The 72,089-nt window shown below is 46.2% G+C and overlaps 1 protein-coding gene across 1 annotated transcript; it reads right to left on the bottom strand.

Annotated features, from left to right (window-relative positions):
• Positions 1-36,926: 36,926 nt before the first annotated feature.
• On the bottom strand, positions 36,927-68,599 carry ache (acetylcholinesterase (Yt blood group)). The gene is made up of 8 exons (XM_068755706.1): positions 68,167-68,599; positions 66,396-66,619; positions 66,048-66,308; positions 54,480-54,702; positions 53,753-53,986; positions 43,879-44,071; positions 42,895-43,073; positions 36,927-37,048 (listed from the first exon to the last, which is right to left on the bottom strand). Exons 1-8 carry the CDS (start codon positions 68,597-68,599, stop codon positions 36,927-36,929), a joined length of 1,869 nt encoding a protein of 622 aa, XP_068611807.1.
• Positions 68,600-72,089: the final 3,490 nt, after the last annotated feature.

The following is a 72,089-nucleotide window of genomic DNA, read 5'->3' as shown; positions in this document are numbered from 1 at the left end:
GATGAGAGAACACTGGACTGTACTAGATAGAGTATTGATGAGAGAACACTGGATTGTACTAAATAGAGTATTGATGAGAGAACTCTGGACTGTACTAAATAGAGTATTCATGGGAAAACACTGGACTGTACTAAATAGAGTATTCATGGGAGAACACTGGACTGTACTAAATAGAGTATTAATGAGAGAACACTGGACTGTACTAAATAGCGTATTCATGGGAGAACACTGGACTGTACTAAATAGAGTATTGATGAGAGAACACTGGACTGTACTAAATAGAGTATTCATGGGAGAACACTGGACTGTACTAAATAGAGTATTGATGAGAGAACACTGGACTGTACTAAATAGAGTATTGATGGGAGAACACTGGACTGTACTAAATAGAGTATTGATGAGAGAACACTGGACTGTACTAAATAGAGTATTGATGAGAGAACTCTGGACTGTACTAAATAGAGTATTGATGAGAGAACACTGGAATGTACTAAATAGAGTATTCATGGGAGAACACTGGACTGTACTAAATAGAGTATTGATGAGAGAACACTGGACTGTACTAAATAGAGTATTGATGAGAGAACACTGGACTGTACTAAATAGAGTATTGATGGGAGAACACTGGACTGTACTAAATAGAGTATTGATGAGAGAACACTGGACTGTACTAAATGGAGTATTGATGAGAGAACACTGGACTGTACTAAATAGAGTATTGATGAGAGAACACTGGACTGTACTAAATAGAGTATTGATGAGAGAACACTGGACTGCACTAAATAGAGTATTGATGAGAGAACACTGGACTGTACTAAATAGAGTATTGATGAGAGAACACTGGACTGTACTAAATAGAGTATTGATAGGAGAATACTGGACTGTACTAAATGGAGTATTGATCGGAGAAAACTGAACTGCATGACATAGAGTATTGATCGGAGAATACTGGACTGTACTAAATAGAGTATTCATGGGAGAACACTGGACTGCATGACATAGAGTATTGATCGGAGAATACTGGACTGTACTAAATAGAGTATTCATGGGAGAACACTGGACTGCATGACATAGAGTATTGATTGGAGAATACTGGACTGTACGAGAGTATTGATCGCAGAACACGCTGCATGACATAGAGTATTGATGGGAGAACACTGAACTGCACTAAATAGAGTATTGATGGGAGAACACTGGACTGTACTAAATAGAGTATTCATGAGAGAACACTGGACTGTACTAAATAGAGTATTGATGGGAGAACACTGAACTGCACTAAATAGAGCATTGATGAGAGAACACTGGACTGTACTAAATAGAGTATTGATGGGAGAACACTGGACTGTACTAAATAGAGTATTCATGAGAGAACACTGGACTGTACTAAATAGAGTATTGATGGGAGAACACTGAACTGCACTAAATAGAGTATTGATGAGAGAACACTGGACTGTACTAAATAGAGTATTGATGAGAGAACACTGGACTGTACTAAATAGAGTATTGATGAGAGAACACTGGACTGTACTAAATAGAGTATTGATGAGAGAACACTGGACTGTACTAAATAGAGTATTGATGAGAGAACACTGGACTGTACTAAATAGAGTATTGATGAGAGAACACTGGACTGTACTAAATAGAGTATTGATAGGAGAATACTGGACTGTACTAAATGGAGTATTGATCGGAGAACACTGAACTGCATGACATAGAGTATTGATCGGAGAATACTGGACTGTACTAAATAGAGTATTCATGGGAGAACACTGGACTGCATGACATAGAGTATTGATCGGAGAATACTGGACTGTACTAAATAGAGTATTCATGGGAGAACACTGGACTGCATGACATAGAGTATTGATTGGAGAATACTGGACTGTACTAGAGTATTGAGCGCAGAACACGCTGAATGACATAGAGTATTGATGGGAGAACACTGAACTGCACTAAATAGAGTATTGATGAGAGAACACTGGACTGTACTAAATAGACTATTGATGGGAGAACACTGGACTGTACTAAATAGAGTATTCATGAGAGAACACTGGACTGTACTAACTAGAGTATTGATGGGAGAACACTGAACTGCACTAAATAGAGTATTGATGAGAGAACACTGGACTGTACTAAATAGAGTATTGATGAGAGAACACTGGACTGTACTAAATAGAGTATTGATGAGAGAACACTGGACTGTACTAAATAGAGTATTGATGAGAGAACACTGGACTGTACTAAATAGAGTATTGATAGGAGAATACTGGACTGTACTAAATGGAGTATTGATCGGAGAACACTGAACTGCATGACATAGAGTATTGATCGGAGAATACTGGACTGTACTAAATCGAGTATTCATGGGAGAACACTGGACTGCATGACATAGAGTATTGATCGGAGAATACTGGACTGTACTAAATAGAGTATTCATGGGAGAATACTGGACTGTACTAAATAGAGTATTCATGGGAGAACACTGGACTGCATGACATAGAGTATTGATTGGAGAATACTGGACTGTACTAGAGTATTAATCGCAGAACACGCTTCATGACATAGAGTATTGATGGGAGAACACTGAACTGTACTAAATAGAGTATTGATAGGAGAATACTGGACTGTACTAAATGGAGTATTCATGGGAGAACACTGGACTGCATGACATAGAGTATTGATCGGAGAATACTGGACTGTACTAAATAGAGTATTCATGGGAGAACACTGGACTGCATGACATAGAGTATTGATTGGAGAATACTGGACTGTACTAGAGTATTGATCGCAGAACACGCTGCATGACATAGAGTATTGATGGGAGAACACTGAACTGCACTAAATAGAGTATTCATGAGAGAACACTGGACTGTACTAAATAGAGTATTGATGGGAGAACACTGAACTGCACTAAATAGAGTATTCATGAGAGAACACTGGACTGTACTAACTAGAGTATTGACGGGAGAACACTGAACTGCACTAAATAGAGTATTGATGAGAGAACACTGGACTGTACTAAATAGAGTATTGATGAGAGAACACTGGACTGTACTAAATAGAGTATTGATGAGAGAACACTGGACTGCACTAAATAGAGTATTGATGGGAGAACACTGGACTGTACTAAATAGAGTATTGATGAGAGAACACTGGACTGCACTAAATAGAGTATTGATGGGAGAACACTGGACTGTACTAAATAGAGTATTGATGGGAGAACACTGGACTGTACTAAATAGAGTATTGATGAGAGAACACTGGACTGTACTAAATAGAGTATTGATGAGAGAACACTGGACTGTACTAAATAGAGTATTGATGGGAGAACACTGGACTGTACTAAATAGAGTATTGATGAGAGAACACTGGACTGCACTAAATAGAGTATTGATGAGAGAACACTGGACTGTACTAAATAGAGTATTGATGAGAGAACACTGGACTGTACTAAATAGAGTATTGATGGGAGAACACTGAACTGTACTAAATAGAGTATTGATGAGAGAACACTGGACTGTACTAAATAGAGTATTGATGAGAGAACACTGGACTGCACTAAATAGAGTATTGATGAGAGAACACTGGACTGCACTAAATAGAGTATTGATGGGAGAACACTGGACTGTACTAAATAGAGTATTCATGGGAGAACACTGGACTGTACTAAATAGAGTATTGATGAGAGAACACTGGACTGCACTAAATAGAGTATTGATGAGAGAACACTGGACTGCACTAAATAGAGTACTGATGAGAGAACACTGGACTGTACTAAATAGAGTATTGATCGGAGAATACTGGACTCTACTAGAGTATTGATCGGAGAACACGCTGCACAACATAGAGTATTGATGGGAGAACACTGAACTGCACTAAATAGAGTATTGATGAGAGAACACTGGACTGTACTAAATAGAGTATTGATGGGAGAACACTGAACTGCACTAAATAGAGTATTGGTGAGAGAACACTGGACTGTACTAAATGGAGTATTGATGGGAGATGGACTGTACTAAATAGAGTATTGATGAGAGAACACTGGACTGTACTAAATAGAGTATTGATGGGAGAACACTGGACTGTACTAAATAGAGTATTGATGAGAGAACACTGGACTGTACTAAATAGAGTATTGATGAGAGAACACTGGACTGTACTAAATAGAGTATTGATGGGAGAACACTGGACTGAACTACATAGAGTATTGATGAGAGAACACTGGACTGTACTAGATAGAGTATTGATGAGAGAACACTGGATTGTACTAAATAGAGTATTGATGAGAGAACTCTGGACTGTACTAAATAGAGTATTCATGGGAAAACACTGGACTGTACTAAATAGAGTATTCATGGGAGAACACTGGACTGTACTAAATAGAGTATTGATGAGAGAACACTGGACTGTACTAAATAGCGTATTCATGGGAGAACACTGGACTGTACTAAATAGAGTATTGATGAGAGAACACTGGACTGTACTAAATAGAGTATTCATGGGAGAACACTGGACTGTACTAAATAGAGTATTGATGAGAGAACACTGGACTGTACTAAATAGAGTATTGATGGGAGAACACTGGACTGTACTAAATAGAGTATTGATGAGAGAACACTGGACTGTACTAAATAGAGTATTGATGAGAGAACTCTGGACTGTACTAAATAGAGTATTGATGAGAGAACACTGGAATGTACTAAATAGAGTATTCATGGGAGAACACTGGACTGTACTAAATAGAGTATTGATGAGAGAACACTGGACTGTACTAAATGGAGTATTGATGAGAGAACACTGGACTGTACTAAATAGAGTATTGATGAGAGAACACTGGACTGTACTAAATAGAGTATTGATGAGAGAACACTGGACTGCACTAAATAGAGTATTGATGAGAGAACACTGGACTGTACTAAATAGAGTATTGATGAGAGAACACTGGACTGTACTAAATAGAGTATTGATAGGAGAATACTGGACTGTACTAAATGGAGTATTGATCGGAGAACACTGAACTGCATGACATAGAGTATTGATCGGAGAATACTGGACTGTACTAAATAGAGTATTCATGGGAGAACACTGGACTGCATGACATAGAGTATTGATCGGAGAATACTGGACTGTACTAAATAGAGTATTCATGGGAGAACACTGGACTGCATGACATAGAGTATTGATTGGAGAATACTGGACTGTACGAGAGTATTGATCGCAGAACACGCTGCATGACATAGAGTATTGATGGGAGAACACTGAACTGCACTAAATAGAGTATTCATGAGAGAACACTGGACTGTACTAAATAGAGTATTGATGGGAGAACACTGAACTGCACTAAATAGAGTATTGATGAGAGAACACTGGACTGTACTAAATAGAGTATTGATGGGATAACACTGGACTGTACTAAATAGAGTATTCATGAGAGAACACTGGACTGTACTAAATAGAGTATTGATGGGAGAACACTGAACTGCACTAAATAGAGTATTGATGAGAGAACACTGGACTGTACTAAATAGAGTATTGATCGGAGAATACTGGACTCTACTAGAGTATTGATCGGAGAACACGCTGCACAACATAGAGTATTGATGGGAGAACACTGAACTGCACTAAATAGAGTATTGATGAGAGAACACTGGACTGTACTAAATAGAGTATTGATGGGAGAACACTGAACTGCACTAAATAGAGTATTGGTGAGAGAACACTGGACTGTACTAAATGGAGTATTGATGGGAGATGGACTGTACTAAATAGAGTATTGATGAGAGAACACTGGACTGTACTAAATAGAGTATTGATGGGAGAACACTGGACTGTACTAAATAGAGTATTGATGAGAGAACACTGGACTGTACTAAATAGAGTATTGATGAGAGAACACTGGACTGTACTAAATAGAGTATTGATGGGAGAACACTGGACTGAACTACATAGAGTATTGATGAGAGAACACTGGACTGTACTAGATAGAGTATTGATGAGAGAACACTGGATTGTACTAAATAGAGTATTGATGAGAGAACTCTGGACTGTACTAAATAGAGTATTCATGTTAAAACACTGGACTGTACTAAATAGAGTATTCATGGGAGAACACTGGACTGTACTAAATAGAGTATTGATGAGAGAACACTGGACTGTACTAAATAGCGTATTCATGGGAGAACACTGGACTGTACTAAATAGAGTATTGATGAGAGAACACTGGACTGTACTAAATAGAGTATTCATGGGAGAACACTGGACTGTACTAAATAGAGTATTGATGAGAGAACACTGGACTGTACTAAATAGAGTATTGATGGGAGAACACTGGACTGTACTAAATAGAGTATTGATGAGAGAACACTGGACTGTACTAAATAGAGTATTGATGAGAGAACTCTGGACTGTACTAAATAGAGTATTGATGAGAGAACACTGGAATGTACTAAATAGAGTATTCATGGGAGAACACTGGACTGTACTAAATAGAGTATTGATGAGAGAACACTGGACTGTACTAAATAGAGTATTGATGAGAGAACACTGGACTGTACTAAATAGAGTATTGATGGGAGAACACTGGACTGTACTAAATAGAGTATTGATGAGAGAACACTGGACTGTACTAAATGGAGTATTGATGAGAGAACACTGGACTGTACTAAATAGAGTATTGATGAGAGAACACTGGACTGTACTAAATAGAGTATTGATGAGAGAACACTGGACTGCACTAAATAGAGTATTGATGAGAGAACACTGGACTGTACTAAATAGAGTATTGATGAGAGAACACTGGACTGTACTAAATAGAGTATTGATAGGAGAATACTGGACTGTACTAAATGGAGTATTGATCGGAGAACACTGAACTGCATGACATAGAGTATTGATCGGAGAATACTGGACTGTACTAAATAGAGTATTCATGGGAGAACACTGGACTGCATGACATAGAGTATTGATCGGAGAATACTGGACTGTACTAAATAGAGTATTCATGGGAGAACACTGGACTGTACTAAATAGAGTATTGATGAGAGAACACTGGACTGTACTAAATAGAGTATTGATGAGAGAACACTGGACTGCACTAAATAGAGTATTGATGAGAGAACACTGGACTGTACTAAATAGAGTATTGATGAGAGAACACTGGACTGTACTAAATAGAGTATTGATAGGAGAATACTGGACTGTACTAAATGGAGTATTGATCGGAGAACACTGAACTGCATGACATAGAGTATTGATCGGAGAATACTGGACTGTACTAAATAGAGTATTCATGGGAGAACACTGGACTGCATGACATAGAGTATTGATCGGAGAATACTGGACTGTACTAAATAGAGTATTCATGGGAGAACACTGGACTGCATGACATAGAGTATTGATTGGAGAATACTGGACTGTACGAGAGTATTGATCGCAGAACACGCTGCATGACATAGAGTATTGATGGGAGAACACTGAACTGCACTAAATAGAGTATTGATGGGAGAACACTGGACTGTACTAAATAGAGTATTCATGAGAGAACACTGGACTGTACTAAATAGAGTATTGATGGGAGAACACTGAACTGCACTAAATAGAGTATTGATGAGAGAACACTGGACTGTACTAAATAGAGTATTGATGGGAGAACACTGGACTGTACTAAATAGAGTATTCATGAGAGAACACTGGACTGTACTAAATAGAGTATTGATGGGAGAACACTGAACTGCACTAAATAGAGTATTGATGAGAGAACACTGGACTGTACTAAATAGAGTATTGATGAGAGAACACTGGACTGTACTAAATAGAGTATTGATGAGAGAACACTGGACTGTACTAAATAGAGTATTGATGAGAGAACACTGGACTGTACTAAATAGAGTATTGATGAGAGAACACTGGACTGTACTAAATAGAGTATTGATGAGAGAACACTGGACTGTACTAAATAGAGTATTGATAGGAGAATACTGGACTGTACTAAATGGAGTATTGATCGGAGAACACTGAACTGCATGACATAGAGTATTGATCGGAGAATACTGGACTGTACTAAATAGAGTATTCATGGGAGAACACTGGACTGCATGACATAGAGTATTGATCGGAGAATACTGGACTGTACTAAATAGAGTATTCATGGGAGAACACTGGACTGCATGACATAGAGTATTGATTGGAGAATACTGGACTGTACTAGAGTATTGAGCGCAGAACACGCTGAATGACATAGAGTATTGATGGGAGAACACTGAACTGCACTAAATAGAGTATTGATGAGAGAACACTGGACTGTACTAAATAGACTATTGATGGGAGAACACTGGACTGTACTAAATAGAGTATTCATGAGAGAACACTGGACTGTACTAACTAGAGTATTGATGGGAGAACACTGAACTGCACTAAATAGAGTATTGATGAGAGAACACTGGACTGTACTAAATAGAGTATTGATGAGAGAACACTGGACTGTACTAAATAGAGTATTGATGAGAGAACACTGGACTGTACTAAATAGAGTATTGATGAGAGAACACTGGACTGTACTAAATAGAGTATTGATAGGAGAATACTGGACTGTACTAAATGGAGTATTGATCGGAGAACACTGAACTGCATGACATAGAGTATTGATCGGAGAATACTGGACTGTACTAAATCGAGTATTCATGGGAGAACACTGGACTGCATGACATAGAGTATTGATCGGAGAATACTGGACTGTACTAAATAGAGTATTCATGGGAGAATACTGGACTGTACTAAATAGAGTATTCATGGGAGAACACTGGACTGCATGACATAGAGTATTGATTGGAGAATACTGGACTGTACTAGAGTATTAATCGCAGAACACGCTTCATGACATAGAGTATTGATGGGAGAACACTGAACTGTACTAAATAGAGTATTGATAGGAGAATACTAGACTGTACTAAATGGAGTATTCATGGGAGAACACTGGACTGCATGACATAGAGTATTGATCGGAGAATACTGGACTGTACTAAATAGAGTATTCATGGGAGAACACTGGACTGCATGACATAGAGTATTGATTGGAGAATACTGGACTGTACTAGAGTATTGATCGCAGCACACGCTGCATGTCATAGAGTATTGATGGGAGAACACTGAACTGCACTAAATAGAGTATTCATGAGAGAACACTGGACTGTACTAAATAGAGTATTGATGGGAGAACACTGAACTGCACTAAATAGAGTATTGATGAGAGAACACTGGACTGTACTAAATAGACTATTGATGGGAGAACACTGGACTGTACTAAATAGAGTATTCATGAGAGAACACTGGACTGTACTAACTAGAGTATTGATGGGAGAACACTGAACTGCACTAAATAGAGTATTGATGAGAGAACACTGGACTGTACTAAATAGAGTATTGATGAGAGAACACTGGACTGTACTAAATAGAGTATTGATAGGAGAATACTGGACTGTACTAAATGGAGTATTGATCGGAGAACACTGAACTGCATGACATAGAGTATTGATCGGAGAATACTGGACTGTACTAAATCGAGTATTCATGGGAGAACACTGGACTGCATGACATAGAGTATTGATCGGAGAATACTGGACTGTACTAGAGTATTAATCGCAGAACACGCTTCATGACATAGAGTATTGATGGGAGAACACTGAACTGCACTAAATAGAGTATTGATGGGAGAACACTGGACTGTACTAAATAGAGTATTCATGAGAGAACACTGGACTGTACTAAATAGAGTGTTGATGGGAGAACACTGAACTGCACTAAATAGAGTATTGATGAGAGAACACTGGACTGTACTAAATAGAGTATTGATGGGAGAACACTGGACTGTACTAGAGTATTAATCGCAGAACACGCTTCATGACATAGAGTATTGATGGGAGAACACTGAACTGCACTAAATAGAGTATTGATGGGAGAACACTGGACTGTACTAAATAGAGTATTCATGAGAGAACACTGGACTGTACTAAATAGAGTGTTGATGGGAGAACACTGAACTGCACTAAATAGAGTATTGATGAGAGAACACTGGACTGTACTAAATAGAGTATTCATGGGAGAACACTGGACTGCATGACATAGAGTATTGATTGGAGAATACTGGACTGTACTAGAGTATTAATCGCAGAACACGCTTCATGACATAGAGTATTGATGGGAGAACACTGAACTGTACTAAATAGAGTATTGATAGGAGAATACTAGACTGTACTAAATGGAGTATTCATGGGAGAACACTGGACTGCATGACATAGAGTATTGATCGGAGAATACTGGACTGTACTAAATAGAGTATTCATGGGAGAACACTGGACTGCATGACATAGAGTATTGATTGGAGAATACTGGACTGTACTAGAGTATTGATCGCAGCACACGCTGCATGACATAGAGTATTGATGGGAGAACACTGAACTGCACTAAATAGAGTATTCATGAGAGAACACTGGACTGTACTAAATAGAGTATTGATGGGAGAACACTGAACTGCACTAAATAGAGTATTGATGAGAGAACACTGGACTGTACTAAATAGACTATTGATGGGAGAACACTGGACTGTACTAAATAGAGTATTCATGAGAGAACACTGGACTGTACTAACTAGAGTATTGATGGGAGAACACTGAACTGCACTAAATAGAGTATTGATGAGAGAACACTGGACTGTACTAAATAGAGTATTGATGAGAGAACACTGGACTGTACTAAATAGAGTATTGATAGGAGAATACTGGACTGTACTAAATGGAGTATTGATCGGAGAACACTGAACTGCATGACATAGAGTATTGATCGGAGAATACTGGACTGTACTAAATCGAGTATTCATGGGAGAACACTGGACTGCATGACATAGAGTATTGATCGGAGAATACTGGACTGTACTAGAGTATTAATCGCAGAACACGCTTCATGACATAGAGTATTGATGGGAGAACACTGAACTGCACTAAATAGAGTATTGATGGGAGAACACTGGACTGTACTAAATAGAGTATTCATGAGAGAACACTGGACTGTACTAAATAGAGTGTTGATGGGAGAACACTGAACTGCACTAAATAGAGTATTGATGAGAGAACACTGGACTGTACTAAATAGAGTATTGATGGGAGAACACTGGACTGTACTAGAGTATTAATCGCAGAACACGCTTCATGACATAGAGTATTGATGGGAGAACACTGAACTGCACTAAATAGAGTATTGATGGGAGAACACTGGACTGTACTAAATAGAGTATTCATGAGAGAACACTGGACTGTACTAAATAGAGTGTTGATGGGAGAACACTGAACTGCACTAAATAGAGTATTGATGAGAGAACACTGGACTGTACTAAATAGAGTATTGATGGGAGAACACTGGACTGTACTAAATAGAGTATTCATTAGAGAACACTGGACTGTACTAAATAGAGTATTGATGGGAGAACACTGGACTGTACTAAATAGAGTATTGATGAGAGAACACTGGACTGTACTAAATAGAGTATTGATGAGAGAACTCTGGACTGTACTAAATAGAGTATTGATGAGAGAACACTGGAATGTACTAAATAGAGTATTCATGGGAGAACACTGGACTGTACTAAATAGAGTATTGATGAGAGAACACTGGACTGTACTAAATAGAGTATTGATGAGAAAACACTGGACTGTACTAAATAGAGTATTGATGGGAGAACACTGGACTGTACTAAATAGAGTATTGATGAGAGAACACTGGACTGTACTAAATGGAGTATTGATGAGAGAACACTGGACTGTACTAAATAGAGTATTGATAGGAGAATACTGGACTGTACTAAATAGAGTATTCATGGGAGAACACTGGACTGCATGACATAGAGTATTGATTGGAGAATACTGGACTGTACGAGAGTATTGATCGCAGAACACGCTGCATGACATAGAGTATTGATGGGAGAACACTGAACTGCACTAAATAGAGTATTGATGGGAGAACACTGGACTGTACTAAATAGAGTATTCATGAGAGAACACTGGACTGTACTAAATAGAGTATTGATGGGAGAACACTGAACTGCACTAAATAGAGTATTGATGAGAGAACACTGGACTGTACTAAATAGAGTATTGATGGGAGAACACTGGACTGTACTAAATAGAGTATTCATGAGAGAACACTGGACTGTACTAAATAGAGTATTGATGGGAGAACACTGAACTGCACTAAATAGAGTAGTATTGATGAGAGAACACTGGACTGTACTAAATAGAGTATTGATGAGAGAACACTGGACTGTACTAAATAGAGTATTGATGAGAGAACACTGGACTGTACTAAATAGAGTATTGAGTAGAGAACACTGGACTGTACTAAATAGAGTATTGATGAGAGAACACTGGACTGTACTAAATAGAGTATTGATGGGAGAACACTGGACTGTACTAGATAGAGTATTGATTAGAGAACACTGGACTGTACTAAATAGAGTATTGATGGGAGAACACTGGACTGTACTAAATAGAGTATTGATCGGAGAACACTGAACTGCATGACATAGAGTATTGATCGGAGAATACTGGACTGTACTAGAGTATTGATCGGAGAACACACTGCATGACATAGAGTATTGATGGGAGAACACTGAACTGCACTAAGTAGAGTATTGATGAGAGAACACTGGACTGTACTAAATAGAGTATTGATGAGAGAACACTGGACTGTACTAAATAGAGTATTGATGAGCGAACACTGGACTGTACTAAATAGAGTATTGATGAGAGAACACTGGACTGTACTAAATAGAGTATTCATGGGAGAACACTGGACTGCACTAAATAGAGTATTCATGGGAGAACACTGGACTGCACTAAATAGAGTATTGATGAGAGAACACCGGACTGTACTAAACAGAGTATTGATGAGAGAACACTGGACTGCACTAAATAGAGTATTGATTAGAGAACACTGGACTGTACTAAATAGAGTATTGATGAGAGAACACTGGACTGTACTAAATAGAGTATTCATGGGAGAACACTGGACTGTACTAAATAGAGTATTCATGGGAGAACACTGGACTGTACTAAACAGAGTATTGATGAGAGAACTCTGGACTGTACTAGATAGAGTATTGATGGGAGAACACTGGACTGTACTTCATAGAGTATTGATGGGAGAACACTGGACTGTACTAAATAGAGTATTGATGAGAGAACACTGGACTGTACTAAATAGAGTATTGATGAGAGAACACTGGACTGTACTAGATAGAGTATTGGTGAGAGAACACTGGACTGTACTAAATAGAGTATTGATGGGAGAGCACTGGACAGTACTAAATAGAGTATTGATCAGAGAACACTGGACTGTACTAAATAGAGTATTTATCGGAGAACACTGAACTGCATGACATAGAGTATTGATCGGAGAATACTGGACTGTACTAGAGTATTGATCGGAGAACACGCTGCACGACATAGAGTATTGATGGGAGAACACTGGACTGTACTAAATAGAGTATTCATGAGAGAACACTGGACTGTACTAGATAGAGTATTGATGGGAGAACACTGGACTGTACTTCATAGAGTATTGATGGGAGAACACTGGACTGTACTAGATTGAGTATTGATGGGAGAACACTGGACTGTACTAAATAGAGTATTGATGGGAGAACACTGGACTGTACTTCATAGAGTATTGATGGGAGAACACTGATCTGCATGACAGAGTATTGATCGGAGAACACTGGACTGTACTAGAGTATTAATCAGAGAACACTGGACTGTACTAGAGTATTGATCGGAGAACACTCTGTACGACATAGAGTATTGATCATAGACGGGTTTTCAGCCGATAATTGTTCGTTCTGTGTTGGAAGCCCATCTGTGGACAGGTGCTGCAAATTAGCTTCAGCTATAAGCGCTATAATGCAGGCATCAGATACTTGTGCTACATGTGTCTATGTTTTGTCTTTGTCCATATTCAAATAAACCAGAAATTCTGAGGTGAGTTGTCACATGTCCCATGTTCGTGAACACACCATGGTTCTCCGACGCCTTTGAATGCGTCATCTCCGTGTGCAGCGTCGAAGCTGGAACAGTTTCCCTCTCCAGACGACGGTAGAACGCCATTATACCGTGGCTTATCTGTCTTTACAGATATTCTCTACTTCTTTCTCTTCAGTGATGTGCGTACATGCCAGAAGAACACAGCATAATAAATCGAGCTTTATTTGTGCCATGCAGTGCACACACAGTAAATCTGGTGGGAGCTGATGGGCAAAAAGCTCTGCAGATGCCAGTGGTTACTTTGGCTACCTGCAGAAGCTTTTCACACTATTTTCTGCCTCCACTCAGAGATGGTCCATCTTAAAAACACATGTCCACACAACACTGAAGTCCTGGTCAGATAGGTGGGAAAGTCGGATCATCAGTGTACAGGCTGTGAGATACCAGGCTGCAAAAGTCAGAGATGCACTTTTGGAAGTGAGAGACCACACCACAGATCCGGTAATAAAAATTGAGGCACAGTCTTTAGCTGAAGAGGTTGCATCATACCGTTTCTCTGTCTGTACTGTGATACGGGATGACATCCTGACAGAAATTCAGCATGTCAACAAGTTATTGCAGTCTGAGACAATGCAGACGGATGTTGCAGTTGATCTGGAGAAAACTGAAGCCTCTCTTACCAGCTACAGAGACACTGGATTTGCTTCTGCACAAGCATCTGCCAAAGAAATGTGTGAGGAGATGAACGTTGAAGCTGTTCTTAAGCAGAAGAGACTCAGAGACAGTTCTCCTATGAGGCTCCTGATGAGGAACTGACTGGAGATTTCCTTTTTCAATATGGTGGTAGATGTCTGCATTGTGTCACTAAGGGAAAGATCACAGACAATGGGTGAAGTCGATAAAAGGTTCAGTGTGTTTGTCAACTTCCCCCAGCTGCCCAAGGAAGAGCTGGAAAAGCCGTGTGAGAGACTGAGCAGTGCCCTGAGCTGTGATGGGCAGTCCGACCGGGATGAACAGGAACTGGCACTGGAGCTGCAATCATTCCCAGATTTGCCAAAACCCAAAATGACCACCTTGGAACTTCTCAGTTTCATACAGGAGAAGAAACTGAAGGAGATTTATCCTAACATGGGTGGCCGTGAGAATTGCTCTCACTACTCCAGTGACAGTTGCTGCTGCAGAGAGGAGCTTCTCCAAACTAAAGCTTATAAAAACTTACCTGAGATCCACGATGTCACACGAGCGTCTCAATGGACTTGCTTTAATAAGCATAAATCATGAGCTTTCAAGACAGGTATCATTTGATGATACCATCGATGCCTTTGCTGCAAGGAAGTCCAGACGTGTAACATTTTAAATGTAAGCTATCATGGCTAAATTATTTGCTATGTATCTGTTTTGCATTGTTTGTGTGGAAGCTGTCAGGACTTTTAATTTCCTCTTAATCTGAACAGTAACCCTGTTTTATTTCTGTTTATTTATTTTATTTTATTATATTATTATTATTTGTATTGTATAGCGTGTGCTAGTTGTTTGGAAGAATAATTAAACTTTTAAGGTCCGTCATATGGCTGTTGTTATTAATGTTTTATGTGTATTATGTTTGCCGTTATGGGGGGGGGGGGGGTGCAAAATCATAATCTCGCCTAGGGCACCAAAATGGCTGGGGCCGGCTCTGGATGGGAGAACACTGGACTATATCAGAACACGAGCTGCTGCTTTCTGGATTAGCTGGAGATGTTTAATAGACCTTTTTGGGCAGCCGGACAGTAAGGAGTTGCAGTAGTCCAGTCTGGAAGTCACAAAAGCATGGACTATTGTTTCTGCATGTCTTCGGGTTAGTAGGTGCCTGACCTTTGAAATATTCCGAAGGTGAAAGAACACAGTCCTTGAAATGTGCTTTATCTGGGACTGAAAGGACAGGTCCTGATCAAAGATTACCCCCGGATTCTTGGACGTGGTGCTGGTGGACACTGAGACGCCATCTAGTTCAACTACAGCACTAGAACAAACATTTCTGAGATGCTTTGGCCCAAGAACCAGAACCTCAGTTTTATTTAGATTTAACAACAGGAAGTTCTCGGTCATCCAGGAGTTAATGTCCTTAAGGCACGTCTGAAGTCTAACCGACTGATCGACTTTGTCTGGCTGAACTGACAGGTACAATTGTGTATCGTCCGCATAGCAGTGGAAATTTATGCTATGTTTCTTAATAATGTTACCTAAGGGAAGCATATACAGCGTGAACAGAACAGGTCCAAGCACTGGACCCTGTGGAACTCCATATTTAACTTCAGTGTACGTAGAAGATTCATCATGAACACGTACAAACTGAAATCTATCAGATAAATATGATCTAAACCAGTTCAATGCAGATCCTCTAACACCAACAGATTGTTCCAGCCTCTGTAACAGAATCTGATGATCTATTGTGTCAAAGGCTGCACTGAGATCTAATAAAATAAGCACGGAGACAAGTCCATTATCAGACGCTATTAAAAGGTCATTGGTGACTTTAACTAATGCTGTCTCTGTGCTATGATGAGCTCTGAAACACGACTGGAAAACCTCAAATAACTGATTGTCTTGTAAGAATTCACACAGCTGACTGGAAACTGCTTTCTCTAAAACATATGTGTCAAACTCAAGGCCCGGGGGCCAATGTGGCCCGCCACGTCATTTTTTGTGGCGGGCCACATTGATGCCGGCGATTACATAACCTCGGCGGATATTTTTACAGCAGTAAGGTATCGATATATTTTTAGAACTATGCAATTGCATATTGTAGGGTTTTACCAAACCCTCTTCCGGTTCTTGTTCTCCGTAGTGGGTGCGTATTCAATGAGGAGAATGTGGGTTAAGATATGTAATATTTATAATTTAATATGTAGTAGTAAATACAGTTATTTAGCAGCATGTTAAGGAGTAGTTACATGTATTTACATTACATTACATTTAGTTACATTTACAACTGGCCCTTTGAGGGCAACTATAATGCTGATGTGGCCCTCAGAGAAAATGAGTTTGACACCCCTGCTCTAAAAGCTTTGACAGGAATGGAAGGTTTGAAATTGGCCGATAGTTAGCCAAGACATCAGGATCTAATGTTGGTTTTTTGAGAAGTGGTTTAATGACTGCTGTTTTAAAAGACTCGGGTACATAGCCTGTGAGTAAAGATATATTAATCGTATTTAGCAAAGCAATACTGATTGAGGGGAAGACTTCTTTAAGCAGCTTAGTTGGGACCGGGTCTAGGAGACAAGTGCACGGTTTAGATGAGGCAACAGCTGCACTCATTTGCTGCAGGTTAAATGTTTTTTTGTTTCTTTTGTTCAGTGACCAAAAAATGCCGACATATTCTATTAAAGCCGCCAGAATATATGTTTAAAATCATATAACTGTCCTTATTTACTTAAATCTGATCATGAATTAGTTTCCCCTCACTTCATGACGTAAGGTAGAGAACCCGTTCCACCTGTTCCTATAGAGAATGCCCACATCACTGAAACTCCAGTCCACGTTTTCCCTGTGACCGCTAATTGTCGGTCCCTGCAGCGTGTTTGAAGCACACAGAGCAGAATAGAAGAGCTTTAGGAGAAGAACGTGAACGGATGGATGGAGAATGGATATAAGAAAGTTTATAAAGAAAGTAAGTTTATCACTGCTGGTAGTAACATTTAGTTATTGTGTGACACACTTAAGGGAAACGCACAGATGCATTAGCCATGGAGCTGTATGAGAGAACCACAGCCCTGTGCCACGCCCACAGTCTCCCTGAATCAGGGGCAGAGACCTGCAGAACCTGGAGGAACCTGCAGGTTCACGCACTGAATAGAACTCAGACACAGTGAAAAGAGAGTTACTTTCCCTTGCGTGGATAGGATGATAGCTTGAGTTCAGATTCTGCAGTAGATGCAGAGCTACTAAAAGGCATCCAGCATGCAGGCCTGAATGTGAGAACCTCTTGAGTGGATCACACTTGAATGAACTCTCAAAACACTCCAGCCTGAAAACAGAGGAGGTTCTGGTGACCTGAAACAGAGGAGGTTCTGGTGACCTGAAAACAGAGGAGGTTCTGGTGACCTGAAACAGAGGAGGTTCTGGTGACCTGAAACAGAGGAGGTTCTGGTGGCCTGAAACAGAGGCTGGATGTTCTCCCAAAGATATATTGTCTGTTCACAACCTCCTTGATTCAGACATGTTTCCCTCTCTGAAGGTTCTACCCAAGTTGCCCTAACGGTGCCGTAAGCAGCTGCTCATGTGAAAGGTCCTTTAGAGCACTGCGTTGGTATCGCTGCGTCGGTTGCACCGCGTCGGTTGCACTGCGTCGGTTGCGTTAAAGACTTCACAGTCTTGCAGTCTTTGAAGAAGACGAGCTTCAGAATCACAACAGAGAGATCGACTCTGAGAAAGAGACGCTTTTTTTGATGCTTCCATCCAGCGAGTAACTTGTAATTGTAGCCATTTTGTTTCTTGCTAATGCTGCAAACATCCTGTCACTGTTTAAACCTGTTTGTTGTTGTTTAAAACACACTGAAATAATAATAATGTATAATTTATCAGCCCTTGTTAGCCGTTTGAGGTTTTGTGCTCGTACGCTACATTGCATCTCCAGGGGGCTCAGCCCCCCTGTCCTTAAAACCTAGTGACGCCCCTGGAGACGAGTAATATGCTGCTCAAGCTTTGTGTTAGCCTAGCTACGGTGTCAGAGAGAAACCTTGGATTAGATTTGTTCTCTTCTATTAGATGAGTAATATGCTGCTCTAGCTTTGTGTTAGCCTAGCTACGGTGTTAGAGAGAAACCTTGGATTAGATTTGTTCTCTTCTATTAGATGAGTAATATGCTGCTCTAGCTTTGTGTTAGCCTAGCTACGGTGTCAAAGAGAAACCTTGGATTAGATTTGTTCTCTTCTATTAGAGATGAGTAATATGCTGCTCTAGCTTTGTGTTAGCCTAGCTACGGTGTCAGAGAGAAACCTTGGATTAGATTTGTTCTCTTCTATTAGATGAGTAATATGCTGCTCTAGCTTTGTGTTAGCCTAGCTACGGTGTTAGAGAGAAACCTTGGATTAGATTTGTTCTCTTCTATTAGATGAGTAATATGCTGCTCTAGCTTTGTGTTAGCCTAGCTACGGTGTCAAAGAGAAACCTTGGATTAGATTTGTTCTCTTCTATTAGAGATGAGTAATATGCTCCTCTTGCCTTGCGGAACGTCTTCCTGTACATTTTCAGGCTGTTTTTCCAGATTAAACAAGACTCCTCCAATTTAGTTGAGCTCCACCTTCTCTCCAGTCTTCTGGCTGTTTGCTTTAACAATCTAATTTCAGAATTGAACCACGGAGCTTTCCTTTTTGGTTTTAGTTTTTTAATTCTTAAGGGGGCGATGGAGTCAAGCGTCGTGCGCATCAAGTCCCCAGCACCACCTAAAGATGATCTATGTGGGAGGGGCTAAAGTTACCACACGACTCCTCAGTAATGTTAAGGCTCGATAAAGAGTTTAATGCTGATGGGATCACTTCTTTGAATTTAGCAATAGCACCATCAGACAGACATCTAGTCAAGGCTGTTCTGTTTGATGGAACGTAGTCCAATAATACAAACGTAAAAGTGATGAACTTGTGGTCTGATACAAAAGGGTTCAGTGGACACACACACACGGAGCAAGTGTTACTCAACACATCAACAGGTGAGCGTTGGCTTTCTATCGTGTTTAGTAAACAAGTGTAAAAAAAACTTTTACAAAGAATCGAAAAAGAGTGAAAGGTAAACAAAACATTTACGTATACAAGATGGTACCCGGCTACACACGATGGTACCCCGCTACACAAAAACATCCATTAGCACAAACATGATAGAGCGACGGACGCCCCCTCTAGACTAGAGAAGCTCCGGGTTTGGGTCACCTTAGCGAAGATGCCACCCAGGACCCGTCGTCCTCCAGGGTTAGCACCAAGTCCTGGCAGGAATTATGGAACCCGCCCTTTAATACTAATAAACGTTTTCGTTCAAGCGCAGGAGAAACATCTGGAATGACTGGATTCTGGTTCTGAGGAAGGTATTATTATGAAGTTCCGCTTGGTGCCGCCGTGATAAATCTATGAAGACGACAAAGAACACGAGCAGACTTCCATTCTTTGATGACCTGGGGCTGCATGTCAGGTCAAGGAGGGGGGCATTCTGATTCTATGAGTTGAAGTTTGATGAAGATGACGGTACATCTTAGCATCAGGCAGGAGACATAATGTCTTCAGTCTGGATCGCATCTCCGGAGGAATGGAAAGAAAGGAAAGGGATCCCGATCCAGACAGGATCAACCTGGAAAACCGTCCTGGTGACTTCACCAGGCCGCCGGAGCCAGTCTGAGGAAGAGCGCCGCTTGTCCGCAGGGAAGTCCATTGAGAGCATCCAAGCCATTTTAAAATTCAGACGTGGAGCAACAAGTCCTGACGGATGCTCCATCCATCCATCATCCATCCATCATGCATCCTGTTCTCGCAGAGATTCTGTATTTCACTCGTTCCTGGACTACCAGAGGTTTGAAAATCCGGTCCTGATTTTTGTGAGAATCGCTCTCTCATTTGGGCACATTTTAATAAGAATAAACATTATTGATTTCAAACTCAGGAAAAATCAAAAAATCGAGTGGCAGACTTGCAACTTCTTTCTGGGTCAGACGACAATGTTAAGCAGGAAGCCCTAACCCCACCCAGAATCCTCCAGAGTACGCCACGGAGACTCGGGAAACGACGTCATTTGGGTTCCCTAATGTTCCCGCAGAGATGTGCACCGTTTGCTGACTCCAGATCTGCTTCATCAGTTCATTTGGCTGAAGTCACTGAGCCACAGACGACAAGGCACAGATCTGAGTCCTCTTCACGGCGATTGGCTGGCAGAGCAACAAGTGGAGGGGCTAAGTGAGAACCACAGAGTGGGACGGGTTCAAAGTGACGTCAGATCCTGGACATCCAGCAGCATGGCGTCCTGTTCCGTCCTCAGCTGGTCTCTGACCTGGAGGCGTACCACAAGCTCCGAGCTCAGGTCTAACATGGAGACACAAAGATAGAGTTTCAAGAGCAGCTCTTCAGCACCTACAGGAGGAGGAACTACGAGGGGGGGGTACCTTGTACAGACGTGCTGAGGGACGTGGAGAGAGACGTCAGGTCCGGAAGACAGAACTTCTGTAAGTCACTGGGCTCCAGGTGTCTCCTCTGGACCACCGGATCACTACATGCTTGAGTCTGAAAGGAGCACCAGGAGAGAAGAACCAGGAGAGGAGAACCAGGAGAGGAGAACCAGGAGAGAAGAACCAGGAGAGGAGCACCAGGAGAGAAGAACCAGGAGAGGAGCACCAGGAGAGAAGAACCAGGAGAGGAGCACCAGGAGAGAAGAACCAGGGGAGGAGAACCAGGAGAGAAGAACCAGGAGAGGAGCACCAGGAGAGGAGAACCAGGAGAGAAGAACCAGGAGGGAAGAACCAGGAGAGAAGAACCAGGGGAGGAGCACCAGGAGAGGAGGACCAGGAGAGAAGAACCAGGAGAGAAGAACCAGGAGAGGAGAAACAGGAGAGAAGAACCAGGGGAGGAGCACCAGGAAAGGAGGACCAGGAGAGGAGGACCAGGAGAGAAGAACCAAGAGGAGAACCAGGAGAGAAGAACCAGGAGAGGAGAACCAGGAGAGAAGAACCAGGAGAGAAGAACCAGGAGAGAAGAACCAGGAGAGAAGAACCAGGGGAGGAGAACCAGGAGAGGAGCACCAGGTGAGGAGCACCAGGTGAGGAGCACCAGGTGAGGAGAACCAGGAGAGGAGCACCAGGAGAGGAGAACCAGGAGAGGAGCACCAGGAGAGAAGAACCAGGGGAGGAGCACCAGGAGAGGAGGACCAGGAGAGAAGAACCAGGAGAGGAGAACCAGGAGAGAAAAACCAGGAGAGAAGAACCAGGAGAGGAGAACCAGGAGAGAAGAACCAGGAGAGAAGAACCAGGGGAGGAGAACCAGAAGAGGAGCACCAGGTGAGGAGCACCAGTTGAGGAGAACCAGGAGAGAAGAACCAGGAGAGAAGAACCAGGAGAGGAGAACCAGGAGAGAAGAACCAGGAGAGAAGAACCAGGAGAGGAGCACCAGGAGAGAAGCACCAGGAGAGAAGAACCAGGAGAGGAGCACCAGGTGAGGAGCACCAGGTGAGGAGAACCAGGAGAGGAGAACCAGGAGAGGAGCACCAGGAGAGAAGAACCAGGAGAGGAGCACCAGGAGAGGAGCACCAGGAGAGAAGCACCAGGAGAGGAGCACCAGGAGGAAAACCAGGAGAGGAGCACCAGGAGAGGAGAACCAGGAGAGGAGAACCAGGAGAGGAGCACCAGGAGAGGAGAACCAGGAGAGAAAAACCAGGAGAGGACCACCAGGAGAGAAGACCCAGGAGACAAGAAGCAGGAGAGGAGAACCAGGAGAGGAGCACCAGGAGAGAAAACCCAGGGGAGGAGCACCAGGAGAGAAAAACCAGGGGAGGAGCACCAGGAGAGGAGAACCAGGAGAGAAGAACCAGGAGAGGAGCACCAGGTGAGGAGCACCAGGTGAGGAGAACCAGGAGAGGAGCACCAGGAGAGAAGAACCAGGAGAGGAACACCAGGAGAGAAGCACCAGGAGAGGAGCACCAGGAGAGAAGACCCAGGAGAGAAGAACCAGGAGAGAACCAGGAGAGAAGAACCAGGAGAGAAGAACCAGGAGAGGAAAACCAGGAGAGGAGAACCAGGAGAGGAGCACAAGGAGAGAAGAACCAGGAGAGAACCAGGAGAGGAGCACCAGGAGAGAAGAACCAGGAGAGGAGCACCAAGAGAGAAGAACCAGGGGAGGAGCACCAGGAGAGAAAAACCAGGGGAGGAGCACCAGGAGAGGAGGACCAGGAGAGGAGCACCAGGGGAGGAGAACCAGAAGAGGAGCACCAGGAGAGGAGCACCAGGAGAGAAAAACCAGGGGAGGAGCACCAGGAGAGGAGGACCAGGAGGGGAGCACAAGGGGAGGAGAACCAGAAGAGGAGCACCAGGAGAGGAGCACCAGGGGAGGAGAACCAGGAGAGAAGAAGCAGGAGAGGAGCACCAGGAGAGGAGAACCAGGAGAGGAGAACCAGGAGAGAAGAACCAGGAGAGGAGCACCAGGAGAGAAGAACCAGGAGAGAAGCACCAGGAGAGGAGCACCAGGAGAGGAGGACCAGGAGAGGAGCACCAGGAGAGGAGCACCAGGAGAGAAGAACCAGGGGAGGAGCACCAGGAGAGAAGAACCAGGAGAGAAGAACCAGGAGAGGAGCACCAGGAGAGAAGCACCAGGAGAGAACCAGGAGAGGAGCACCAGGGGAGGAGAACCAGGAGAGAAGAAGCAGGAGAGGAACACCAGGAGAGAAAAACCAGGAGAGGAGAACCAGGAGAGGAGCACCAGGAGAGAAGAACCAGGAGAGAAGAACCAGGAGAGAAGAACCAGGGGAGGAGAACCAGGAGAGAAGAAGCAGGAGAGGAACACCAGGAGAGAAAAACCAGGAGAGGAGCACTATGACAGCCGATACGTCTGACTCACCTGAGGTTTGGGGTCCGATCTGAGCCGGTCCCGGAGACTCCTCAGTGTGTTCCTGAAGCCTCTGGATTTTGGTTTCGCGGGTTGGGCAGGAGGCACAAGGTGAATCTGAATTCCTCTCTTCATCATCACAGAGCAAGTGGGAGGAAGATGGAGACCGTGAGGTGATTGGAGGGAGCGGCCGCTCCTTGCAGCAGGATGCACCGATCGGTCGACCGGCGTTCTGAATGCTTGGATCAGAACAGTGACAAATGCCAGGATATGTTCTAGAACTGTGAGTGGAACGTGGCCCCGGAACCGAGCACCTCATTCCCTGCTGCAGAAGCCTCAGCCTTTATCCGCTGAGCTGGTCGGACTGATCGGGGATCAGAGCACCCTGCCGACGCTCTCCCCGACACACGGCACCCTGCCGACGCTCTACCCGACACACGGCACCCTGCCGACGCTCCACCCGACACACGGCACCCTGCCGACGCGCGACCAGACACACGGCACCCTGCCGACGCTCTACCAGACACATGGCACCCTGCCGACGCTCTCCCCGACACACGACACCCTGCCGACGCGCGACCAGACACACGGCACGCTGCCGACGCTCTACCCGACACACGGCACCCTGCCGACGCTCTACCCGACACACGGCACCCTGCCGACGCTCTACTCGACACACGGCACCCTGCCGACGCTTTACCCGACACACGGCACCCTGCCGACGCTCTACCCGACACACGGCACGCTGCCGACGCTCTACCCGACACGCGGCACCCTGCCGACGCTCTACCCGACACATGGCACCCTGCCGACGCTCTCCCCGACACACGACACTCTGCCGACGCGCGACCAGACACACGGCACCCTGCCGACGCGCGACCAGACACACGGCACGCTGCCGACGCTCTACCCGACACACGGCACCCTGCCGACGCGCGACCACACACGGCACCCTGCCGACGCTCTACCCGACACACGACACCCTGCCGACGCGCGACCAGACACACGGCACCCTGCCGACGCGCGACCAGACACACGGCACGCTGCCGACGCGCGACCAGACACACGGCACCCTGCCGACGCTCTACCCGACACACGGCACCCTGCCGACGCTCTACCCGACACGCGGCACCCTGCCGACGCTCTACCCGACACGCGGCACCCTGCCGACGCTCTACCCGACACCCTGCCGACGCGCGACCAGACACACGGCACCCTGCCGACGCGCGACCAGACACACGGCACCCTGCCGACGCTCTACCCGACACGCGGCACCCTGCCGACGCTTTACCCGACACACGGCACCCTGCCGACGCTCTACCCGACACACGGCACCCTGCCGACGCGCGACCAGACACACGGCACCCTGCCGACGCGCGACCAGACACACGGCACCCTGCCGACTCTCTACCCGACACGCGGCACCCTGCTGACGCTCTACCCGACACACGGCACCCTGCCAACGCTCTACCCGACACACGGCACCCTGCCGACGCTCTACCCGACACACGGCACCCTGCCAACGCTCTACCCAACACACGGCACCCTGCCGACGCTCTACCCGACACACGGCACGCTGCCGACGCTCTACCCGACACGCGGCACCCTGCCGACGCTCTACCCGACACACGACACTCTGCCGACGCGCGACCAGACACACGGCACGCTGCCGACGCTCTACCCGACACGCGGCACCCTGCCGACGCTCTACCCGACACATGGCACCCTGCCGACGCTCTCCCCGACACACGACACTCTGCCGACGTGCGACCAGACACACGGCACCCTGCCGACGCGCGACCAGACACACGGCACCCTGCCGACGCGCGACCACACATGGCACCCTGCCGACGCTCTACCCGACACACGGCACCCTGCCGACGCTTTACCCGACACACGGCACCCTGCCGACGCTCTACCCGACACACGGCACCCTGCCGACGCGCGACCAGACACACGGCACGCTGCCGACGCGCGACCAGACACACGGCACCCTGCCGACGCGCGACCAGACGCACGGCACCCTGCCGACGCTCTACCCGACACGCGGCACCCTGCCGACGCTCTACCCGACACACGGCACCCTGCCGACGCTCTACCCGACACACGGCACCCTGCCGACGCTCTACCCGACACACGGCACCCTGCCGACGCTCTACCCGACACACGGCACCCTGCCGACGCGCGACCAGACACACGGCACCCTGCCGACGCTCTACCCGACACATGGCGGGGGGGCGTACTTACTGGTGTGCTGCTGATCTCCTCCTCACTTTCACTGTCATTGATGAAGCAGAGCTGAAGCTTCATCTGCGTCTGCAAGCTGGAGGACACAAAGCAAGACCTGTGCTCTGCTGGGTGGGGGGGGGGGGCACTATGGCAGAAGCAGTCCTGAAACAGGTTCAGAGACTAACCAGCCTGATTCTCAGTTTCCAATGATCACCTGAACCAACATGAGACCATCGCAGTGTGGAACAGAGAAGCCAGCGGATTGGGGGGGGGGGGGGGGGGGCGGATATCAGGATACTTTAATATCAGCAGCAGCAACATTCGTCCCAGTGATAGAAGTTTACACTGATGAGGAGTATAAATTAAATGCCCTTCTATGTCATTCTCAAGGGGGGGGGGGGTCTCAGTCTGTGCTCCTCCGTTCTACTGATGGAGGGGGTGTGCGTGCTGTCCAGGATGCTTCTCAGATTCTGAACCATCCTTCTCTCCATCACTGTCTCTGAGTCCAGCTTCACCCCCCCCCCCCCCCACCCAATCATGGACGGCCTTTCTGTGTGTGTGTGTGTGTACCGGGAGGTGAGCGCCAACACGTGGCTGTTGCAGGCATCGTCTCCGTCCTCCCCGCCCTCTGTCCCCGCCCCCGTCTCCTCAGTCACTGGAGCTCTGCCCCGCTCGGTTGGCTGGTTGGTTGGTTTCTTAGAATTAGACAGAAACAGCGGGATCAACTTCACCCGCTTTGGGAGGAGGATAGGTCACGTGCCAGGAGAGGGACACTACATTACCCAGATGGCCCCCCTACCCACACTCCCAGACTATGTCCTCTGACCTTTGCGCCCTTCTCCTTTTCCTCCTGTTCTTGCTTCTCCAGCTCAGCGATGCGCAGACTCAGCGCCTCCCAATGCATGATGGGAAGGCTCAGATTGTCCTCACCGCAGCCTTCCTGCCACAGTAGTGCTGCGTCCTTCTTGTCTTCACTCCTCCCATCCTTTTCAGCCTCATTGCTCTCCTTCTCCTCTCCATCCATCTCTAGGGAGGACAAACAAGGGGATGCTGCTTAAAGTCTTTTACTGGACAAATGTCCAGTGTTTGGACTCTGAGAACAAGAAGATTCTGAAAGAAAAAGGGGCAACAACTGCGAAAAACACAACCCGAGTTTCTCTGTGGCATCTGCGTCGCCATGCCGACAGACTCCGGCGACTTCCTGACCCGAGAAAGAGTCGGGAAATCAATAGAAGCTATTGGAGATTTATTAATTCAAATTTTGATTCACGCTGCGCTTACCGTATTCCCGTTTTGTCTCCTCTTTCTCTCTCTCTCTCCACGGAAAGCAAAACAACCAAATCTGGAGTTCTCCCGTTGTCATCTCTGGCTTCTTCCTCACTTTCCTCACATCTTTGCTGAAGCTGTGATTCAGACTGTAAAGGCTGAATGGAGGCGCTGATTGCTGCTAACAGATAGCTGCTAACAGATAGCTGCTAACAGATCGCTGCTAGCAGATCGCTGCCAGCAGATCGCTGCTAACGGATAGCTGCTAACGGATAGCTGCTAACGGATAGCTGCTAACAGATAGCTGTTAATGGATAACTGCTAGCAGATCGCTGCCAGCAGATCGCTGCCAACGGATAGCTGCTAACGGATAGCTGCTAACGGATAGCTGCTAACAGATCGCTGCTAACGGATAGCTGCTAACACATAGCTGCTAACGGATAGCTGCTAACAGATAGCTGTTAATGGATAACTGCTAGCAGATCGCTGCCAGCAGATCGCTGCCAACGGATAGCTGCTAACGGATAGCTGCTAACGGATCGCTGCTAACGGATAGCTGCTAACACATAGCTGCTAACGGATAGCTGCTAACAGATAGCTGCTAACAGATAGCTGCTAACAGATCGCTGCTAGCAGATCGCTGCCAGCAGATCGCTGCCAACGGATAGCTGCTAACGGATAGCTGCTAACAGATCGCTGCTAACAGATCGCTGCTAACAGATCGCTGCTAACAGATAGCTGCTGGTAACAGATCGGTGGTAACAGGTCACTGCAAGCAACGGTCATATACGACCCCACATGAATACAGCAGCAATTAAACTTCTACTGAAGCCAGACAAAGACCCCACCCTCCCTTCAAGCTACCGACCTCTATCATTAATCAACGCCGACATCAAAATGATAGCAAAGGCACTCGCATCCAGGCTGGAGACAGTGATCCCGTCTGTAATTCACAGCGACCAAACAGGATTCATTAAAGGTCGACATTCCACCAACAATATCAGAAGACTGCTGAATCTGATCAGTATGTCGCAGCGACTTGGAAAAAAGGCAGTGGTTGTATCGCAGCCCTCGCCATCGCCAAGGAAACAATCCTCGTTAACTGGAAGAATAAACGGTCTTTAAACATCAACCATTGGTTGAACCTCCTCATAGAACACATATCAATGGAGAAAATCTCTGCCTCTAAAAAAATAAATAAAAAATATTTGAAATATTTTACAGAAAGTTGGTCTCCTTTTATTAAATCATTAAATATAAATATTGCAACCTGATTCTGCCTGATGGCGAAAGCCACCACAACGATGTAAATGGTGATGCTGCTTACATTTTTTTTCATGACTCATCTTGTTTCTGTTTTCATTTAGGAACCCGGTTTCTGTCTCCAGGACCGAGTGGACCTCAGAAGTACATCACCTCCCAGCCATTCTAACTTTCTATGTTTCAGCTCCAGTCTCCAGCTCAATGTTCTTCACACAAGGATGGTTGATCTCCGGGGCCGTTGCATGCTGGGCTAACTCTTCAGGGGCTGTCCCCGTGGCTTGATATGTGCAACCCGGCTCCTCTGGTTTCTGCTGGGTGGCGCATGCTTCTCGGGCGGCCCCCGGTGTTCCACTAGGCTGCCATGCCGGGGTGCTGGCCCATGCGTTCGGGATGGCACTGAGCTGGCGCAGTCTGTCACTCCTCTGCTGGTAGTAGCGGCCCGGGTCCGGCTGGTGACCTGGCGTGGCCGTGGCCCCCTCACCTCCCCTCCCTCCTCCCTGACCTCTCTCCTCCACTCTCCCCGTCCCCCGCTCGCCCTCTGCTCCTTGGTCCCGTCTCCTGTCCTGCCTCCCCCTCGCCCCTCTCCCTTCTCCTTCGCCTCCTCTTCCCTCCCCTCGTGGTCTTCCTCTTTCCCCCCTCTCCCCACGCGGGATGGGTGGAGGGTGCTGGGAGGGGGGTGGGTGGTTGTGGGGGGCGTGGTGTTGGGTGCTGGTGGGACGCCGCGCCGGCCCGCTGTGCCCCGTGCCGCTGCGCTGGCCTAGGTTTCGTCGGCTGTGTTGGTGACGGTCGCTCCCTGATCCTGGGCTGGTTCTTCTGCGTGTGGCTCTGGGGGGGCCCCGGGGGTCGTTCCCGGGCCCTGGGCTGGTTCTTCTGCGTGTGACTCTGGGGGGGCCCCGGGGGTCGCTCCCTGATCCTGGACTGGTTCTTCTGCGTGTGACTCTGGGGGGCCCCGGGGGTCGTTCTCGGGTTGCTGTGGCCGCTTGGGGTGATCTGGGGGCTCATGTTGCCGTTGTTGGGTCCGGGGTGGCTGCCCCGTTCTTAGGTGGAGGTTTCACGCATGCCAGGTCCACCACTCCAGCACCAATCAAAACTCGATCTGAGAGTTAACTCCGCCCACAGGTCTCTGAGTCAGTGGAGGTTGCTGGTTCAGTGTTTGTGGCTCTCACTATGCTCTCCCTCTTTTTCCTCAGATCTGAGAACTTGGTGATCCAGACTTTCCTCTAGAGCAGACATGGGCAAACCACGGCCCGCCGAACTTGTCCAATTACCAAAAAATTCAAAATCATAACTTTCATTTTGTCCCTGCAATACCCCTGTTTCACCAGCAGATGGCGCACTGACAACCGCGGTGGCGTGTAGCGAATTATTCTTTGCATTTGTTTCTTTTTCCCCATTGCTCTCTGACCCCGTCTGTAGAAATGAGCGGACCAAAGAAAAGCAAAGTAGACGGTGAGGGCCGAGTGTTTAATAAAGAGCGGACAACAAGATTTCTTTTCACCGAAATCCGATCTACGGCTGCATGTCTGATATGCCAAGAAGCCGTTGCGGGTGGCTCCTGCACAGAGTTCTGCCGTCGCTTCTCTGATTTAAAGAAAATTGACGCATCACTCCAGCTGGTGCCCCGTCCCGTCACAAGACCCTGAAACCGCACCGCAGGAGCTGCAGCTGGAACTGATCGATCTTCAGTCCGACTCCGCCTCAAAGGATAAGTCCAAGTTTCTTAACCTGAATGACTTTTATGTCTCACTTAACGAAGCAACGTTTCCAAACCTCCGGAGGACGACACAGAATATGCTGCTGCTGTTTGGCTCGACCTCCGTGTGTGAGCAGACGTTCAGCGTCATGATCAATAAATCCCGTTCTTTTAATGAAGTGCGCATTTATGCACAGCAGTGGAACAACATGAGTGCAGCAGGAATGATTGAGATTTAGTATTTCGTGTTTTGATATGTTTTGAATGTTGAAAGTGATCATCTTTTTTCAATAAATGTTGATTTATTTAAATTTACGCCTTCAAGTGAAATTTATTAAAAACAGATGTAATCACCAGGTTTGACAGATCACAGTGTCATTGCTATTTTAATCTATTTACATTTCTCCTCACACTGTTGTTCTATTTTAATCTATTTACATTTCTCCTCACACTGTTGTTCTATTTTAATCTATTTACATTTCTCCTCACACTGTTGTTCTATTTTAATCTATTTACATTTCTCCTCACACTGTTGTTCTATTTTAATCTATTTACATTTCTCCTCACACTGTTGTTCTATTTTAATCTATTTACATTTCTCCTCACACTGTTGTGCCAAAATATGTGTAAATGCTGCATCTTGCATATTCATTGAGACAAACGTACTACCTGGATTAGGGCTATTTTGCACATTTGAAAGACGCAGTTCTTCGTACACACTGTTAGTAAAGCTGGTTGTACATTTATCTGTGTGTGTTTACTGTGCTATGAGGTTTGCACACTACACGCAGCGCTTTAGTATATCTGGGCCAAACACTCATCCAAATGCTCCTGGCCCGGCCCCTCGGTCAAAATTTCAAACCCAATGTGGCCCGCACGTCAAAAGGTTTGCCCACCCCTGCTCTGGAGGCTGATGTGAACCTGGTGTATTGGGACAACTCTTGGTGATGATTGGATGAAGGGGTAGAATTAAGGAGCACAAATAAATCCATTCATGCGAGTGACAATAGAAGTTTCTTGATTCTTGGAAAAAGGTATCGGAAAAAGATCGCTGCCATACTAATCAATAGCAGTGAGCTCGGTGCTGCAGCCGTTTCACGTCACACCCAGAATGCCTTGCGACATAAACAACAATGGTGGCCCCCAAACAAAATGGATTTATATCTTATAAGACATAATTATATATTCGTGTCTTTGTATTTATGTAGTAGAGGTACATTCTTCACTTTAAGAACAATCTTGAAGATGATTTGCAACGGTCTCTAGTTTTCCCACCTTCTTGAACGCCTCCTTACGGTCAACGTCACTGCAGCTGCCTGCAGGAGTTTGTAGTCCAGTCCTGTTCTGTAGTCCAGTTCCTGATGCGTTAAAACAAAAGTAGGAGGGTGGGCTGGCTGCTTAATCCGGACGATCCATACCCGCTCAATTTGTGTTTACAGTGTGTGTGTGTGCGTGCGCGTGTGTCTACGCCGGCCATCGAACCTGCGCGCTCAGGAGAACCGCGGCGAGGTCCCCTTTCCTCCGGCTCCTTCTCGGCTCCGAGCTCTGCTCCTCCTCAACGAAAGACTCGAACTTCTGGAGTTAAAACTACGAAACAGCGTCTTCCTGTGGTTCCCTTCAAAATAAACGACCCCCTGGTGGAGAGCGCTAGGTCGCCGCTTCAGAAACGCAAACGTGGAACATCAAAGATAGGTCGACAGAGCGCAGCGCGGTAGGAGCACTCACTCTGTCGCCACTTCAGGAACCCCAATTTGGGACGTCAAAGATAGGTCGACAGAGCAATTTGACAGCTGCCAAACTTGTTACCCTCGCCGAAGAGGAGGCGATTGGGTGCGTTTGTTTGTTTGTTTGTTTGTTTGTTTGTTTGTTTGTTTGTTTGTTTGTTTGTTTGTCTGTTTGTTTGTTTGTTTGTTTGTCTGTTTGTCTGTTTTTCTGTTTGTTTGTTTGTCTGTTTGTTTGTTTGTTTGTTTGTTTGTTTGTTTGTTTGTTTGTTTGTCTGTTTGTTTGTTTGTTTGTTTGTTTGTTTGTTTGTCTGTTTGTTTGTTTGTTTGTTTGTTTGTTTGTTTGTTTGTTTGTTTGTCTGTTTGTTTGTTTGTTTGTTTGTTTGTTTGTTTGTTTGTTTGTTTGTCTGTTTGTTTGTTTGTTTGTTTGTCTGTCTGTTTGTTTGTCTGTTTGTCTGTTTGTCTGTTTGTTTGTCTGTTTGTTTGTTTGTCTGTTTGTTTGTTTGTTTGTCTGTTTGTTTGTCTGTTTGTTTGTTTGTCTGTTTGTTTGTTTGTCTGTTTGTTTGTCTGTTTGTTTGTCTGTCTGAGCGCATAACTCAAAAACTAGTAACCCAATCGACTTTAAATTTCTACACAAGCAAGGTTCTGTCCGTGGCTCAGTCCTCCCCGAGAATGGCGTTGATCCGGATCTGGATCCAGATTCTAGAATGTTTTAAACGATTCTTTAACATTGCGAGATAGGGCACTTGGAGGCGAGGGTCTGCAATCTCTGATTGATCAGCTTGTTATTATTGGTTTGTGGTCTGGACACTTGCTGGTAAGCAGGTGAATCCTCAATCTGACTTACTTATGTGTTGAAATGATTGCCGTTCTGAACTGGACGCTCACGCACCAGAAGAATTAGAGTTCAGACCAAATTGTGGGATCCTTGAACAGCTGCACTGGAACGCAATAAAAAGTCAAGGTGGACAGAAGCAGCAGGATGTCTTTATTTCTGTTGCTACAGCTTAACCCAATCAGCAGTCATGATACACAGAAGCCTTTAGCGTTTATAGTAGGCCGACAAACAACGACGATGAGACAGACAATTAAACCAACAGAAACACTCATTTCAGATTAAACTCACAACAATATTGCTTTTAAAACACAACCTCGATCCGCCATTGTTGTTTCACCACCTTAACTATCAAATATATTCCTTTACGGGTGTTTTAATATTATTGCTAACATAAAAAGTACCTAAGATTACAGATATACTGTCCAAAAGTACAAATCGTACAGAAAATAACAGTCGAAGGTTGGTCGGATATATTGGTGCTGGACATGCAGAGGGATTAGATAGAGGGGAGGGGAGGAGTCAGGGCTTCAGCGGGGCCTTCCATTGGATGACAGGAGCTGTCACTCACAGAGCCAGTCACACATGCATTCATCACCATAGTAGTTTAGACATCAGCTGTATTCATGTTTACTTCTTAAAGCTAGACTACAATCCTGCAGGCCTTTAATAGGAGTTTACATGCCAAGCTAAATTATTCCATCAAACACACACACCTACACACACACACACACCAAAGGGGACATTTGCCATATCCAGTCAGTAATTGAGAAATTGACCTTTCCGTGCCACGCCCCCCCCTAATGCAGACAGGGCGGTCACTCCGTCCATATTTGGCGGATGTCGCTGCTGACTCCTCCCTCCTGTTCAAGGGTTACAACGTCTCTCTGAGGGGTAAATAAAGGGGCTTCTGCTGTTTCACCCCCCAGCCTTGATTTGTGTGTGTCAGTAAGCGTCACTGCAAGCTGCTGCCGGAGTTACAGCAGGAAGTTCAGCTGGATCAGCAGCACTGAAATCTACCGATTTGCTTCTTGTCTTGCAGGAAACCAGGAACCGCTACTTAGTTTGGGGTCTGGTGCCGTGAAACCAGGAACCGCTACTTAGTTTGGGTTCTGGTGCCGTGAAACCAGGAACCGCTACTTAGTTTGGGTTCTGGTGCCGTGACACCAGGAACCGCTACTTAGTTTGGGTTCTGGTGCCGTGACACCAGGAACCGCTACTTAGTTTGGGTTCTGGTGCCGTGACACCAGGAACCGCTACTTAGTTTGGGTTCTGGTGCCGTGACACCAGGAACCGCTACTTAGTTTGGGTTCTGGTGCCGTTCTGCATACTTGATGGAATAGAAAGCCTTTATTCTCATTGCATAGTGGCTACACAATGAGATTAGGACAAAAGGGCACCAGCGTGATGTCAATACTGCGACTACATTAATAAATCAGGGGCTGCAAATATTTCTGATTATATGATACAATTTAAAGGAGAAAATGTTGCGAGAACTTATTAAGTATATCTTTATAGTTTTCACGATGGCCTAAGATCAATCGTTCTCCTCACACCAGGGACCAGGAGTCGGTATTTGGGGGACTACAGACCACCAGAGACCTATGTTTAGCGGCTCTGTAGCGGAAGCTCACCTAATGCTAACTGCAGTAGTCTTTGCTTGGAAGCCGGTTTGTGTGTGTAAATGTTCATGATGCGGCTACGTAGTCCTGATTAGCCTCCAACAGCCTCGCCAGGAACGATGCCTCCGAGTACGCCAACGGGAATACAGCAATACCTCAACAGACAAGTACAATCGGTCCAGGACCGAGTTCGGAACTCAAATTGCTCGTAAGTCAAATCAGTGTAAGATAAATGAAAACAATTTAAACCAGTCCGGCAAATAACAATGAAGAAAACATTGTAATTTTTAGACATATATAAAATTACTTGTTATATAGATAAAAATGATATAATAAATATATAGAGTGGTCCCTCGCTATAATGCGGTTCATCTTTCGGTTTCGCTGATTTTTTAATGTAATTTTGCATGTTTTTTTACAGTGCTTGAACGCGCATAGTGTTCTGCTGTAGCACAGCCACATCAAATCAGAGAGAATGGACCTTTCAAAGTAAAGATGAACAGTTAACACATCTTATTATTGATCCACACAGAACAGAACCGGCTGAATAAATATAACGGCTACGTGTCTTTAGATATTTGTTCGGTAACTTACCAAACATCTGTCCTCTCACACAAACTTCGTGACGGAAGTCGGGTTGAGGCTTTTGACTGACAGCTCACGTGTCCAATAGCATTCAAGAAAGGGACCAGAAACGTTCCAGCGATTATGAGATAGCCAATTAGAGGGCGCAGGGGTGGAGTCCTTTTGGCTTTAACGTGTACAATGTAACATGTTCTTTAAATTATTAAACATGTATAATAATTGTAAAAAAATAAGCTGACTGCTTCACGGATTTCACCTATTACGGGTTATTTTTAGAACGTAACCCCCGCGATAAATGAGGGACCACTGTACAGTAGTACTGTAATATAAAATGTGGTGTATTATGCATTTGAGCACTTGTACCTTACAGGTACTCATACATGAACTTAGACATAGTAGTTCTGCCTCTGGAAGGCTTTGTGTTCCTGATCGCATCCTTCTGGTTGAGGATTGTACATATCAGCAATGTACTCCATCGTGTCCCATCACTTACGGACACCACGGTCACGTTGATGGATCATTTCATTGCTTCCTCTCCATCGTCATCATCGTCTTTTCTACTCACTGCCAGCCTCACCACTCGCTTTCTGTGTGTCACTGATCAGGAATACTCCCAGGTACAACCAGAACCAGGTCAATACTGGAAACACAACGAGGAGACGTGCAGGAGACGAGGACGTAAGGTGGGGAACACCTGGACCAGTGAAGCTAGCTAGCAGCGCTCAGACAGCTAGCATTAGCATCTGGAAGCTACTTGCATCTCAAAGCAAATTATAGTTTTCAGGTTTTCTCGTATGTTGATGTATTACTGTACTGCAATACTATGCTCTGATACTGTTTCACAAAACATTGTATTGCTTTGATTGTGGTAAAAAGTCGTGAGGCTTCAGTGCTTCCAACACATGAACCTCGTTCTGACAGTAACCATGGCGACCACCATAAACTCGTCCACGGGGACAGGATGTCCACTACTGAATGGGGACAACCTCAGGACGAACCAGAAGGGCGAACGCTAGCATCTACATTTACAGCTGATACGAGCTAACGGCGGCGAGACAGCAGGCGCTGGGTGAGCTAGCTAGACTTAAAGCAGGAGAGAGAGGAAAGTCCAACCACAGCCTAACGAACATCATCATCAGCAAGGAATATGTCCCACATGCCATCCGTCCGTCTATCCCTCCCAGAGACTGAGCCAGCATTCACTCCATCAGCCTCCATTAGTCCATTAGGGGGGGTCAACGAGAGGGCGAGAGAGACAAAGCAGACAATGATGGGGGGAAGAGAAATGACATTAAAGAAAGGAGAGGACTGGAGAAGAGGTCTAATTAATGAGAGGAGGGAGGGAAGAGAGAGAGCTAAGAAGGCGGGACGGACGAGCGAATTAAAGGGGGATGGGTTACAGACAGAAGGAAGGGGAGAAGTGGGAATTAGAAGGGAGGTGGACGGATGAAGAAACGTGAAGGGTAAATGGTAGGATGGATGTCAGCTCAGCTCGGTTCTGGCTGGAGGGGGGCAACACGAGAAAGTGACCTTGAGTGGTCACTGTGAACAGGTGTGGTGTTGCCATCACTTTGCTACTGGTCACTACACCTGTGACTCAGCCTCAGGTGATGTTGGGGGGGGTCTTTGACATCATGATGCTCAGACCGCCCCCTGCTTTACAACCTCAGGAACCTGTTCAGAAACTCATCAGGGATATTTCACCACATACAACTGCAGGGTTTACCTATGGGGGGGGGGGGGGGGGCAACATTCATTCATCACAGCGGCACATCAGGCAGCTAACAGTGGTCAAAATGGCTGCCAAAGACAACGAGACAAAACGCTTCAACAGAAAGAACGTTTCTCTGAGTGCAACAGAAAACCCTAAAATCATGAACAGAAAGAATCTTGAAAAAACAAAAAGGGAACCAGAAGGTTCTGGTGCGGTGGAACGGGAACCAGAAGGTTCTGGTGCGGTGGAACGGCCTGTCAACACACACAGTCAGAACAGCAATGCATTACACAACACATAAATAAATAGTATAAATAAAGGTGGGGGCTAGTGTTTGTGTGTGGGGGGAAACAAAACATTATGGGAAATGAAGACTTTTCTGAGGAGGGAAATGGCCACATCTTCCTCCTCTCCCTGGGGAGGCCATCAGAGGTCAGTGCAGCGCTCCTGCTTGCTGTAGTGGTCGAACTGGCTCTTCCAGTGCATCATGTAGGAGGACCAGCGGTGGAACTCCAGCTTCCACTGGCGCTCCGCTTCGTCAATGTTATCTGGAAGGACAAGGAGACAGTTACGCTCCGAGGTGGACGACCTGTCATGGTCAGCAGGGAGCGCCACACCAATGAGGAGAGGGGAGGAGTTACTGTATGACATCACGGTCACCAAAGAGGAGGATGTGCTGCATGTCCAGAGTTCCTCACAGCCGACTCGTCCACATCCTTCTCCTCTTTAAATTCTGTCTGTGTCTGCTGCTCATAAATATTATTATACTACTAACACTATATTATACAATTTGATACTACTACTATTATTACTATACTACTATTATAGCAGTATTATTATACTACTACATTTATTATTACACTATAATTATACTACTAATTTTTTTGTTCCTCTTCTTGATTTACTAATACTATTATTATACTACTATAACTACTACTACTACAATTATTATGCTACTACTACTGTACTTTCTTCTTGTCCCGTGAGGGGTGGCCACAGCGAATCATCATTCTCCACTTCACCCTGTCACTACGTCCATGTGTCTTCTCCAAACTTCCCAAAACAAACTCATTCGGCTACTCCTCAATCTGGGGCCCATGACCCCCCTTCTTCCTGGACATTTTGCTAGCCTAAAACGGCTCAGGGTAGAAGACAGGGTTAAACAGCTCAAAATGGGATTGGCATTTAAAATAGTCAATGCAGCTCTGCCCTCAGTCCCCTCAATCCCTGCATACCTGAATAAACACCTCCACAGATTTAGTGACACTCACAGCCACAACACTAGAGGGAGCTCAAACAACAACCTGATTACCCCCTCCTATAGGACCAACATGGGTAAATCATCTTTTTACAATACTGCCCCCTAAGGGTGGAACTGTTTGACTCCTGCCCTCAAAACATGCACCTCTTTGGCCTCCTTCAAAACGGCCCTAAAAATACACCTTTCAGGGGGGCAGAAACGGAGATAGTCATCATGACCTCTCAGCTGCGCGCGTGCGCAATTGCACTGATGCGTTCTTCACGCAGCGAAAATCTCCACAGCGCGCAAAAACAAAATCCGACCTGAATTGATAATAAAAGAAACACGTAAATATTCATCCTGTGCTACTTCTCAATGTGGGCCAGTGAGTGGCCGGCTGCTGCAGCTAGCGATGAGAGACGCATGCGTTTTTACGCAGCTCATCGACGTCCGCTGTGTTTGTGGTGTTTGAGCGAACAAAGCGGCGTGGCCGACGTGGAGGGAAGACGCGTAATAATAAAGACAAGGCGAACGGGCGGTGACGTCATCTCAGCACGGAAACAGAAGAAGAAACGGCGAGACTGGGGGAGAAGAGTGAGGCTGTTCTGCAGAACCCACATTCTGGAGGTCATTAAAGTGTGAGGCTGTTCTGCAGAACCCACGTTCTGGAGGTCATTAAAGTGTGAGGCTGTTCTGCAGAACCCACATTCTGGAGGTCATTAAAGTGAAGCTGTTCTGCAGAACCCACATTCTGGAAGTCATTAAAGTGTGAGGCTGTTCTGCAGAACCCACATTCTGGAGGTCATTAAAGTGTGAAGCTGTTCTGCAGAACCCACGTTCTGGAGGTCATTAAAGTGTGAGGCTGTTCTGCAGAACCCACGTTCTGGAGGTCATTAAAGTGAAGCTGTTCTGCAGAACCCACATTCTGGAGGTCATTAAAGTGAAGCTGTTCTGCAGAACCCACATTCTGGAGGTCATTAAAGTGTGAGGCTGTTCTGCAGAACCCACATTCTGGAGGTCGTTAAAGTGTGAAGCTGTTCTGCAGAACCCACGTTCTGGAGGTCATTAAAGTGAAGCTGTTCTGCAGAACCCACATTCTGGAGGTCGTTAAAGTGAGGCTGTTCTGCAGAACCCACATTCTGGAGGTCATTAATGTGTGAGGCTGTTCTGCAGAACCCACATTCTGGAAGTCATTAAAGTGTGAGGCTGTTCTGCAGAACCCACATTCTGGAGGTCATTACTGTGAGGCTGTTCTGCAGAACCCACGTTCTGGAGGTCATTAAAGTGTGAAGCTGTTCTGCAGAACCCACATTCTGGAGGTCATTAAAGTGTGAGGCTGTTCTGCAGAACCCACATTCTGGAGGTCATTAAAGTGTGAGGCTGTTCTGCAGAACCCACATTCTGGAGGTCATTAAAGTGTGAGGCTGTTCTGCAGAACCCACGTTCTGGAGGTCATTAAAGTGTGAGGCTGTTCTGCAGAACCCACATTCTGGAGATCGTTAAAGTGAGGCTGTTCTGCAGAACCCACATTCTGGAGGTCATTACTGTGAGGCTGTTCTGCAGAACCCACATTCTGGAGGTCATTACTGTGAGGCTGTTCTGCAGAACCCACATTCTGGAGATCGTTAAAGTGAGGCTGTTCTGCAGAACCCACATTCTGGAGGTCATTACTGTGAGGCTGTTCTGCAGAACCCACGTTCTGGAGGTCATTACTGTGAGGCTGTTCTGCAGAACCCACATTCTGGAGGTCATTACTGTGAGGCTGTTCTGCAGAACCCACGTTCTGGAAGTCATTAAAGTGAGGCTGTTCTGCAGAACCCACATTCTGGAGGTCATTACTGTGTGAGGCTGTTCTGCAGAACCCACGTTCTGGAGGTCATTACTGTGAATGTGTTGAATTCAAGTCCATAATGAGGTTAGAACTCAAACGTGGGTCAATCAGAACCTTCTCAGACGTGGTTCTGCAGCACTAAAATCTAGGAGCTGGAACATCTCAGCTGTTTGTGCTGCATCTCCAGCATCCAGAGCAGAATGAGAAAGAGAACTTAGTTTAATGAAGCGTATTAAAATAGCATCCAGAAATGCTCCTGAAGTGTTTGGAGCAGCCGATGCATAAAGTCAAAGCTGCAGGAGACGAGGACGTCAACCTGGACAACGTGAGAGGGACACAGGACACATGAGGTTATACTGTATTTAGCCGACGAGGAGTTCCACATGAATGAATGAATGAATGAATTTTATTTTCAAACATGTATAAAAATATGTAAGTATTTGTACATACAAAAAAGAAATACTGATGCAGAAAAGATTGTCCATGCTTTTGTGACTTCCTGTACTTGTACTGTAATACATTCTATTGTTTGACTGTACTCCTACCTGTGGAGCGTAAGAACTTCTCCTTCTCCTCTAACTCACCTCCTACCTGTGGAGCGTAAGAACTTCTCCTTCTCCTCTAACTCACCTCCTACCTGTGGAGCGTAAGAACTTCTCCTTCTCCTCTAACTCACCTCCTACCTGTGGAGCGTAAGAACTTCTCCTTCTCCTCTAACTCACCTCCTACCTGTGGAGCGTAAGAACTTCTCCTTCTCCTCTAACTCACCTCCTACCTGTGGAGCGTAAGAACTTCTCCTTCTCCTCTAACTCACCTCCTACCTGTGGAGCGTAAGAACTTCTCCTTCTCCTCTAACTCACCTCCTACCTGTGGAGCGTAAGAACTTCTCCTTCTCCTCTAACTCACCTCCTACCTGTGGAGCGTATACGCTAACAATCTCCAACTTGAATTTTGTCATAATTAGGCCCGAGCGCCTATCTAGGGACAAGGGGCGGGGCTACTGCTTTTGCAACGCAGAAGACGACAAGTTGACGAGCGGCATTCACCTTTGCAATGCTGTTGACAACGACTAGCACACTCACACACCGACACTAAACAACACACACACACACGCACACACACCAACACACACTTCCGCACACAAGCGTGAGTCAAACATCGGCATTCAACCTCTGCCATGGGTAGTACTCATCGAGACATGTCCAAAAATATATGATATGTCTTCGCGTGGCGTAGCCCATATTTGTTATCACATGAAACGCATGGGGGCCTGTAGGCCAACTGCCATGTGGGGGTCGATGACGAGCTAAAAATTCTCCTCAGCCACCTCCACCCCCCACAGACGCGTAGCCCCCATCGAGAGCATTCCAAAAATGTATTTTATGTAGTAATCGCGTACTCAGAAAACAAGGTATATTGTTTATGCAAAAAATATTTTTCTTCTTTCTTTGTTCTGCAATTTAAACAGCAATTTGACCCCCTGAACATACTCGAAATCTCACCAAATTATGAACCAAATTAAGATCCGGCAAAAAACTATTTTTTTTTATGTGTTTCACAATCGGCCATGAAAAAGTGACGCGACAGCGCCACCTACAAAAATCACAATGCATTGGGCCTATGGAGAGGGGTCCGACGCCAACTTTGTCGGACAGACACGAAATTTGGTACAGACATGCGTCATGTCAGAACAAAAAATATATATTATTATGACCACGCCCCCAGACACACAGGAAGGCGGCCATTTTGGATTGAAACTAAAAAACTGCTGAGTCAGCGTTAACGCTGACTGTTGTAGGGAATTTCCATAGTAGACGGGATTCCACAACGTAATTACATGCCGACACCACTAGGGACGCACCACGTTTAGTTTGTTGTTGTAATGACTGATTTCAATTGAACGCATCACAACAGTGACGTCACACAACACAGATAAACATGGGCTTAGATTGGCTGGGGCGGGACCCCCACCTTGAGGAGGACGGACTCATGGACATTGAAAGACGCGGACGCAGAGAGCGGCCCTTTGTTCGGACCTGAGACAGACACACGGAACAGGATCGGACCTCAGCGCTGATATCTGAACCAACTTGTACTGATCTGTTAATTATATAAATGTCTTAATCTAAACCCACATTCTCCTCATTGAATACGCACCCACAACGGAGAACAAGAACCGGAAGAGGGTTTGGTAAAACCCTACACTGTGCATGTGAACGAACTCCTCCTCGGGCGTTTCACCAAATGAGCTGAAATTCAGTGTACACCATCTAGAGACTTTGGGCATCAAAAGGTATCTAAATTATCTTTATAAATTCTACGGTTTCCGTGCGGCGAAGCTCCAAACTTGAGGTAGAATTTTGAGCGTTTTCGTACACCAAAAATTGCTCCCGTTTGCACATACCGGTACACACTTCAATCAAAACCAAATTTTGCACTTATTGACCCTTCCTACCTGGACACTTTAAAAGTGAAACAAAAGTTTTATGGGAATTTAAAAAATAGTTTGGAAGAAATGAACGAAATTTGGCAGATAATTCCCTCATGTGGTCCCGATCAAAAAAACAAATTGTAACCATTTTTACGGTGTTGCCGTGGCAATGGCCGAAATTCCCCATGTTATTCTATTACGGACGACAAGAAATTCTACCATTATACGAAAATGGCATATTACCATGGAAACGTCCCAAATTTTCCACATTCATTCTGATACGCATGGCGGTCAAAAAAGTCAATAGTAACCATGTTGTTATATTTGCCATGTTGCCGTGGCAATGGTTGGTATTCCCCATGTTAATCAAATGACTCCGACACAAAAAAAACCCCAATCTTATGAAAATGACATATTAGCATGGAAACGTCCCAAATTTGCCACATACATTCTCACACACATGCCAGGCGAAAAAGTCAATGCTGTATTTTTACGCTGTTGCCATGGCAATGGGCAAAATGTCAACGGGTCAGCTCATCGTCCCGTCGGCCCAGAGGGCCTTTGACGCAGCTTGCGGCTTAAATTATTATTACTACTGTACTATTACTTAGTATAATAACAAGTTACTGCCGTTCAGAGCGGCTGTCCCGTGGCAGAGGGGGCATCAGGCCTGGTTGCCTCAGCGCTCTAGTAAAGATGCAGTGAAGCTGGAACAGTGATCCAGCGCTTGGCTGACCCCTCCTGGCCTTCAGACATTTGTCTTGAATGATGATCAGAAACCTTCCTGGACGCGTCCACCTGCATCTGTACCTGCTGTGTAAAGTGTTGCCCCCTGCTATGACTGCAGCTGTCAGGTGTTGCCGTGACCCAGGTAGTTCCAGGCAGTGCTTACCTGTGATGTTGAGGAGGCGTGGCAGGAAGCGGTTCCAGAAAGCACACATCTGGTTCCTCAGACCTTTGTGGACCTTTAGTGTGTCAGTATTGAGTCCAACATATTTTTGATCGCTGATAGTGAACAGAGGCCAGCGCTTCTTGCTGTCCACCATCCCATCATGGTAGCCACTCGGATTTCTGCAGGGACAAGAACGAGGTAATAGAGATACAATTGGGGAGGGGGGGGGGGGGAGGGAGCGAGTCCGAGTCATTTGATTTTGTACCGATACCGAGTCCCGATCCGATACTTCTATAATACATAAAATAATAAAGGCGAGTGAAAAACGGATGCAGGATGTCCCTCATTTTTATTTTATTTTATCATCTTATTTAAACATGTAACCCTTAAACTTCTGTGGCGCAGCTTGAATATTCAAGTCATAAATAAATAAAAAAATTCACTTTGGACTTGGACTAGTGCAAGTGCAATATTTAAAATGAACAGCAGCTCAACCGCAAGGTTTTTGTCATCCACTTCAGAATACTTGCACAGCGCAGACAGACTCGCTCGACTAGCTTCAAGCTGCTTCTGTGTTTTGACAGCATTCAACCAATTGTGTCACAGGAAGTGATGTCATGCTGCACGCGTTACCATCTCTGTCTGTCGTAGAGAGGTCTCACTCTGTGCCACTGCGTAACTCCAGATCTGATAAAGAGTAATGACAATAACGCTCCATATATACCCGAGTCCTGATAGGGAGCTAACGTCCGATTCCGATTGGGATCGGGGCCGATTTCCAATCACAAGTTCGGATCGGTACGTCCCTAGTGTACGTAGAAGATTTACCAAGATTTAACCGAAGATTATAGCCTCTCCTTTCGGCTGGTTTGGGACTGGCCACCATCGTCACCACCAATATCCACCAAGTTGGAAACATTCCTACATCTATCTCAGGACAGCAGCTACACGCCACAGGTTTGTTACCGGTCTGTGTCGACTCACCCAGTTCGAGCGAAGTTGGCCCAGTATCTCATCATACGTTGGCTCAGTTTCTCCTCGTCTTGGGTGTAGTTGAGTCTGTTCTCCAGTGGCAAGCCAAAGACAAACTCAATTTCGTAACCATGGATGACACCCATCCACTCTGGCCAGGCCAAGTTGGATGCTCGGTGATCGAAGAGGTAGAGGTAGACACCAGCTTGAAGAAGAGCAGAAGACGAGGATCAGCTGCTGGTCTGCACTGACATAACCATTGATGCAGTCTTTGGGTTGGTGCATTGACATTAAATATAAGCAGATTTTTAAACTCAGACTTTATCCTGTCCTGTTTGATCTCAAAGAAAGATCCATCGGAGTTACTTTGTTAGTCAGGAACCTTGACCTTGACATTGACCTTCATTTGTTCTGCCAGGGTAACTGTTACCTACAGTCAGGGTTTGGGTTTATGTTGATCATTTGTGTTCCTGGGACTTCCGCTTGTTCATTCTGTTCTCCTTTCTCGGCAGTGGGCGTGGCAGAGCGGAGCCAACATTCCTATGTCTTACTGCTCACCTGTTCTCTGGCCAGATTATGTTTTCGTGTCTTGTGCCTCATCTATGGTGTTTTGCTCCGTGATGTCTTGCCAAGGTTAAGTTTTGATTCGTGTCTTTCAATGATGACTGTGAGTTTTACACAATGTCTTTGTGCAAAACGTTGGTTACTGATATAAACAATATATTGATACTCTGATTTCTATCAATCAGAAGTCCCATGAGACACCACCCCAATAAACAATGAGTTGGATGACTTGGTTTTCATTCAGGAGATACAAATTTCAGAAGTACTTTATGCTTCACTGTGCTTAGAAGAGGTGCATCCAGCCTTAAACTAATGCAAATAGTCAAGGAACCAGGCCCAGATGGACCCCCACCAGAATCATACCAAAACTTACAAGGCACCAGGCCCAGGACCCCCACCAGAATCATACCAGAACTCACAAGGCACCAGGCCCAGGACCCCCACCAGAATCATACCAGAACTCACAAGGCACCAGGCCCAGGACCCCCACCAGAATCATACCAGAACTCACAAGGCACCAGGCCCAGGACCCCGACCAGAATCATACCAGAAATCACAAAGCACCAGGCCCAGGACCCCAACCAGAATCATACCAGAAATCACAAGGCACCAGGCCCAGATGGACCCCCACAAGACTCATACCAGAAATCACAAGGCAGCAGGCCCAGATAGACCCCCACCAGAATCATACCAGAAATCATAAGGCACCAGGCCCAGGACCCCCAACAGAACTCACAAGGCACCAGGCCCAGAAGGACCCCCACCAGAATCATACCAGAACTCACAAGGCACCAGGCCCAGATGGACCCCCACAAGACTCATACCAGAAATCACAAGGCACCAGGCCAAGATAGACCCCCACCAGAATCATACCAGAAATCATAAGGCACCAGGCCCAGGACCCCCAACAGAACTCACAAGGCACCAGGCCCAGAAGGACCCCCACCAGAATCATACCAGAACTCACAAGGCACCAGGCCCAGATGGACCCCCACCAGAATCATACCAGAACTCACAAGGCACCAGGCCCAGGAGGACCCCCAAATTCTACCTCAAGTTTGGAGCTTTGCCGCACAGAAACCGTGAAATGTATAAAAATAATTTGGATAACTTTTGATGCCCCAAGTCTCTAGATGGTGCACACTGAATTTCAGCTCATTTGGTGAAACCCCCGAGGAGACGTTCGTTCAAATGCACCGTCAGCATTAATGCTGACTCAACAGTTTTTGAGATTCAATCCAATATGGCCGCCTTCCTGTGTGTCTGGGGGCGTGGCCATAATAATATGTTTTTTATGCCCTGACAAAAATTAAATGAGGCAACCACCCTATATGTAAAAGTCAAATGGGAGGTGGAATTAAATGTCACGCTGACAGAGGGTGATTGGCACAGCAATCGTCCACCAGCTCCAGAAGATGAGGGAATTTGGATCGTAAAATTTGATTCGCTTCTTTCTTACCCCCCATATTAAAAATAAACCACTAGGGGAACAACAGCAGTGCTGGAGGCAGTGTGGTCACGGGAGAGCCAATCACTCTCATATCTTTTGGCTCTGTGGAAAAATTCAGACATTTTGGGACAGTGTTATGCTAATTCTAAAAGAGGTGTTTGGTTGCGAGATCCCACGGGACCCCGGATAGTGTACCTGGGTTTAATGCCCGGTGACATGATTCAGAAGAAAGACATTTACCTCTTTAAAATCCTGACACTTGCATGTAAAAAGGCCATCACAAGGAACCGGCTTAAAAGTGATCCTCCAACGACTTGTCAATGGCTGGACAGCGGTGGAGGAAATGTCCTCCATGGAGAAGCTGACGTTCTATCTGAAGACCAAGGCAAGGACTCACGGACAGCGGTGGAGGAAATGTACTCCATGGAGAAGCTGACGTTCTATCTGAAGACCAAAGCAAGGACTCACGGACAGCGGTGGGGGAAATGTACTCCATGGAGAAGCTGACGTTCTATCTGAAGACCAAAGCAAGGACTCACGGACAGCGGTGGAGGAAATGTACTCCACGGAGAAGCTGACGTTCTATCTGAAGACCAAAGCAAGGACTCACGGACAGCGGTGGGGGAAATGTACTCCATGGAGAAGCTGACGTTCTATCTGAAGACCAAAGCAAGGACTCACGGACAGCGGTGGAGGAAATGTACTCCACGGAGAAGCTGACGTTCTATCTGAAGACCAAAGCAAGGACTCACGGACAGCGGTGGGGGAAATGTACTCCATGGAGAAGCTGACGTTCTATCTGAAGACCAAAGCAAGGACTCACGGACAGCGGTGGGGGAAATGTACTCCATGGAGAAGCTGACGTTCTATCTGAAGACCAAAGCAAGGACTCACGGACAGCGGTGGGGGAAATGTACTCCATGGAGAAGCTGACGTTCTATCTGAAGACCAAAGCAAGGACTCACGGACAGCGGTGGGGGAAATGTACTCCATGGAGAAGCTGACGTTCTATCTGAAGACCAAAGCAAGGACTCACGGACAGCGGTGGAGGAAATGTACTCCACGGAGAAGCTGACGTTCTATCTGAAGACCAAAGCAAGGACTCACGGACAGCGGTGGGGGAAATGTACTCCATGGAGAAGCTGACGTTCTATCTGAAGACCAAAGCAAGGACTCACGGACAGCGGTGGGGGAAATGTACTCCACGGAGAAGCTGACGTTCTATCTGAAGACCAAAGCAAGGACTCACGGACAGCGGTGGGGGAAATGTACTCCATGGAGAAGCTGACGTTCTATCTGAAGACCAAAGCAAGGACTCACGGACAGCGGTGGAGGAAATGTACTCCATGGAGAAGCTGACGTTCTATCTGAAGACCAAAGCAAGGACTCACGGACAGCGGTGGAGGAAATGTACTCCATGGAGAAGCTGACGTTCTATCTGAAGACCAAAGCAAGGACTCACGGACAGCGGTGGAGGAAATGTACTCCACGGAGAAGCTGACATTCTATCTGAAGACCAAAGCAAGGACTCACGGACAGCGGTGGAGGAAATGTACTCCATGGAGAAGCTGACATTCTATCTGAAGACCAAAGCAAGGACTCACGGACAGCGGTGGGGGAAATGTACTCCACGGAGAAGCTGACGTTCTATCTGAAGACCAAAGCAAGGACTCACGGACAGCGGTGGGGGAAATGGACCGCAAATAAGACTAACAATTAAGCCCTGAAATTATGGAACTAAGGTGTGGAATGTGAATCATAGTACCCTCACAAGTGTCTATGTCTGAGTGTATGTATGTAAGTGTATACGCATGTGTGTATATATATATATATACATATACCTTCTTTCTTGCTTTCTTTTCTTTTCTTTTCTTTTTCATTGTTGTTGTTGTCCTGTTTCTTGTTGATATTCTTTGAACTTTTGTAAACTTGGAAAATGCAAATAAAGATTTTTTTTAAAAATACTTAAAGTCATAGCGACAACAGCATGGGATTCGCTGCTCCTCTCCTTTCTCTCGGTCTCTTTCTCTCCTTCACCCAAGCAACACAGCCGCGCTGCAAATGGACAGGCGAGGTCATTTCTGATTGGATGCTCTGTCCTTCCGGTATGATTGACAGCTGCCTGTCATCGTTCACCGCATGCGCTTCTACTTTCCCACAACATCGATATGCCCCGCCTCCAAACAAAGCTGCTAATGCCGAAGGGAATGATCGTTTATTGGGGAAAAAACATGGAACTATCAGCTAAAGAACGCAGATGCTCCTAAACCCGTGACCGGGAACAAGTTTATTCCTGCTAGAAGCAGCACAGGAGGATTCTCAGTCCGTTCTGGAATCATCCCGCAGCAGCAGTTCTGACTGGGATTGGAGACCTTCTGTTTAAATTAGCTTTTATATTATTATTTTTACCTGTTAAAACAACACAAGATTAGAAATCCTAACAATTGATAGCCCCATTCTTTGTGGAATGCTAATTTGCATGTTTTTTCAAGAGGTTGTATAAAACCTTTGGAACAAGTCAAATACGCAGTTCTTTAAATGCACAACTTAATTTATACTGAGGGTGATAGAGTTTACCTTGGTATTAAATACCAAACGCACCAGTAATGAAACAGGCAGACTCCAGGTTTCTTTTTCTACCGGCAGCACGGACCCTCTTGGCCCACCACCATCTTGTTTTGCCTTGTTTCCCCCTTCCTATTGACAATGGTCATGGCTCCACCCATTGACCCTAGTGACATCATAATACCTTCAGAGTGCACAACAACATCGCTGCCCGCCAGATGGGGCTGTTCTTTTCCAATAACAGTTCAGGCAAATGGAAATATGTAAATTATCCTAACATTCCCTCCTGTATTTCCATTGTACGACTGTAACATCCTTCTGGTCTCTACAAAACATTTAGTGTTAACTAAATATGCTAGAACTAAACTATCATAGAACAAAATCAGTACAATCAAAACCTGAGTTATTACATTCATAACCTGAATCAGGGAGGAAGGCGAAAAACCCGTATTTGCAGATTCACATCTCCATATACCAAACTTCTTTCAAACGGGAAAAATTCCTTCCAAATCCAGCTGCACCTGCGATTATCTTTAAAGACACCTAATTCAGGATATGAAACACTCTCATGGTTATATCTTGATATACATCTCAAACATTATTCATCTTCGATTTCTCTCAACAAGGAAAACAAACAGGAAAAAACATAAAATCAAATCAGTACACAAACAATCAACATTTTCAGCATAACACATCTCCATAATCCAAATGTTACTCATGAAATGTCTCAAATCCTTTATTCACAAATCCTACGTTAGAGCTTTATGGACATTTCTCCTAGTTTGAATTACTTTAACATTTTACCAGCATTATCTCCTCTACACTGAAATTTGAAAACAGTGACATGATTATTTTATCTTTATTGCTCCAAAGTTTTAACACATCTGGAACATTCTGAACTCTAAATTAAATTATAAAATGTCTATCTATATTATGGATGGATAATCATAACAATCTCTTACTGTCTTATTAACTCAGCTTGTCACTATAATTTTGCTATCTTTACTTATTCTAATGTTGTTAATATCAAAAGTCATATGCTTATACACTTTTACGTTGTTGTAGACTTATTACTTCTATTTTAGTATAATTGTTAACCTATCTTTCTATTAATTTCATGCCTTTTTGAACATCAACAAATAGCAATGGTTTAGTTAAATTTAGTTTATGAATTTAAATCTACATCCTGCTCATTAGTGTTATTTGATCTATTTTAGGATTCTAATTGCATCGTACGCTTCTCCACTTAATCATAAATTACTGACAGTTGCAATTAATACAGTATAACGATACCAGGTGTTGGTTAACTACTCCTATGAAACTCTCCTAATCTGCATAGATTACTTTATGACGTTCTTCTAGTCACACATCTCTAGACAAACATTCAAACAGATTACACTTTGGAAAATGCAAACTGTTCTCGGTGTTAGATCAGTCTGGTTGTTCTCGTTCCTTGTCCATCAGCAAATCTTCTTGAAAGTGATTCAGCTTCACTTCCAGGTGTCACCAGACAATGTTCCTGTCCTGCTCGGCACTGTGTGCAGACTTTACGCTTCCTGGCAAGAGAGTCTTTCTTCTCCACTGATCTTAAAATGAGTGAGATTCAAGCTCTCACTCCCCCTCTCTCTGCGTCTCTGGATCAGTCTGGCACCTGCAGTGCGACAGATGGATCCAGGAGGAACATTCCTGGATATTCACATCTTGCTCCCTGATGATTCCCATGAAGACGCGAACTCCAACACGTGCTGTAGATTCGCCCTCCTGTCGGACAAAGGAAAATCCCAGCAGATCATCTGCTCTCTGGATATCGTGCTACAAGAGAATTTACTTTAACCTTCTCTCCATTAGCCTCGCACTCTGATATACAGTGACATCTGATCTGCAGGTGTTATTATCTGATTCACAAAACCGTTACTACAATTACTAATGCTACTGTAACAGCATCTGGTGATTCTACACGATCATACACATATACATAGCAAACAATTTTTTAATTATTATTTTGTATTCTTCTAGAGAAATTATTTAATTTATTTACTACTATGCTATCCCTCCTGTTTGAGTTATGAAAGAATTTCATGGCTCAAACCTGCTGCTCATAGCAAATCTAGTGTACATGCTATTAGAATTAGCCTAACTGGGTTTCTACAATTTCCCAAAATAGTTTCTACACTTACTCTAAACCAGTATTTCCCAACCGGTGTGCCGCGGCACACCGCGAGAGATCGTCAGGTGTGCCGTGAGAAATTTTCCAATATCACCCCAAAAAAGAATATTTTTAATTTTTAATTTTTCTAATATCCCCTAATGAACATTGTCGGGTGTCCGCGCTGTAATAAAGTGTTTGTGCCGCCCGTAGATCGCGCTTCAGACTTTGAAGTGAACGACAGGAGCTGGTTCCGTCATTGGGAGCCCAAAAAAAGTCTGTTAAAGTCTAACGTGATTGGTCGAGATGTGTGTGTGGGCGTGTGCGTGTCCACAACGAGCAGGGGGGGGGGTTACGCACATGCAGCACAGCGAGCGGACGAAACGGAAGGGAGGCAGAGAGAGAGAGAACTTTAGACCAGAGACAAACGACGCGCTAGAAAGGGTAAGGGAAAAAACGAGAGATAGAAAACGTAGAAATCTGGAGACATTTTAACGCGGTTGACACAAAGGCAAAATAAAATAAAGTAAGATCGTATCTTGAGGAGCCGCTTATCCAAAGGAGTGCAGACCCACTGAGCTGGTGGGAGTCCAGGTGTTCAGTCTACCCACGTCTCACGCACGCAATGGCACGGAGACTGTCCCCCCAGAGAGAGTCTCCAAAACAGGACAGATGATAACAGAAGGATCAGCCCCTCCAAGCTGAGCCACTCGGTTTCCTTTGATGCCAATCTTCAGTAAAACAGTAGAACTGTTACCTGAAGCTGCTTTATCTTTTACACTTTTTAATTTGTTTTCTTGATGTGTTGTTTGAGATTTACATGCAGAGATTTGACCTTGTTCTCTGTGAGATGTGTTTGGTTTGGTTTTTTATTTTATATTATATAATATGTTTATTGTAGCTAGCAGTGCAAAGAGGATTTAAATAAAGACATTTAATAAACATTTGATATATTGCATGTTTTTACATTAGTAGCTAATTTTACACAATGCACATGATTTGGTATTAAATTAATTTTGTCAACAACAAAAAATCTGAGGAGCCACTTGGGAGCCAAAAGAACCGGTTCTCTTAAAAGAGCCGGAATTCCCATCACTACACTGAACTGAAACAAGATGGTGGCTTAAAGCTAAACTTTGCTGATCTTCCTTTGGACAGTTTCTGGTTATCTGTTGCTAAGGAGTTCCCCGTTCTAGCCAACAAAGCTATTCTGACATTGCTCCCGTTTTCAACCACATATCTGTGTGAGCTGAGCTTCCCAAGCTGGACGGCGATAAAAACTAAAAACAGAGAGACTGAGAGCTGATGAGGAAGAGCTTTGTGTGTGTCTTTCTACCATTACTGCAGGATATCCATTTTGTGTTCATCCAAACAGCCCCAGGTTTCACACTGAGTACAAATACATTAAAAAACTATATTATTAACTCTATATATTATAATAAAGCTCATCTAATCTAATATGGACTGTTAGAGTGTCATTTTGTGTCATTTTGGTTCGTGGTGTGCCGCAGGATTTTGTAAATGTAAAACGCGTGCCGCGGCTCAAAAAAGGTTGGGAAACACTGCTCTAAACAAACATCACATTCACAACATCTATATACATCACTCAGTTTGGGATATCACAAGTTTCAAAAGAATCTTATTTGTTTCTCACCTTGTGCTCGTCTGAGATGCTCTGTTTCCATACAGTGCTCCACTGGCTGTCGTCCTGGTGTGATCTAAAAATGAGTCATACTTGCATCACGTCCATCTCAGCCTAGCTCAGCAGTCCATCTTCTGCAGCATACACTCTCATGATAGAAACAATGAGTGCTTCCTGAAGCTGTTATCAGGCACTTGCCTCTCAGGACAAACACATTTCTTTATTGACACACAATAAAATCTTTGAACTTCTTTCTTCCCACAAAATCCACTTTACCACCTACTGGGGGCACCATGTGTTGGCTGAGAGTCCTCTGCTCCCAGTCCAGTCTGGCATCTCTCCTGCTAGCTTAGAAAAACAACAATAGCATTACATTTACATTTTATTTACACAAATGTCAAGTCTCCAATTCACGTCTGAATTGATTCATGTCTGTCTCTTGTCTTCTCATCTACCCTCAGTCTAAAGTCAGTCTTTAAACTCCATCAATAGTTGTGATCTGTCTTCTTCTACTGTACAGTCAAAAGTCTCTTTTAGGTGTGTGTTTTACCTGTCCGCCGTTGAATCAGCATAAATTATTTTAGATTTTATTGGATTTTTTGTAGATCCCTGAGACGACCTTAATTTTTAATCTAATCAAAATGTCTGTCTATCTGCAACTCCAAACCCCTCCTTCATGTCTCCATGCAGCCAACCTTTGTTCTTGAAAACCCCCTGTGGCTTCGCATTCCACAGCGTCATGAAGGATGGGGGCCGCAACTATTTGGTTTCTCCAGAAAAATCTGCATACCAATGACTGTGCCGGGGGAGGGATCGGCTCTGCCAGCACAGGCAGGGCTTAATTTTAGAATTCACACAAACACTTTCTACAAATCAAAACTTTTGGTTAACAATCCTCAAATCTTCACTAATCTTTATTTGACATCTATATTGATCTGGGGTTTTCCTAAAATGCATTTGATTTTTTTCTTAATTCTGTTCATGTTCTTCTAAACATTTCCAACACTTATCACTTTCCGGTTTCTTTTCCTCAAATTCTGCATTCTATACTACTCTGTTACTCACGATTTTATTTATTTTATTTACATTTTTTTAGCATGTTTTTCTGTTGCAGTCTGCTCTTCAGAGCAGTTTTAAGAATCTCACTGGGATTCCGGGGCACTCTTACATAACATGAGTGCTATATTCACAACAACGCGTTTTCGGCACCAATCATCCTGTTCTCACACATCCACATACATCCTATATTCACACATCCACATTTACGCATCCACATTCATAATCTTTTTTAATTTTTCTACTTACCTTATTCCACTGGTACGTTTATTCGCTGGTCTTTCCGTCACACCGATCCCCGCCGGACTGAATGAAAAGTCCGTCACGGAGAACCAGCTCCGTGCCCGACTCTCGGTTTCCATGCCGGCAAAAAGCGGTCTATTGGATCTGGCTCGAAGTACCAATTAATGATAGAGTTTAGCGCTCCATCACCGTGTTATTAAATACAAGGTGAACATCTTACGTTGTGCGATTCCTCCGATGTTCGCCAGCCCAGAGCTAGCTCCTCCCATGCTAGCCTTGAGGGTGTAGGAACGAGCAAAGTGCGCCAGCGGGCAGATGACGTTATGGTCGCCCACGATGTCGTCCATGGCATCTCGGTTTTTCTTGCCATTGTTCTCATCCGTCCAGTCAGTGTACTGTAGAACCACTGCCTCCAAGCCAATATCGTTAGCATGTGGTACGCTCATCTTTACACCTAGAAGAGTTCAAGTCAAAGTTGCAGGTGGGTCTGGCTCAGAATCCTGAATGCTGTCAACATCTGTCCAACAAGCCATTTACAGGGTGAAAACGTGTCTGTTCCTGCAGCTCAGACTGATCTTCTCATTGGTTTGTGTGGCGACTACTGACTCATGTCCCAGGACTGACTATCAACACCTAAAAGTATTTGTTTTGTGGGTTAAACTACAGAATATGTATCAGGCGTGACTCTTCAGCAGCCTCCTTTCTTTAATGTCGATCTTTATCATGCTGTTCTTGCAGCCCGCTTCTGGACATATTAACAATCACTGCTCTAAGGGACATCAGATTCAATTTTCAGAACCGACCACTCTTTAACAGCGGTGTACTTCTTCTATGGATTATTAACTGGGGATCCCACTGCTTGCTGCGACTGCAGGGTCAACTCGGTAGCTTTGCTCTACTTCTGCAGAAGAAACCAAAAAGGTCTTAGTGCCTCGTCTTCACTTTACCTTCCAAGAAGTCCTCTCTCGAGATGAGGCTCTCGTTGTCCTTGCTAAAGCCTGGTGCTCCATAGAGCAAGAAGTAGGAGCCTTCGTTCTGGTTGACCCCAAGCAGGACCTGAGTGTCTTTAAAGTTCCCTGAGCTGATCATGTCCTCGGGGGTGTCAGGCAGAACCTCGCCGTCCACAACAGGAACAAATGAAAAGCGGAAGAGTGCTGGCCACGGCAAGACCTGAACAGAACAGGATAACAAGATCAAATCGAGCGCTGATCTGTGAAGATACGTAATGACCTTCCTACACTGCAGCAACACGATGAGACGCAGCGGCGCTGAAGCCTCACAGACCTTGACCCAGACCCTAGCCCTGACCCTAGCCCAGACCCTGACCCAGACCCTGGTGTAATTTGACACAGCTACTCTGAGTAAGCCTTGCATATGTGCATTGGTGAGACGTGTTCTGTGTTCTTGAGGAAGTTCATGTCAGAAAAGGCTGATTCAAAGATAGCTGAGGCAACCAGGCTGGCAGCCTTCACGGCTGCTGAGGCAACCAGGCTGGCAGCCTTCACGGCTGCTGAGGCAACCAGGCTGGCAGCCTTCACGGCTGCTGAGGCAACCAGGCTGGCAGCCTTCACGGCTGTTGTGGCAGCTAGGCTGGCAGCCTTCACGGCTGCTGAGGCAACCAGGCTGGCAGCCTTCACGGCTGTTGTGGCAGCTAGGCGGGTCCAGCAGACCCATCCAAGCTGAACGTTGCACACATCAATGCATGTTGGGTCCACATTCAGGAAACGATCGGAAATGGCTCTCGCTGACGGTGGATGGCGCAGTGATAATGTCTGTCATCTGTCAGCTCTGCTACCAGCTTCTCCAGCGGTACCTTTTCCTGCACAAACAACTCCGTCAGCGCGTTATTAATGCTAACCCTCCTCGTTGTTGTCTTTAGGGCAGCAGAGTCAGGAGTTCCTCTTTGGTTGAGAAATCCTCAAAGACCATCCAGATAAATACCATCAGCGTCACCGTACTGCTGCTGTCCAAAGACTCGTCCCACTGGTGTCACGGCCTAAGGCAGGTGAGGACCCAAATGCACGACAGTCGAGTGGGAATCCAAAATCAGACTTGATTTTCAGTTACCAGGGAGTCAGTCCAGATCAGCAGACAAAGCAGGGTAGGGGCAGGCACAGAGACAGTTCCAGGGGTCAGGCAAAGGTCATACACCGGCCGGTCAGGACGATCAGGCCAACAGATCCGAAGGAGCAGGCGAGTAGATGATGATGATGAATATATTTATTAGATAGAATGTTGGAGTACAAGTACAGTCACACAGTAGCATGTATTACAGTACAAGTACAGTCACACAGTAGCATGTATTACAGTACAAGTACAGTCACACAGTAGCGTGTATTACAGTACAAGTACAGTCAAACATCCTGTCTCAGAGGAGTATTTCTAAAAAGCCCTTGCGGTCTTGTTTCCGTTGAAAGTCCTTCGTACATAAATCATCGACATTTAACAATACAAATAAAACTAGTATTAAATTACTCAATTGATGCAAAATAACTAAAAAAATAAAACAAATTACACCACAGATGCAAAATAACAATAAATTAAAAATAAATTACACCACAGATGCAAAATAACAATAAATTAAAAATAAATTACACCACAGATGCAAAATAACAATAAATTACAAAGACACATAATATGTGCAACGTAGGTGGACAAAGGGGGGGGGGGTTGTTCCGGAGAGAGTCGTGATGACTATCTCCGTTTCTGTCCCCCTGAAAGGTGTATTTTTAGGGCCGTTTTGAAGGAGGCCAAAGAGGTGCATGTTTTGAGGGCAGGAGTCAAACAGTTCCACCCTTGGGGGGCAGTATTGTAAAAAGACGATTTACCCATGTTGGTCCTATAGGAGGGGGTAATCAGGTTGTTGTTTGAGCTCCCTCTAGTGTTGTGGCTGTGGGTGTCACTAAATCTGTGGAGGTGTTTATTCAGGTATGCAGGGATTGAGGGGACTGAGGGCAGAGCTGCATTGACTATTTTAAATGCCAATCCCATTTTGAGTTGTTTAACCCTGTCTTCTACCCTGAGCCATTTTAGGCTAGCAAAATGTCCAGGAAGAAGGTGGGTCATGGGCCCCAGATTGAGGAGTAGCCCAATCAGTTTGTTTTGGGAGGTTTGGAGCCTGGTTTTCAGGGACACTTTGATGTTTGAATACCAGGAGGTGCTAGCATAGTCAAAGAGGGGCTGAACGAGGCTCCAGCAAGAGTCCGGAGACAAAAGCAGACATTCTGCCTAAAAATCTTGTTCTCTGATTGACTTTTTTGATCACCTTAGTTGCCATACTATCACCAGACAGGTATTTGTCAAGAACACAGCCCAAATAGGTAATCTCGTCTTTGCTGGAGATTACTGTACTATCGACTGTGACCTTGAAATCATCAACATTTATCTCACTTAGAGAGTGACAGAATCCAGGAATCAGGCAGGGTCGGTACACGGGGAGGCAGGTGCAGGACTAGTGCTGGAAGGTATAGGATCATGTCACTAAACAATCTGGCAGGGTTGTGGTGTCTGAGTTGAGTATATGAGGGACAGGGCTGATGAGTGATTAGCTACAGGTGGTGACAGGAGCACAGGTGATAGGAATGAACTCATTGCAGGGGGAATCTGAGGAGGCCGGGGAAGTTGGTGTGGAAAGGGCACAGGCCCGCCTCAAGCTGTGACAGAACCCTGGAAATGGGAAATGGGCCAACAAACCTGGGCGCGAGTTTCCTGGAATCCACACAGAGGGGAAGATCCCTGGTGGACAGCGAAACCCATTGTCCAGGGGCGTATTGCGGAGCAGGGGTGCGATGCCGGTTTGCTGACTGCTGATAACGTCCCGAGGTCCGTAGCAGGGTAGACCTGGCCTTCTTCCATGTTTGCTGGCATCGGCAGATGAAGGCTTAGACTGAGGGGACGATGGCACCCTCCTCCTGCTCAGGGAATAACGGTGGTTGGTAACCCAGAGAACACTGGAAGGGGGAGAGCCCTGTGGCCGAGCTGGGAAGTGATTTATGCGTATACTCGTCCCACACGAGCTGTGTAGACCAGGCAGAAGGACTGCTGGAGGTGAGACAGCGCAGTGTGGTGTGAAGCTCCTGGTTCATCCTCTCGGCCTACCCATTCGACTGGGGGTGGAAGCCGGACGATAGGCTGACCTTAGCCCCCAAGAGGCTGCAGAACTCAGACCAAACGTGAGAGGGGAAGGGTCTCCGCGGTTTCTCTGGCTGATGGGAGTTTGGACAGAGGAATAAGATGAGCCGCCTTCGAAAAACGATCAACAACAATAAGGATGACTGTGTTACCATCAGAAACCGGTAAACCGGTGACAAAATCTAGGGCGATGTGGGACCAGGCACGAAGAGGAATGGGTAAGGGTTGCAGGAGACCTGAAGGAGCCTGATTAGAGCACTTATTTTGGGCACAGACAGGGCAGGCGGTGACGAAGTCCCTGACATCCTCCTTCATAAAGGGCCACCAGAAACGCTGCTGGACCAAGGCCAAAGTCCGCTGTACCCCTGGGTGGCATGCCAAGCGGGAGGAATGACCCCATTGAGGGGCTAGTGAGCTCGGAGGAGGGTTTTCCCTGTGTGCCCGTCTCACTTTCTCCTCCACCTCCTAGGTAACCAGGCCCACGATGCAGGCAGGCGGGACGATGAGGTCAGGCTGGAGGGGTTGGTGGCATGGGAGATCTCATCTGGACAAGGCGTCGGGTTTCGTGTTCTTCGAGCCTGGGCGATAGGACAAGCAGAAGTTAAATCGGGTGAAGAATAGCGCCCACCTGGCCTGACGGGAGTTCAGCCTTTTAGCCAACACCAGGTTCATGTGGTCGGTCCAGACAAGAAATTGCTTTTCGGTCAGCTCCAGCCAATGAAGCCACTCCTCCAGGGCCAGTTTGACTGCCAGCAGTTCCAGCTTTGATGAAAAGCTGGTTCTCCAGCAGTCTCTGGAGGACCTTGCGGACGTGGATTACGTGTTCCTTCTCGGTTCTCGAAAAGATCAAGATATCATCAAGGTACACATAGACATAGGTATTGAGCATGTCCCGGAGTACATCATTTACTAATGCTTGAAATACAACAGGAGCATTAGTGAGGCCAAAGGGTATGACCAGATACTCATAGTGTCTGTGAGGATTGTGAGTTTGGGAAGCAAGACACCCCCACACTCTTACATATTATTATTGTTATTGGTTTAGGATAAAATGTTGTACTTGAGATATCGACATGCAGGCAATATACATTGACGGTGTATTACCAACATCCGCCACAGGAGGGAGTGTACTGCTTGGTGAGCATGCCTCACAGCGCTCATAGCAGCAACACAAGCACGCAGAGGGATTGCAGAATGCGGTGCAGGAGAACAATGGCGCATGTAAAGATGTTGTCTGTATCTATGTTACAGGTAAGCAGGCATAACATGTTATTAATAAGCACATGTAAGTTTAGGCAGAGTCACAGAAGGGGAAAGTCGGCCGTTTGTTCCCACTGTTTAAGAATGGTACCAGAGCTATAGGCATGTAAGACATGTATTGTTGTTGCAAAAGCTGGAAAGGAACGGGGAATTAGATAACGCTGACCGGAGTGTTTGAGACAGCATCAATCCACACTGGTGATCTGTGTGCTATGAGCATTGATTCGTACTGGGTCAGTGTGCTATGTGATCTGTGTGCTATGAGCATTGATTAGTCCCGGTGATCTGTGTGCTATGAGCATTGATTCGTACTGGGTCAGTGTGCTATGTGATCTGTGTGCTATGAGCATTGATTAGTCCCGGTGATCTGTGTGCTATGAGCATTGATTCGTACTGGGTCAGTGTGCTATGTGATCTGTGTGCTATGAGCATTGATTAGTCCCGGTGATCCGTGCTATGAGCATTGATTCGTCCCGGATCTGACTCGTCCCGGTGATCTGCGTGCCTGGTGCATTGATCCGTCAAGGGGCATTGATCCATTAAGGGGCCTGTGATCTGTGTGCTGTAAGCATTGAAAACCAATAAAGGGCCTGATCTGTGTGCTGTAAGCATTGATCCACTGCTTTAAGCATTGATCCGCTAATGGTGCCTGTGATCTGTGTGCTGTAAGCATTGAACACCAATAAAGGGCCTGATCTGTGTGCTGTAAGCATTGATCCACTGCTTTAAGCATTGATCCGCTAATGGTGCCTGTGATCTGCGTGCTGTAAGCATTGAACACCAATAAAGGGCCTGATCTGTGTGCTGTAAGCATTGATCCACTGCTTTAAGCATTGATCCGCTAATGGTGCCTGTGATCTGTGTGCTGTAAGCATTGAACACCAATAAAGGGCCTGATCTGTGTGCTGTAAGCATTGATCCCTTAAGGTGTGTGATCTGTGTGCTGGAGCGTCAAACACTTCGCAGGGTTTTAGGAAACAGTGGTCAGAATTGCCGTGTACTGAATACTGATAAGGAAAGCGCTATATAAATAAAAGGTGAAACGGTGATAAGGTGACCCCACTCCGCACAAAAAGAGAGCGTTTGAAGACGCGGTCTGTTCGCGGCCCGTGCAGGCAGCGTTGGCCAGTGGCGACGTCGTGCTGGTTGACGGCACGGTCCGGTTCAGCCAAAAACTGCACTGGATTGGGTGGCAGACCCCGTGCGAGACATAAACGGTCTGGTAAATGCCGGGAAAGGAAAGGGTCTCCTGGGAATCCCTCCAGACCAAGTTTCGGCCAGCTCACGTAATAAATTTAATCGGCTTTTAATCACACTGGACCATATGAGCGTCAGAAAAGGGTTTGGAGTCCCAGGTTCAGTGACTTAATTTGGACTGCTACACCGGAGAGCACAAAAAAGAGGACATAAAAGGGTTTTCTGTCTTCCTGGGCTTAGGTGAGCAAATAATTTGGCCTCACGAGCAAAAAGACCATATCCAGATGGGTCGACAGCAACAGGTTAAAATCCCTGGCTCTGGGGTGATTTTGGCAACCTTTGGTCTGAAAGCGTCACTAGGGGTTTTGAGTCCCGGGACCAAAAGGTGAGTGAGCTTAGATAAAGGAAAAAGTGGGGTCCGAAAGGAAAGACGTCTATAAAACTAGTGTAGACAGGGCAAACAACCGGTTAAAATATAAAATCCAGAAAAATCGTAATGAATGAATAACAGACTAAATAAGAAAACCTGATGCTGTTATTGAAATAATTTGTGCGTCTAAAGAGGTTAATACTCATAGAATGGCGGCCGCCGATTAGCTACATTGGGGAAGTTAAAATGTTTTAGATAAGTGGTTCAAAACCTCATGAGCTGCAACCTGTGTAAGAAAGAGCAAGCACACACATACACTACACCTAAATTTACACCTTCGGCTTGCGGTGGAGTGGGACAGAGAAGGGCCCTCTCGGTCCCACTGGAACCTGACAGCTGGAATTGACCTTAAGCCAAAATGCTCACGAGAATCAAGATGTAAATGCAGAACACCTACACACGAACCCCAAACTTAGTTCATCAACGATCATTGCTGCACATGAAATAAGGAGCGATTGAGGGAAGATCAAGGCCTGGTAGAGGGGCCAGAGTGAGATAGAGGCAGGACAAGGCAGGGGAGAGAACACAGACACACACACCCCGGAACCAGACAATCACAGAGCAGTGCTGCACGTCACAGAATGCAGGACAGAAGTCAAGATATCTGGGAGCACATATTACTGATCATAGGAAAGAAGTTCTGTAAATGTGTCTATAATCTTGGAGTAGAAATGTAAAGATTTTGTCTGAGTGTCCTGCAGGTTCTAATGGAGGCCTGATGAGTGTGTGACAGGAGAACCACGTCTGGGGGGCCACCAGAAACACAGAGGTTGTGAGACAGTGGCGGAAACGGTTGAGCCATCCCAGAGTCCCACCATGGATTTCCTGAATGGCGAAAAGAAACACTTAAGTTGGGAGAGTACAAATGCACTCTGTGACAGGACGTCACAGTGTTGTTGGGGTAGAAGACCATTACCGGTACAAACTCATATGCTCTATTTTTGTAGACATCGAGTGTCCCCATGCAGGATGATCTGGAGAAGGGACAGAACGGACAACAACCAGGGCGGGACAGGCTCCTCCCTCAGCTCCATCCATCAACACTGACCCCACTTTCAGTGAGAACGCAAACACGTTCAATAAAGTTAACACTGAGAATGACAAGACATTCTCTGTCTGTATAGACATCATCGCATACAGCTATTTGATAATTTGACACATACGAGGATAATGTTGCCTCTCACACAGTGCCGTGCTCACAACACTAGCAGCTGTTGAGGGGTTAATGCAAGGCTCAAGAGGACAGGTTGGGGAAATTTAAAACTGACGAGCACATGAAGCTAGACTTCATATAATTAATAATCGGGTAGTTAATTTAGTTCATAGAAAGTTTTGAACAGAAGCTCGAGGAAGCTCAGTTGGACAAATGAGACATTGTGAGGGGAGTGCACAGATGTGGAACGGGGGAGCTCCGGTGTTCTCACAAACATTCCGGGACAGAGACAAACAGAGAACTAACAAGGCCACCATATCTGGAGGTAAGATAAAATTGCAGCTACTCCCACACATAGTTGAGCAGACAGGGAAAGCTCAGACATTGAAGTTAAGGACATAGAAACTCAGGATGTAGGATTGTTTCACAGAAAGATACAAGATTGGGAGATAGGAAGGTCGATTCTAAATTAGCATCTAATGTTGGCTGTTATCTCTGTGTGTCTCTGTTCCATTGACAACAAACCATAATGGGATTAATTCATGATCTCTGTTTTTGTATTTCTGACAGACTAGAGTTTAGTTAAAGGGAGGATGTTTCATGCGTGGGGTTTTTGTGTTTGACCAGGTCACGATAGGGAAGTCAGGGTCCAGCTATAGGGGGGTCAGACTGGTTTACAGAACCAAGAACTACCATGCAGGTAGATAGTCATTTTGTAATTCGGGGATAGATGTAGGAACTGGGTGCGGTATAGTGAACAATAGTCCACACACAGTAGCACATTTCACAACAGCTAGGAGGTCACACTTCTAGAGAGGGGACATGAAATAATATGGACAGGGAGGACAGACGGATGGAATACTATGTCACATGTTTCCAGGAACCCAAACCAGACAGAACATTTTTCACTGATGCCCTAAATCATGCTACATCCGCAGGGGGTGTAGGTGTCCCCTGTACAGTAGCAGAACACACACCATGGACACAACAAGGGTGGACGGTCCTGGAAGAGCAGGTTCTTCCATCGCCGTCCTCTACACAGATGGCTGAGCTGATGGGAGTGAACCGCGCCTGTGAGATGTCTCGTGGTGAGGCAGGTAACAGGAACACAGATTCCAGATTCTAACAGTTTTATGTCCACCACAGGAGAACCCCTGAGACAGAGATGATTGGGTGAAGGCGCTGTGAAAGACAGCATGGTGGGATCTGGAGTTTGCAGTAGGTTAAGATAGACTCAGACATTTGCCATGTGTCAAGTACCTCATTACAGGAGACATGGATCAGAGGACGCTGCCTGATCTGTTTAGTCATCATTGGTGGCGCCCTCAGACGATGGAGATGTTTAATTATTGGTGTATTCTTGATGTGTGTGTGTGACATAAGGTGTGAAATATTATATGGAACAGGGTTTGGTAATAGGAAAGAGAGGTCTTGCTAGATTTATTAGGGCAGATAGTGGAATGCTTTCATAGAGGCTTCAGGTACAATAGGTTATGGGGAATGGGTTTGGAGATAGAGCACAAACCTAGAGATGTGATTAGAATCCTGAGTCGAGTCTCGGACGACTTCATTAAAACTAAGCAAAACTTAATGAGCTGACCACATTATAGGAGGTTCAAATAGAATTTTATTTGGATAACCCCGCTTACTGAGGTCGTATTGGCATTATCAGGTGGTGCAGCCCACACTGTACAGTCTCAAAGTGGGACTGAGAGACTGCCAGATCTGCAATTAGTGTCAAGGCCAAGCCGCTCACTGGTTGAGATCTCTGGGAGTTCAGACAGTACCTGAGTAAATTAGAGATGGAGAATTTGTGTAGGAGGGTGATTAAATTTTGGATTGGAATGTGGTGTTTTGTGGCCATGATTGGAGGGAGTGAGTCCCAGACGGAGATAGTGTGGGATCTTCACAAGGTTCCAGGAGATGCCGCTCGGGGGAGTTGGCTGCGGACGTTCCATGTTTGGTGTTAGCTGTAGCGTGCTCATTCCTAATGGCGGTCTGAGAGCGACCCTTTAAGGCCTTAGAGCACTGTTAGTTAACTTTTTAGAACATTTGGGTTATCCAGCCCTTTCATTGTTATGGTGGATTGGTAGGCTGAGCAGAGGGCCCTTATAGTGACCCTCACACCCGGCTGAGACGGCTGGGCTTCATCATGCCTGGAGATCCGGAAGAAGAGGACCAACTGTGATCGGGGTCTGGGTCTACATTTCACGCTTTGGTGTTAATGCTACTACATGATAACGCTGTTTGCTTGTAGATTAACGGGGGGATTTTGATGACTGTGTGCTCATTGCTGATGTGAGGGGCTGTGGCGGTATTAGGGTTGGTAATCTGTATTAGTTACCACAGCTCCTTGCTATGCAAGCTTTGCGGGGTCCCCTTTGGGGCCCGTAGGGGGGGCTAGCTCCCACATTTGTGAACAAATTACTGTTAGTGGTTTCCATTTTGTCTGCACACGCTCTCTGCTGGCCAGGTTCGGGGTCCAAGCTAACGCCCTTGGGGGGGAGGGCGCCACGGATCTGGTCAGGGAGTGAACATATAGGTCTCATATAGGTTAGTGAGGTGACCCGTTCGGGCCACCTCAGCAGGGGGACTGTTAGATATTTGAGTTATGCATGCACGCTCACAATACACAGGTTGCACAAACACTCTTAGTTTCTTTATCTCTACATACTCTGAGGTAATCACACACATAGATTAATCACATATAAAGTATCACACATTGTAACTGATACACAATGGGAATAAGTTAGGGCCCTAACGGCCCATCCCAGGAGGAGGGTGTAAGCACCCCCTGGGAGGAGGGTGTTTTCATGCCCACTATAAAGATCACTGCCGTAGAACATTCGGGACTCTTCTACAGAGTCCCGCTTCCGCGTCTGTAGGAGAGTCCAGCGCTGTGTTTCCTTACCAGCTTTGTACTTACTGAAAACCTTCAGTAAACTTGATTCGTTTTATAATCCTGACTTATTATTGAATAAACACCTCCAACATGAGATATAATAAAAGAACCGAGGGAAAAAGGAGAAACCTAACACAGGTATTAATTGTGGTTAGCCATGTTAGCATAGTAGCTAAGCTAAGTGTTTACCTGTGATAGCGTGACCTGCGAGGATGTGAAGTGTGTTTATAATAGTGTTGGATAATTATAGTCTGTGTAACTGGGGAAAGGGAGTACATATATTTTATAACTAAGGGGGTTGTATGTTAAAAGGTATTCAGGGTTATGTTTTATACTTTTACTTTGGTGAGCACGCCTCACAGCGCTCATAGCAGCAACACAAGCACGCAGAGGGATTGTAGAATGCGGTGCAGGAGAACAATGTAAAGATGTTGTCTGTATCTATGTTACAGTAAATTCATTCCAAGACACACTGAGTCATTTTTGAAGTGTGCAACATGTCCACCGGGGGGTATTAAAGGCGGTCTTCCATTCATCACCCTCCCTAATACAAATGAGATGGTAGGCATTCCTGAGATCTAGCTTGGTGAATATGATCGCCCCCTGGAGTGTCTCGAAGGCGGATGAGATAAGGGGGAGGGGGTACCGGTTCTTTACAGTAGTGTCATTCAACCCTCTGTAGTCGATGCAGGGTCTTAACGTTTTGTCCTTCTTTTCGACAAAAAAGAAGCCTGCGCCAGCAGGAGAGGATGAAAGCCTTATATAGGTCTCCATCGTCTTTCGTTCAGGGCCTGACAGAGAATACAATCTCCCCCTGGGAGGAGAGGTTCCAGGTAGGAGATCGATGGCGCAGTCATAAGGACGATGAGGAGCGATGTGGCCCTAGCCTTGCTGAACACTTCCTTAATGTCTAGATATATTTCCAGGACACCGGTGAGGTCGGCACCCTCAGGGACCGTGACTCTCTGCCATCCTTTGAAGTTGTCCCTGGAGGGCCACCACGTTACGATCCTGTCGGGTTCCGAGGGACTTAATGCCTCTGACATTTTTTTGGGGTAAGCTAGCCCATATTCAGCTCCCCATGTTTGCTGTGCCAGCTTGTTTCCTCTCCGCAAACGCTGAGGTTTTGTCCTGCACACAATACTGACCTCTGAGTAGAGTAGTTCAGAGTTCACCTAAACTTAACCTACAAATAACATAGTTTTGAACTATATAAATATTAGACCCTAGATGGATGAGCCCATTTGAAATCCACACCGTTGATCTTTTGGCTAATAATAAAATGTGAGCTGTCACAGTTCCCACAGTTCTACTGGGGATGCTTTCCAGTTCACCCAAGCGCGGGCCGTCCGGATGCGTGGCACACGCTGGTGTGAAACAAGCCAGGGTACTCAGCCTGACACCCTGTTGATGCCTCTGAACACAGCCTGTGTCTGCATTACCTGAAACTCTTGGTCAATGAGCTCCTGTGGATGTTTGCCACGCATGCAGTCCACCAACTCGGTGTCATTGCCCCCATTGCAGCCGACCAGCTTGCCCAGCAGCGTGGCCCGCCTGCGGGCCTCAGCTGGGCTGACGGAGGCCCAAGGCGAGTTGGGGACTCCACTCTGAAGGATGGCCCTTGTAAAGGTAGGTCGACTGTCTGGAGACAGAAGGTGGAATCCGACCGAAGCGCCACCAGCACTCTCCCCAAAGATGGTTACCTGTTTGATGGCACAAAGATGGCAGCTGAATCAGGATCGATGCTTCCACTTGATTCTGTGTGGAACATGAAGCAGTGAGGAACTGACCTGTTTGGGGTTTCCACCAAAGAAATGAATGTTGTCTTGTACCCACTGCAGCACCATCCTCTGGTCCAGCAGACCCATGTTCCCAGGTGCCTCAGAGGAGCCATGCAGAGCCAGGAAGCCAAAAGCCCCAACACGGTAGTTCATGGACACCACGATGACTGTTTCACTGTGAGCCAAGTAGCGGCCATCGTACACGTCCAGGGAAGAAGACCCGCTGAAGAAGCCTGGAAGTGGAAGCATCACAGCAGAGCATCAGCCCAACGTATCACAACCCCAAGCAACAGCTTCCTGTCGACAACGTCAGGGGGGAAATGACTTCCTGTCTACAACGTCAGGTGGGAAATGACTTCCTGTCTACAACGTCAGGGGGGAAATGACTTCCTGTCTACAACGTCAGGGGGGAAATGACTTCCTGTCTACAACTTCAGGTGGGAAATGACTTCCTGTCTACAACGTCAGGGGGGAAATGACTTCCTGTCGACAACGTCAGGGGGGAAATGACTTCCTGTCTACAATGTCAGGGGGGAAATAACTTCCTGTCGACAAAGTCAGGGGGGAAATGACTTCCTGTCTACAATGTCAGGGGAAAAATAGCTTCCTGTCGACAAAGTCAGGGGGGAAATGACTTCCTGTCTACAATGTCAGGGGAAAAATAGCTTCCTGTCTACAACGTCAGGGGGGAAAGAGCTAACTGTCTACAACATCAGGGGTGAAAGAGCTAACTGTCTACAACCTCAGGGGGGGAAATAGCTTCCTGTCTGCAACGTCAGGGGGGAAATTACTTCCCGTTTAAAACGTCAGGGGGGCAATAACTTCCCGTCTACAATGTCAGGGGGGGGAAATAACTTCCCGTCTCCAACGCAGGAGGGAAAGACCTACTTGTCTACAACTTAAGGGGGGAAATAGCTTTCTGTCTACAACGTCAGGCGGGGGAAATAGCTTCCCGTCCGTAACGTCAGGGGGGGAAATAGCTTCCCGTCCGTAACGTCAGGGGGGGAAATAGCTTCCCGTCCGTAACGTCAGGGGGGGAAATAGCTTCCTGTCTACAATGTCGGGGGGGAAATCACTTCCTGTCTACGTCAGAGGGGAAAGAACTTCCCATCTACAACGTCAGGGGGGAAATAACTTCCCGTCTACAATGTCAGGGGGGGGAAATGGCTTCCAGTCTACAATGTCAGGGGGGAAATAGCTTCCTGTCTACAACATCAGGGGTGAAATAGCTTCCTGTCTACAACGTCAGGGGGGAAATAGCCTCCTGTGTACATTGTCAGGGGAAAATAACTCCCTGTCTACAATGTCAGGGGAGAAAGAAATTAATGTCTCCAATGCAGACGGGAAAGAGCTTCCTGTCTACAATGTCAGGGGGGAAATGACTTCCTGTTATCCCACATTGCATTTCACTCCATGACATGAATACAGTAGGTCTGTGTGTGTCTGCACTAACCGTCACTCGTCTGCACTGCTAAGCAGCACTATTTATTAGGGCCTCCATCTGAGAGATAGGACAGATTGATCTTTTAAGGTTGATTTTACTGTTGTTTTACTTCACATGTTCCATGTCGTCATGTGCATTGTGATATTGTTGTTGTTGTTGTTGACCTCTCCTGGAAAACAAATTTCCCCTTGGGGGACAATAAAGCTCTGAACTGAACTGTATCTGTACACGCTGAGTCTTCTAAGGTGCTTCCTGCGTGCTGTGGCCTACGCATCACTGGGGGAGCAAGACAGGTCTAGTCTGTTTACAGTGACTCCTGCTGAATGAGACCAGTACCTCCACCGTAGATCCACACCATCACAGTGAGGTTGTGAGGTCTGGGGGAGGAGGGCACCCATATATTGAAGTACAGGCAGTCTTCACTCATCTCTCTGTTGGGGTTCCACATCTCGCTGCCTTGAAAGCCAGGGAATGACGTGTCGACAGACTGGTAGCAGGCGTTGGGGTATGCACTGGCATCGTACACTCCTGTCCACGGACGTTTGGGCTCAGCCGGACGGAAACGCCGTTTCCCCACCGGCGGCTCGCCGAAGGGGATGCCCAGAAAGGCCGTGACGTAGCTGCGATCAGGCACCAGCAGGGGGATGCCACGGACGCGCCCACTGCGCGTCTGAACAATGAGGTCTGCCTCACTCTGGGCGGAAAAGGTGGGAATGAGGAGATGTAGGAGAAAGATCGGGGACAGGAGAAAAAGGATGGAGGTCTGCATGGTGGAGACACAGATGGACCTCGAGGATGGGCGAAGCGGGTGCAGCTTCTTCTCCAATCAGAGGACAGGAGCTGCTCTGCTTTTTCTCAGCTCTATAGACAAGGGCAAGACAAGGAGAGTAATGTGATTACAGTGATTGAGAAGAGACAGAGAGAGAAATCAAATGAGAGGAGAAGAAGTAGGAACTCTAGAAAAGCCATCAAGGTAGGTTCAAAGATCCCGATACAAAAGTGAGATACACTTTTTACAGTTCACAAGTCCACGTGAAATAAAGTCGCCTTTATGAAGCCACATTTTAAATGTCATTATGGGGTCATTCGAGGGTTTAAGTCAGGGGTGCCCATTACGTCGATCGCGATCAACATATTTTTTGATTGACATGCACGGCAGCCGGTCAGATGACAACTTATTTTTTCTGACCTTTAGGTCACCGCACATGCGCAAAAAGGTGCTAAGTGCAGCCAAACTAGAATGCTAGTCACAAGTTACTCGCTATTTTCTTCAAAACGAAAGAAAGCTTATCACCATCAGAATCAGAAGGTGTTTATTGTCAGTGAGGGTTCACTGACTAGGAATGCTTCTTGGTGAGGTCGTGGTACATCTAACAGTAATGACTAAATACAAAAAGCATACAAGTACAGACACATCACAAAACAGCAGCATCAGGAGTGGATACACAGATGTGTATTAGCAGCAGTAAAACTAGCGTAATCACGCAGAGCAAATAGAACAGTGCAAGTTATCAGTTATGAAATGTTCAGAGTCTTACAGCTGAGGGGAAGAAGCTGTTCTTGTGGCGGGAGGTTCTGGTCCGGATGGACCGTAGCCTCCTGCCTGAGGGGAGAGGGTCAAAGAGTCCGTGTCCAAGGTGAGAAGGGTCGGCTGTGATCCGACCTGCAAGCCTCAGAGTCCTGGAGACATACAGGTCCTGGAGCGTTGGCAGCTTGCAGCCAATCACCTTCTCCGCAGCACGTACAATGTGCTGCACTCTGTGTCTGTCCCTGGTGGTGGCGCCAGCGTACCACACGGTGATGGAGGAGGTGAGGACGCACTCCACGATGGAGGTGTAGAACTGCACCAACATCTGGGTCGGCAGCTTGAGTTTCCTCAGCTGCCGCAGGAAGTACATCCTCTGCTGAGCCTTCTTGATGAGGGAGCTGATGGTCGGCTCCCACTTGAGGTCCCGGGTGATGGTGGTGCCCAGGAAGCGGAAAGAGTCCACGATGGAGATGGGGGTAGGGGAGTCTGTGAGGGCGAGGGGGACGGCGGGGCTGTGACTTTCCTGAAGTCCACAATCATCTCCACTGTTTCCTGGCTGTTCAGCTCCAGGTTGTTGCTGCTACACCAGGATACCAGCCGGTCCACCTCCCTCCTGTAGGCCGACTCATCACCGTCAGAGATGAGCCCGATGAGGGTGGTGTCGTCCGCGAACTTAATCAGTTTGACGGACTGATGGCTGGAGGTGCAGCAGTTGGTGTACAGGGAGAAGAGCCAGGGGGAAAGTACACAGCCCTGGGGGGATCCGGTGCTGATAGTCAGAGTGTCCGAGACCGTAGACCCCAGCCGCACATGCTGCCTCCGCTCCGTCAGGAAGTCGGTGATCCACCAGCAGAGGGAGTCGGGCACGTCGAGCTGGAGCAGCTTGTCCTGGAGCAGTCCCGGGAGGATGGTGTTGAACGCAGAGCTGAAGTCCACAAACAGGATCCTGGCGTAGGTTCCTGGGGAGTCCAGATGCTGCAGGATGAAGTGGAGGGCCAGATTGACTGCGTCGTCTACAGACCTGTTGGCTCGGTAGGCGAACTGCAGCAGGTCCAGGAGGGGGGCGGTGAGGGTCTTCAGGTGCTGGAGAACCAGGCGCTCAAAAGACTTCCTGACTACAGATGTCAGCGCTATCGGTCTGTAGTCATTAAGTCCTGTGGTCCTCGGCTTCTTGGGGACAGGGACAATGGTGGAGGACTTGAAGCAGGCTGGAACACGACAGGACGGGGGGGGGGGAACATTGTCCGGCCCCGCAGCTTTGTGGGGGTTCAGCTTTGTGAACTGTCTGTGCACATCCTGCTCCTGGATGCAGAGGACAGTGGGGGTGGGGGAGGCATTTGGCGGGTTTCCCTCCATGTTGTGGGTGGAGGAGGGGGTGACTGGAGGGTCCGGAGGGGTGTGGGGGGGCTGGTTGGTCGAAGCGGCAGTAGTGCATGTTTAAGCGCTGAGCAAGCGGCAGGTCGTTCAGAGCTCGGGGGGCTTTGGGCTTGTCGTTGGTAATGCCCCCCCCTCCAAACTGCTGCAGGGTCGTTGGCAGAGAACTGCTGCTGGAGTCTGCGTGAATATACTGATTCAGCGTTCTTCAGCTCCCTGCTAAACCTGTACTTAACCTCCTTGTAGCTGTCTCTGTCTCCGCTCCTCTTTCTCACGTCTAATCTGGCTGAGCTTCGGCGTGAACCAGGGCTTGTCGTTATCGTAACTCACCCTGGTGCGCGTTGGTACAATGCGCTCCTCATTGTAGCTGATCCATGAGGTCACCGTGTCCGTGTCCTCGTCCAGGTTGTCCGTAGCAGCCTTAAATATGTCCCAGTCTGTCGTCTCCAAACACGAGCGGAGCTCCTCAACAGCCTCACCAGTCCAGATCTTGGATGTGCTTGCTACTGGTTTAGCAAGCTTCAGTCTCTGTCTGTATGCTGGGATGAGATGGATGACCACGTGGTCTGATAGTCCGAGGGCAGCATGTGGTACAGCGCGATAGGCCCCGCCCACCGTCGTGTAGCAATGGTCCAGCGTGTTCTCCTCTCTGGTGGGGCATTTAATAAACTGTCTATATTTTGGTAGTTCCTGGCTCAGATTTCCCTTGTTAAAGTCACCAAGAACAATAACAAGAGAATCAGGGAAAGTCCGATCCAAACATAAAATCTTGTCCGCGAGTGCACGTTGAGCCTCGTGCACGTCGGCGGCCGGCGGGATGTAAACAGCTGCCAGGATGAATGAAGCAAACTCACGCGGGGAGCAAAAGGGTTTACAGTGAATGAAGAAGTATTCCAGAGCAGGAGAACCGTGTTGGGCGATCGCGGTCACGTCGGAGCACCAGCCGTTGTTGATCTAGAAGCAGAGTCCGCCGCCTTTGGCTTTACCGGAGAGCAGCGGGTCACGATCCGCGCGCAGGAGGCGGAAATCCTCCAGCTGGAGCGCGCTGTCCGGGATCTGTGCGCTGAGCCACGTCTCCGTAAAGCACAAAACACAAGAGGAGGAAAAGTCCTTATTTCTCCTCATCAGCAGCAGCGCCAGCTCGTCCATCTTGGTGCTGAGAGAACGGACGTTGGAGAGGAATATTCCAGGTAAAGGCGTGCGAGATCCGCGCCTGCGGAGTCGGACGAGCGTGCCGGCACGCTTCCCTCTTCTCCGGCGTCTCACTCGTTTCACCAAAACATGAACTAATTCTGCAGCAGAAACTAAAAAAACGGGCAAAAGGTCCGTGGGAGTCGTTGATCTAAAGCAGGGGTGG

The sequence above is a fragment of the Brachionichthys hirsutus genome, chromosome 23 (assembly GCF_040956055.1).
Source record: "Brachionichthys hirsutus isolate HB-005 chromosome 23, CSIRO-AGI_Bhir_v1, whole genome shotgun sequence".
In the NCBI taxonomy this organism is placed as follows: Eukaryota; Metazoa; Chordata; class Actinopteri; order Lophiiformes; family Brachionichthyidae; genus Brachionichthys; species Brachionichthys hirsutus.
The sequence above is the reverse complement of the archived record's forward strand: the minus strand, read 5'-3'. Positions and strand labels throughout refer to the sequence as shown.

Excerpts from the sequence above, each read along its gene's own strand:
- ache (XM_068755706.1), bottom strand. The coding sequence starts at position 68,599 with ATGCAGACCTCCATCCTTTTTCTCCTGTCCCCGATCTTTCTCCTACAT. Across the intron at positions 66,620-68,166 it reads GGTGTGGATCTACGGTGGAG|GCTTCTTCAGCGGGTCTTCT; the intron begins GTACTGGTCTCA and ends TTCCACTTCCAG. Across the intron at positions 66,309-66,395 it reads TTGGTGGAAACCCCAAACAG|GTAACCATCTTTGGGGAGAG; the intron begins GTCAGTTCCTCA and ends GCCATCAAACAG.